Here is a 72089-nt window from a genome sequence, read left to right on the forward strand (position 1 = left end):
AAAGGACAAGTACATTGCTAGACTGGTCCAACAACATGACTCACTTGTCTTGACCCATCCCAAACTAACCAGAGTTGTGACTCCTTATCATATCCTTGCTACAGATCTCTTAACATGAGTATCAAAAACCACACCCCTTATTTAAACCTACTGAAATCTCTTCATATTCAGTCTAACACCCATACGTATGGGTGACTTCAACTATCCCTCCATAAACTGGAAGACTTAAATGACCCATAATTCACTTGCTCAGAGGTTTTTGAATTTCATCAACGTAAACATCCTGGAGCAACCAGTTAGCTTCCCAACTACAGTTACAAATATCCTAGACCTAGTAATCACGAACATGGGGGAATGCTGCTCCCTCCCCTGCATTAACTCCTCCATGGTAAGTTTTGACCATAAAATGATTTCCTTTAGTATTAAAACTAATCTAAAACCCCCATTAAACTCCAAACCTGTTAAAAACTTTGCTAAGGCCAATTACCTCAAACTAAGTGACAGATTATTAAACTTCCAAGCCCCTCCGAACCTGGATGACACAGAGGCCTACTCTGAGTTGTACACAAATGCACTGTACAATCACATTCATAGCTTTATAGAGAAGCAGTACCTTACCAAGTCAAACCTATGATCACTGGTAAAAATAAAGTACCCTGGTGGACCCCCTAGCATAAATAGGCTATTCAACAAAAGAAAAAAGATCCTCTCCAAAGCCAAAAAAGGAACAGAAAAAACAGTGCAAAAAGACACTCGCTAGTCTAAACAAACAAATTGGATAGCTGGTCAAATCTACCAAAGAAAACTATGAGGCAAAGATAACCTCCAAGGTGAAAGATAACCATGAGGCTTTTTAAATTAGGTTCATAACCTCAGGGGAAACACTTAGTAATGTGTCAAGTTAATCATGAACAGCAACACTTACACCCAGCCTGAAACTATAATAAGCCTTTTGACCAACAAGTTTAATTCAAAATTCTCCCTCAGTCACCTCCTAACACACCCAAAGAAATACCCACAACCATCCCCTACATGTCATTAAGAGGGAACAGGTCCTTACTGCACTCACTAAAGCAAAATAACACAGTCTCCATGGGTCCTGACAACATTCCAGGATGCTTTTTAAATTGTTTAAAACAGAATCTATCAGGGACACTAGAAACCCTCTTTAACCATAGCATCCAGACAGGCTTTGTCCCAAAGGAATGGAGGACTGCAACAGTCATCCCTCTGCACAAGGAGGGCCCATCAACTGACCCAGGGAACTACAGACCCATAAGCTTGACCAGTCTAATCTGCAAGGCCATGTAGAGAATTATCACAAACCTGATCAATAACAACATAGGAAATATCTAATCACTGGACCTGACTCAGTGGCTTTGTCAAAGGGAGGTCTTGCCTGCTCAATCTGGTGGACTTCTTTGAGAAAGTCATTGGGGCCATGGAGGAGGGTAAAACGATACACACCACTTATCTACACATGGCCAAAGCTTTTGACAAAATCCCTCACTTGGGGATCATAGATAGGTTTACTGAGTTAAGCATAAACCCCTACATCATCAGATGGATAGCAAACTGGCTCACTAACAGGACACACTTCCACTTCTGATAAGAAACCTGTTACTAGCAATGTCCCACAGGGCTCAGTGTTGGGTCCCCTTCTGTTTGATATATACTTTTTTGAAGTGAAGGCCAGTGTTGGAAGCCTCTGGCTCACCAAGTTTGTGAACAACTGTAAGCTGGGAGCAATCATTGAATCCTCAAATGATGTTGACATCCTACAAAACAGGCCAAAAAATGACAAATGACTGGTGCCAAAACCATGGTCTATGACTGAATGCTAAAAAAAGATGCAATCATACCTTTTAGTAAATCAGATACCTCTGCAAAGTATAATATTGATAGTACACCCCAAAACATAGACCCAGTGTTGAGGGACCTAGGATCACAGATTGATAATAAACTAAACTTTGACCACCAGGTAGCTACAGTAGTAAGGAAATCCTTCTGTGTGGTTCAACTTATAAGTAAAGGCATGGCATCAAGATCAAAGGAAGTCATACTCTCATTGTACTCTACCCTCATCACACCCATAATTGAGTACAATGCTTACTTCTGCATAATCAAATACTTACACCAACTGGAGCAGCTCCAGAGGTTTCTCACTAAAAAAATACAAAGTGTAAGACACATGTCTTATGCAGACCGGCTAAAGGCCCTATCCCTTTACTCCATCTCATATTGTTTATTGAGAGGTGACTTATGCCTGACCTACACGACATTTTCTGTTCCAGCCCTGACACAAATGTTACATATTCACATGAAAAATGATATGAGGGTTACGTGTCATGGACCTGAACCTTATTTGTGACTCTAACAGAACTTGTTGGAGGGACTGCTTCATAGCCCAAAGACTACCGGGTTCTTATTGGAACATTGAATTTTCAATTGTTCAAATCACTAAAGGTCGACCTTTAATGATCTAACAATTGAAAATTCGAAATGTTCAAAATGAACATAAAAAAAATAAATAAAAAGTAAAGGGTGTAGGCAATGGGGCAAGCCCCCCTGCATCCCCCACACCCCCCACTACTTAAATATACCAACTCCAAGATCGCGCTACAATGTAGGAAAGTAGTGCATTCAAGTGCGATCTCGAAGTTGGTATATTTAAGTAGCGGGGGGTGTGGGGGTTGTAGGGGGGCTTGCCCCCCTGCTTTAACCCATCAGGGTATGTTGTCTTCGTTTTTTTGTTTTTTTTTTTTGTTTGTTTTGTTTTTAAATTTTGAAGTTACGGAACTTCGGTCATATGTTGTTGGCCATATGGTATTTGAAATTCCGTAACTTCGATTTTCTAATAGGTAACCAAGGCTGCCTTGTCTATGGAATAAACTTCCCATCTTCATAAAACAAAGCCCATAACTCACTCTCTTTAAAAAGAATTTAGATAAATGGATGGGGAATCCTAAATTTACTCCCAGTGTTCTGCCCATGTCCTCTATGGACAGACATAGTCTGTAAAATGACTCAGGGCTCCAACACTCAAAGGCCTACTACCTGCGGAATTAAAATAGAATATTGTCATATCCTGGGTATTATTGGCTAGGTTTGTATAGCCTCTTGTGCCATTAGCCTAGTAATCACCTATAAACCTATGAGCATATGAGATGATATTACTGCTTTGTGAGGTAGAGAAACCATAAGACACTTCTCAGACTGCACAATGACCTGTCAAGAACCAGCATATTTATAAAGGTAGAGCCTTGCACAATGACCTGTCAAGAACCAGCACATCTATAGAGGTAGAGCCTCTGCTCACCTACATACACATGTGTTTGATATAATGGTTAAGGTCTTCACATTGAAGACACAAGGTGAAAGTTTTAATTCTGACCTCTGGTTATGGATTAGGCTTAAATGGTCCTTCAAGGCAGTTAGCCTAGTATTCCCCTACCTGATTGGTCTTAGGGCTAGTTAGTGCAAAACACGCTTTTTTCTGATCCTATATAAGCCTCACATTTGTGTTAAGCTGCTCTTTGTGCAGCAAGGGTCACTAGTCCCTGTATATACAAAATCTCCTGAACTTCAAGTTTTCCTATAAAAAACACCTTGGAACTTTACCTGAGTTCTGCGGTACTCACGGGGTAAGTAGTTTGAGGGGTGAGAAGCACTTATGTACTGAGTTAGAACTACTTAGGTCTGCTTTACCTTACCATAACACCCAGGTCTATTACTGCTCAGAGAGTGTCTGGTTTGAGTGCTAGGCATCATCACTGGCGAGGTTAGCTGAAGATTACATTAAGTGAGTACCCTCCCCCTCCGATTATAAACATGTTCTACTGCTATCCCTCGCAAGTACAGTAAATCCTACAACCATTGATGGGCACTTCCCCACCATCTCTGTTTCCAGCTTGGTGGACATGGGTATCATGAGGCAATGTAGCAATTGCCTCGTGTACACTGACAAACACTTAATCGTCCAACACAAAAAGTCAGTATATGAGAGATGTAGTTACACATTGTCACTGGAGGCCAGGCTCTCACATACAGACACAAAATGCAACAAACAGGTTATCAGTGACTCACGCACACCACTCACTGTACCCACTAAGGACCATACGCGTAGACCCACATTTGCGGGGTGCTCACATGTAACCTACCCAAACCACAAAAGTCTCTCAGGCACAGTCCTCAAACACTTTTCATGCACACAAACAAGACAATTAACATCACAACACATAAAGCCATATCTTGTTGTATCTCAACTACCAAACCCATAAGGTGAAACATTTCACAAGCCAATATTCTGGTCATAGGTGACTCCATTGTGAGACACACTGATGTCCCCCTTACAAGGATGGATAAGGAGATGGTTACAGTTAGTTGCCTGTCAATGCCAAATCCAGCAAATCATGCAAGCACTCAGGTCACTTACCTCCTAAGTACTAGTATGAATCAGTCATAGTCTATGTGGGTGTAAATGACCTGAGATGTACCTCCTTGGACTATATGAAGAGAGACATGATTGAACTCTCAGAATATGTGTGACAGACAAGTATAAGCCTAACATTGACTATCATTCTACTATCTCCAAGGATGATGCCACAATACAAACAGAAAATGATTGACATTAATAATTGGTTTAGCTACTGATGTAATTCCAAAGGGTTCCAGTATTTGTCAGCCTGGGAGGACGTGGTCGACAGGCCACACTGCTTTGCCAGGAATCAAACATCTACCCTACACAGATAGGCTAAAAGCCATGTCCCTCTACTCAGTGTCCTACAGATTCCTCAGAGGTGACCTCTGTCTGGCATACAAAGCAATTTCAGACCCTGCCTTGATGGGACTGCTGCATATCCACAAGTCAACTCCACTGGAATAACCCACATGCAAGACCTCAACCTTCTTTGTGACATCAATAGGACTTGTTGGTGGGACAGATTTGTGTCCCAGAGACTCCTCCTTTTGTGGAATAGACTCCCTCTCCATGTAAAGCAGAGTACCTCTTTAAACCTTTTTAAACGCAACCTGGATAACTCGATGGGGAAGAGGAAATACACCCATAGGATTCCACCTATGTCCCTGCTGAACAGTGGCATAGGGAGCTGACTTGTTGGAACATGGGCTAAATTCTTGGCTAGGCTTGTAAGGGCCTCAGGGCCAATAGCCTAGTAACTTCCTATGATCCTATGAATGGTCTTTATCTGTCACCTCTAGGATTTTGAATACTGGCAATAACATTATCCACCCCTATAGTGCCTTTTTTAGGCATTGTCAAACAGAAAAACCTTCCAACATAACAAAAAGTACTCAGGATAAACTGAAGGTGGTACTGCTCAATGCTAGTAGTCGCAACAAGAAACTGCACTCCCTAGAAGCTCTCCTCACCCTGTAGAATACTGATATCTGTATAGTTACCATAACATGGTTTAAAGCCACAGAAAGCACTCTGCCAGTGCATGGCTATAACACCTATAATACATTCCACCCACTGAATGTGACAGAGTAAAAGGCGGAGGTGTATCTATCTACATAAAGGACAAGTTTACCTCAAGGTTGGTCAAACAATATGGCATGCTTGAGCTATTCCATGCCCAAATAACTATGAGAAAAATCCATTACCATATTTTTGCTAGCTATAGGTCCCCCTTAATGAACCAGGAAACCCACACATCATACCTAGAGTTATTTGAATCACTCACCATCCAGCCCGATACCATACTCATGGGTGATTTTAACTATCCCTCCATTAACTCGGAGACATGCATGACCACTAACATACAGGCCCAAAGATTTCTCAATGTTGTGAATACCCTGGAGCAGCTATTCTGCACTCCCACTAGGGGTACAAATATCTGTTATTCACATATATGGGAGAGAGCTGCCCCCCCCCCCCCCCCCCCATGTATGATGTCCTCACTGATAAGATCAGATTTGGGAGGGTGGCCTAATGGTTAAAGTGCTTGCCTTGCAAACACAAGGTGCAGGGTTTGAATCTCACAAGGGATAATTGGCTAGGCTTAAAATGGGTCGCAAGGGCAGTTAGCTTAGTACTAATCTATGAACCTATAACAGAATGGTCTTCCTGGAAATTAGAGTAAAACTAGACCCCCCCTCCCCCCACTAAACCACATAAACTTTAAGACTATTTTAAGGCAAACTACCTCCTATCAAGTGATGGCATAGCTAAATTCCAAGCTCTCCCAAATCCAGAAAACACAGAAGGCTATGCAGAAGTACACAAAAGCCCTGTAAGACCACATAAACATCTCCATAGAAATGAAAGTACTAAACCAAAATAAGCCCAGATCAAACCACAAAAACACGTCACCCTGGTAGATCCCTGGTCTTGCTAAGTTGTACAACAAAAGGAAGAAAATCCTGTTGAGAAGTAAGAGGGAATATGCACAGCAGAGAAATAAGTCTCTCATTAGTATAAGCAAACAAATCAGAGAACTAGTCAAGTCTCTGTAAACAGACTTTGATGTAGAAATGGCCTCCAAAGCTAAAGATAACAATAAGGCATTTTTCAGTTATGTCCGTAGTCTTAAGTGCAGCACCCAACAATGTGTAGAATTAGCTACAGATGGTATTTCCTATACTCATCCACTAGATCTAGCAAATCTGCTGGCTTATAAATTCAGCTCAAATTTCACTTCCCCATTATCCCCAGCTCCCCCCCAAGAAATACCCTCCACCACTTCGTCACCAATTATCACCAATGAACAGGTCACCACAGAGCTCTCCAAAACTAAAAACATGGCTTTAATGGACCAGACGATATAACAAGTTGCCTCTTAAATAGCTTAAATCAGGACTTATCAGACCCAATAGGATATCTGTCTAACCACAGCCTCCAGACTGGCTTTGTCCCAATAGAGTGGAGAATAGCTATGATCGTCCCCCCTGCATAAGGGAGGACAGTCAACTGACCCAGGAAGTTAAAGACCTATAAGCCTGACTAGTCTTATTTGTAAGGCAATGGAAAGAATAATAATGAACCTGACAAATGATAGCATAGGAAACCTCCAAACACTGGACCCAACCTAATTTGGCTTTGTCAAAGGCAGATCATGCTTTCTAAATCTGTTGGACTTTTTGAAAAAGCCACTAAGACCATGGATGAGGGCAAAGCAGTACACACCACCTACCCTGACCTGGCCAAGGCATTTGACACAATTCCCCACCCAGGTATTATAAGTAAACTCACAAAACTGGGCATAAATCCCTATGTCACCAGATGATAGACAATTAGTTCAGGGACAGAACACTTGGTTAAAGTGGATGAATCCAGTTCCTGCAAGAGGCCATTTACTAGTGGTGTGCTGCAGGGTTCAGTACTGGGACATCTCCTGTTCAAAATATACTTCTCAGACACCAAGGCCAATGTGGCAGGCCTCTTTATGACAAAACTTGAAGATGGCTGCAATCTTGGGGGGGAATCATTGAATGCTCCAACAATGTAGATATCCTTCAGTAGGGTGTAAACCGGGCAAATAATTGATGTCAGAACCATGTCCTGAAACTAAATGCGAAGAAATGCATTATTGTGTCCTTTAGGAAATCAAATACCCCTGCTACAACTACAACATTAATAACACACCCCTAATAATAGACTCAGATTAAAGGATCTCTGTACATAGTAGCCTGAGCTTTGACCATTACATTTCCATGGTGGTGAGGAAATCATTCTCTGTGGCATGCCTTATAAGTAAAGGTATAGGATCCAGATCCAGGGAGATTATAGTCCCCCTGTACACAGCCCTCTTTAGACCAATAGTTAAGCACAGTGTGCCATTTGAAATGTACTTGACTAGGCACTTACAACAGTTGGAGCCACCTCAGAGGTTCTTCATTAAGAAAATACAGGGTGTAAATAACATGTCTTATGTGGATAGACTGAAAGCCCTTTCCCTTTACTCTATCTCCTATAGGCTATTAAGAGGTGACCTATGCCTGACCTACAAAGCACTCACAAATCCAGCATTGATGGAGCTGATACATATCCAAAAAAAAACAGTACAAGGGTCACCCGCTCTATGGATCTAAACTTAGTGAAGCAAAGAGAACATGCTGGAGAGAGAGTTACTTCTCTCTGAGATTCCCCTTTCTTCGGAATAGGCTTCCTATTCACATTAAGCAGAATCCTTCCCTGGCTCTCTTCAAGACCAGTCTGAATCTATGGATATGGAGTCATAAATTCACACCTGAGGTGGCATCTATGTCTCTTATGGATAGGGGCAATCTGTAATATCTGTAAAATACACTATGCATAGGCAATCTATGCATAGGCCATTCTCCTGCCCCTAGGGGCCATGTACTGGATAAAATTGGGTTACATTGGCTAGGCTTGCAAAGGTTGTGGAGCCGTTAGCCTAATAATCACCTATGACCCTATAAACATGTCAGCTCATTAGCCAGCTGCAGTATGACACCCACTCCTCAGCCATTCCACACCACTGTGATGGTGACAAAATTCACTAAGACATCTGGCTTGCAGAGATATGTTTTACTCGAAAGAAAACATCAAGGTACATTCCATGATTGTGAAGACCCATGGAGGTAAGGTTCAAGGAAAGGACTCAAACAAATGGTGTTTGATCCCTGCACTACTGAGAAAGCTAAGATGTAATTTGTAATGGAGATGAGGTGTGTTCAAGTGTATATAACCCATGGAAAAAATCAATAAATACTTTAAGTGAGGAACTGTATGTACATTGCTAACTGGAACAGAAGAAATGTCTCTCCTGGCTGATGCTGCAGTGCATTACTTTAATACATGCCAAACAGAAATTATTGATTTTGTTGAATCATCTCGAAGTTATAGAGGGGCAGACGTGCTATCCCTGGATGTCTGAGGAGCTAAACAGCTTGCATTCAATAAAGACTCTTTCTGGAAGACATACCTTAAAAATCTCTTGAACACTAAATACATTGAATAAAAAAATGAAAAAAGAAACAGCTTTCAGTGTAAACAGAAGTATATGTCACCCTCTGTGGAACACTAGTAGGGACATTTTTAAGAAAGAAAGTACACTGCTTCTTTTATCCCAGATATGATTGTGCCACAGCAGTCTTTGTCTTCAATAACTGCCTTAAACTTGTATTCCTGTGTGTCCTTTCTCCATGGAGACCCATCAAAACACCTCAGCTTGTAGCTTCTGTCTCCTAACATTCTGTCTAGAAAGTCAACAGATTTGAGGTAAAATTATATGCTGTTTGCTCAGTTTTAAATATAGCACCAGAAGCTAACTATATATCAAATTACTGAAAATAACTTTATATGTTCTAGCTTTCCTTGCTGTAAAGCTTACTAATAGCTGCTTCAGAGTAGCTGTGGATGTTTTGTGCTTGTAATTCTGAAAGATATTTCTGAAAAACATACTTATGCCAATGTATCCATATAAAGAAATCTACAATCACTTAGAGACTGTTTGCAGATTACATGTGATATTTTAAACTCTCTGAGGGGACATAGATACTTTATACAGTAGATATAAAAAAAAAAAAAAAACAGTGGGATATTTATAATTATGCAATGACTGGCCATTAATATTAAAAAACGAGCACGCTGATTGGCCAGCCCAACCAGCGTGCCCATTGTAAATCGGAGACTATACAAACGAGAAAAGGTCCAGTCGCCCGGACTTTTTCCCATTAGTAAGTCTTGTAATTTTATTACTTTTCTTTTTTTTAACTAAAAAAAGAAACCAGGAGATGTAAACCAAATGAGGAAGACAGCACAGACAAAAATAAAATGATAATCAGGTAAGTTCTACAAAATTAAAGAAACGTACCTGATTATCATTTTATTTTTGTCTGTCCTGGCTCTTCCTAAATTAAACGCCTCCCGATTTCTTTTTTTTTTTTTTTTCATTTTTTATTAAAAAAAAAAAAAAAAAAAAAGCAATGGAGATCTTCCATTCTCTCTTGCTTACTCTACACAGCTATGTTGTACTTGCGTAAGCATGGGAACACATACGCGTTCCATAAGCATGCGTAGTACATCAGAAAAAGACCCAAGATAGCTGAAAACTGCAGAAGGGCACCTCAGGGTATTATACAAAGACATTAAGAAAAGTAAGTATTTTTTTTTCTTAAATAATGTCATTGTATAATAGCAATAACCCACATCTGGGTGTAGGTAATGCTAGATTTACCTATGGTTGTCTTTGTTTGGCCACTCGGGCTTCGCCCTTGTGACCAAACCACACCAACCGTGGGTAAATCTAGCATTACCCACACCCAGACATGGGTTATTGCTTAAATATCTTATTGTAGAGACCAAGATAACAAGAGTAAAACAGAGAGCACTAACATTCCTGGCTGATAATGGTGCAAGCGGTTTTCCCAGCTGCTGTGTACTGTACAGTGATAAAAGAGCCAGCTAAGTGCTATCAGTAGCTCCTGATAGACCATCCATCTGACCAGTAGTTATCAATAGGTACTGCCTGGATAAACAACAGGTACTGGCTCTGTGCAACATGTATGCATCACACAAGTCCACACGGCCAATGTGGAAACCCAAAACACTAGAAACAAAGACTTAAACATTAGTAGGCATACATGTGTCTGAGACAGCCAGGCTCCATGTATGTGGTACTGTAAGACTGCCCCAGATGGCACCCCTCTCTCCCCAACACATTCCTGACTGTTGCATGTGATGAGGCTGTCATGTGTGATGAGGCTGTGAGCTATATGACGTTTCCTGTAACTGCACTCACGTGCCATGCAGCCATGGAATAATTCCATGGTGTAAAGCACCACCCTCATGTTCTTGGGGTCATCAACCATGCCCACATCATGTTCATCAACCAAAATGAGTAGCACCCAATAAGTGGTCAAGCCATGTGTTCATCAGATGGACAATTCCTACCAGTTATATCATCACTTCCTGGTAGATGTGCATGAATCCTTCATATGGAGAACATGTGTAGTCAGACACAAATTCATAACTAAAGATATACCTGAAGGAAATCTAATGTGTGCAAAGCTTTTCCTGTATACGTTATATAATTCTAAACAATGTGTGAACATAGGTTCATAGGTTCATAGGTAGGTACTAGGCTGTCGGTCTAAGGGCCTAAGTAAGCCTAGCTAACAAGGTTCCCTGGCTTTCGCCACCCAAGAAAGTTATTTTCCTTTGCCCCTGTCAAGCAGAGCCACAGAAGTGATCCCTGGGGTGAATTTCCTATTTCCCATCCATTCATCAAGATTTTTCTTGAAGAGTGCTAATGAGGAACTCTGCTTGACATAGATGGGTAGTTTGTTCCAGCGTATGTGAAGTCTTTGGGACAGGAATCTATCCCATCAGAATGTTCTGTTTATTGTGGTGACAAGGTTTAGGTTCCTAGAGTGTGTAGCTCAGAGGGATTGGGATTTCTTTAGGTATAGCATGTCCAGCAGCTCTGGGTTTCACATAGCTTTGTATGTTAAGCAGAGATCACCTCAGAGAAGGTGATATGCTACAGAGTAAAGCTGGAGTTTTTTTGAGACGGTCAGCGTAGGGCATCTGTTTGAGTCCGGTAATCCTCTTTGTGAGGTACTTCTGCAGCCTTTCCAGCTGTTGCATATGTCTTGTGAGGTAAATTCCAAATGGGGCATTGTATTCTATAATGGGTCTAATGAGACCTGAGTATAGGGGAACAATGACCTCTATTTTCCTGGATGAGAACCCTTTTGTGATGAGGTGTGCCACATAGAAGTATTTTCTGACTACTGTGGCGATGTGATTATCAAAGGAGAGACTACTGTCCACTTGATTCCCAAGGTCTCTTATCACACATTCGGTGTTAAGTAGACTGCTGCCTATGTGGTAGTTCATGGGTACAGAGTTTTTACCAAAGGGGATGACAATCACTTTTTGGCGTTGAGCTTGAGGCCATGCCTCTGACACCAGGTGTTTCACTGAGGCCCATCTGTAGGATGTCCACATCATTTGGGGACTCGACTATGGCTCCTAATTTGCAGTCATCTGTGAACTTCATTAGCCAGAGACCTTCTGTGTTAGCCTGTACTTCAGAGAAGTAGATAACAAACAAGAGAGGACGCAGGATTGAACCCTGTGGTACTCCACTTGTCACTGGTTTGAAGTCAGATTTGGGGTCTGCAACTTTTACAGTCAGTGAGCCAGTTGTCAACCCATCTTGTGATGTAGGGATTTATACCTAGTTTACTGAGTTTATCTATAATTCCAGAATGGGGGATGGTGTCGACGGCCTTGGCGAGGTCAAGAAAGGCTGTGAGAACCACCTTACCCTTGTCTATGACTTTGGTGACTGCCTCAAAGAAGTCGATCAGGTTCAGGAGGCATGATCTGCCTTTCACAAACCCGAACTGAGTGGGGTCCAGAGTTTGGAGGTTACCAATGTCTTTGTTTATGAGTTCCATGATGATACGTTCCATGGCCTTGCAGACGAGGCTCGTCAGACTAATAGGGCGATAGTTTCTGGGGTCTGTGGTGACGCCCCCTTTGTGGAGTGGGATAACTGTTGCTGTATGCCATTCAGTGGGCATGAAGCCTGACGTGAGGCTATGACTGAACATGGTGCTTAGGTGGGGAGCCAGTTCGTTCTGAAGTTTGTGTAAAATGCAGCCTGGGATGTTGTCTGGTCCCATGGATGCTGTGTTCTTGGCTTTAGAGAGTGCAGTTTTTACCTGCATAGTTGTGATTACAGGGACTCTGCATTCTTCCAATATAGATATGGGCCCTTTAGGGAGTGAGAGGGGGGTAAAGTTAGCTCTGAAACTATCTGCCAGGATGTTGGCAATATCAGTTGGTTCTGTAATTTTCATGCCATTGTGCTGTAACTCAGAGCAGATCTGGGTGTTGCCATTGAGATTCTTGACATAACTATAGAATGCTTTGTGGTTGCCCTTAGAATCAGTGGTGATTTTGTTGTCATAGCTAGCTTTGGAGGATTTTATGAGGGATTTCAGCTTCTTACTGAGGCTGACCAGGGAGCCCCTCCACTCATGGGATTTTACTCTCTTTTGCAACAGTTTCTTCCTTCTGTCTTAGAGTTTGTTTATGGCAGGGGACCACCAGATTGGCTTCCTTTTTTGGAGGATAGCGTCTTGATTCTGTTAGGGATAGCATGATCCATGCACTCTTGTAAGTGTTTATAGAGTGCATTTGTGTAGGATTCAACAGTCATAGCTGTATTGTCCATCTGTATGGGTGTCATGAAGTTCGCCACTTCTGTCTTGAGAAGCATGAAGTTGGCTTTGGAGAAATTTTTTACAGTGGTTTCCTCAATGGGGGTGGGGGCGGGATGTGGATATCTATGGTGATTAGCTTGTGGCCGGATCTGACCAATGAGGAGTTGTCTTCAGGTGTGGAATACCAGTCACTCATGCTGGTCATGACTAGGTCTAGTATATTGTTGCCTCTGGTGGGGGTGTGGATAAGTTGATCCAGGGCATTGGAATTTATAAATTTCAAAAAGCATTGAGCAAAGGAGTTGGTACATGAGTAGTTTTCCCAGTTAATGGTGGGGTAGTTGAAATCGCCCATTATTAGGGTGTTTGGTTGAACCCTAATATTTTCCATTATATCAAGAAAAGAGGAGTGGGAATCCTGGGGCATGATGGAGGATCTGTAGCAAGCTACAATTTGGATTGCAGTTTTGCCCAGAGTTTGTTGTGCTTGGATAATCTCAGATGCATTATGTTGGGCAAATAGCCTGGAGGTGTGGATATCCTTAATGAAAATGGACACACCTCCGCCTTTGGTGTTCCAGTCCAGGCTAGATGGTCAAAAAGTGTGGTATGACTTGTATTCTGGTAATGCAGGGGTGCTCTCTGGGGCCTTGAACCAGGTCTCAGTCACTGCACAGATATCAATGTTCTCCATTTTAAAGAGTGCCTCAAGTGAGTGCATTTTGAGGTTTAGACTTCTAGCATTGAGTAGCATCACCCTCAGTTTTGGCTTGCCTGTACCTGTTATGGTGGTGAAATTGTCATTTGAACCTTGGCTAAAAAAGGTACTATAGGGGCTGCAAGAGCCTTAGCCAGTATACAGAATCCCAGGGGGACAGGTGCAGGCCATCTGTGGCAAAGCATCGAGGTCTGTTGACCATGTCATCCCAGGCAGACAGATACTGGATCCCCTTAGAATGACACTAGAAGCTTAGCCAATTGCTGAAGTCAGTCATTTTGTCCTTGTACTGCAGTATCATTCTGGGCAATGGCAGGATGCTACTCAGGGCTAGGGTCATACCTGCCTGGGCTACAAGATCGGAGAGCTGTTCCATGTCTCTTTTCATGTAGTTCAGGGAGGTATGTCTCAGGTCATTCACACCAACATGGACAATGACAGAGTCATATCTGTACTTGTTGTGGAATAACCTGAGTGGGTGGGTTATGTGGCAGATCCTGCCACCCGGCAGGCAGCTGACAATAACCTTCTCCTTGTTTAGCTTGGTGAGTGGGACATCAGTGTGCCTGACTATAGAGTCACCTATGACTAGTGAGTTGGGTACGTTGTTTTCCCTATGGGCTGTAGTTGAGTGGCACACTGAGTCTGTGGGCTGTGTGTCATTTGGGTTGTGTTGGGGAGTGGAGGTTGCTTGTATTTATACTTTGGAGGTCTCTGTTGCTTGGGCAGATTATTATTGAGAGCCTCTGTGAATGTTTTTGTGTTTCTATGTGTGGATTTTGGTGGTGTAGGTTTAGTGGGACTATGTGATGAGTGTGGTGTGGTGCAAGTGTTTACCTTCTACTCTTGACTGTCAAGTTCAGTCTTGGTTGGAGAGAGCTTTGCCGCCAGTTTGGCTAGATAAGTGCATCTCTCACAGGTTGTAGTATTGGGTGGTAGGAGGAGAGGGTTGTCTGTGTCCATAAGGCAATCGCTACATTGCCCCAAGATACCCAGATTCATCAAGTAGACAGGAGAGAACACCGGGAGCTGTCCCTTGGACATGCCTTAATAAAAACTATCCTCCTTTAGACAAGTGAAGAAAGTAAGTACAAGAGCTGTTTTCCTTTGAGCAAGTGAGGAAGGTAAGTACAAAAACTGTTTTCCTCTAGATAATGAGGAAGGTTGAGTGCTGTAGTAATCTGTAGCTTATTTAGTGCTTACAACACATTCTAAGCAAGTGCTGAGCACAAAGAAGCAAATTCAAGTGTTAAAACTAAGAAACTGGCTAGTTCTAAGGGTAAAACTGAAGAGCAGACTTTATGGTGCCGAGAAGAGTTTAACCCTAGCTATGCAGTGTTGTGCAATGTGCAAACTCGCACAAACATGGGTTTTTAACTCAGAAAGTTGAAGGATAGAAATCAGCCCAAAATGGCCAATAAGGTTAATTTCAGAGCTGGAAACCACTCCTCTTGCGACAGATAGGCTGCTCAGTGCTTCCCAGTCTCACTGATAAGCAGAAAGACTTCTCACTACCACAACAAGGTCTGGACAACACAGAAACACAAATAAAAGTCCCGAAACCAGCAAGTCTGGGATCCAGACTATTCTAGTATAAGAAAGGATGGGAAACGAGCAGTAGAGATAGTATTTTTTTTTGTGAAATTAAGCAGGAAAAAGCAATTTAAACAGTAAATATGCACAGAAAAGGATGCCTACAGTAGTAAATGCAGTTTAAATGATTAACTTTAAGCTGAAAATCAAAGTGAATTACCCTATATGTGGCAGTACACTAAACACCGAAAGTGTGATAAGAGACTTAGGGACACAGGTGGACAGTGGTCTCACCTTCGATAACCACATCGCCACAACAGTCAGGAAATCCTTCTATGTGGCACACCTCATTACTAAGGGCTTTTCATCCAGAAAAAAGGAGGTCATTGTCCCACTGTACTCATCCCACATTAGACCCATTATAGAATACAATGCCCCATTTGGTATGTACCTCTCAAGACATCTGCAACAACTGGAAAGGCCGTAGAAATACCTCACTAAAAGAATCACAGGCCTAAAGCAGATGCCCTATGCTAACCGCCTTAAAAAACTCCAGCTATACTCTGTCGTATATCGTCTACTCAGAGGCGATCTCTGCTTAACATACAAGGCCATGTCAAACCCAGAGCTGTTAGACATGCTACACTTAAAGAAATCCCAATCACTCAGAGCCACACGCTCCAGGGATCTAAACCTTGTCATCACAATAAACAAAACATGCTGGAGGGATAGGTTCCTGACCCAGAGACTCCCCAGACTCTGGAATAGATTGCCCATACATGTCAAGCAGAGTGCCTCTCTGGCCCTCTTCAAAAGGAACCTTGATGATTGGATGGGAGAAAGGAAATTCACACCGGGGATCATGTCAGTTGCCCTGCTAGACAGGGTCCAGGGAAGTAAATAGTGTGGGAAGAAATAACCAGGGAATTGTTATGGCTAGGCTTGTATAGGCCCTAGGGCTGATAGCCTAGTACCAATCTATGAACCTATGAACCTATGAACCTAAGTGCACACAAAGAAAAATGATTTAACAATAAAATGCAGCAGAAATAGCAACATAACCACAGTAAAAACTGCTTTTAAAGTGCAATAAGCAAAAACAGTCAAGAAAAATCTGCTTAGAATCAGCAAAAAGTCTCTCCTTCTCGTTTCTGGTGCTGTAGTAGTCTGAAGGATGCCCAAACAGGATCTGCCAAGCTAAAACAAACGCACCCCGTGCAAACACGGGTTTTTAACTCAGAAATTTGAAAGGGATAGAAATCAGCCCAAAACGGCCAATAAGGTACAATTTCAGAGCTGGAAACCACTCCTTTTGTGACAGATAGGCTGCTCAATGCTTACCACTCTCACTGATAAGCAGAAAGACTTCCCACTACCACAACAAGGTCTGGACAACTCAGAAACACAAACTAAAGTCCTGAAACCAGCAAATCTGGGATCCAGACTATTCTAGTATAGGAAAGGGTGGGAAACGAGCAGTACAGATAGTATTTTTTTTTGTTTTTTTGTGTGATATTAAGCAGGAAAAGCAATTTAAACAGTAAATATGCACAGAAAAGGTGGTCACACTTGAGTGTGATTCTTACAGTAGTAATTGTAGTTTAAATTATTACCTTTCAGCTGAATTTTTTAATTTTATTTATTTATTTATTTTATTTTACATTTGTTGACCAGGATAGTACAACTGGATACATGCCCATTTTCAGTGGAGGCCTGGGGAGAAAAGCTCCAGAGGTGTCCTGCAATACACAGCCAAGAAAACTCTTCAGATTACCACTGCGTGTGCAGTCCTGCACAATGTGATTAATGTGAGACCCCTGTGGCCTACTGGAATGGCATGTGGGAGGACTAACCAAGGAACCCCAGCTAACTCAACAGATTAAGCAATGGAAATATAACCCCAGATTGCAAGGATGAACAGCATGAGCATGTAAGAGGTAGGCATTTGCAGTATGCTCATACATAAGCACTTGGGCAATGTCTAGTATGAACACATGTGCCATGGCATACCATATGTCCTATTAATACAGAGAGAAAAATGATATCCTCACATGTACAGTTGCCACAGTGGTGCTGAAAAGGGTCCATGAATCAAATACTCACCTACTAAGTTAACAAACCAACAAGCAAACAAACAAACAACATAAAAACAAGTCCAAGGCATGCTGAGATGTGCCAGTCCTGATAACATGTGGCATCAGACATGTTTAAAATACAAAGGACATGTCATAATAAGCATGACAGCCATCACCTATATAGGTCTCAGTGTGCACATAGGGCAGGTATTCAAATACATTAAAAGGTATAACTACAGGACTTAGCCATATATGCAACATCTTCTGATATATGCAGCCATGTCATGTTAATGCAACCCCAGAACAGCCTAGTAGTTGCCATGGCAGAGCATGCATGATGCTTAAAGTGAGGCTGTAGGACTAATAGCCAAGCCCTGGGATGAAGTCTGTAGTCCTGATTCTAATACATGCCGGTGTGTACTTTGTCATCAGCCATGCAGCCTTAGACCACATCTGTTACAGGCATTATGAATATATGCCAAATAACAAACAGTAAATACCACAATTGTCAACCGTCAGTGTTGTGATCTTGTGGCCAATATGTGATCTGCATGTAATCTGCAAGCACGCTTAAGCAGTATGCCATTAGTCATTATAATGTCTAATATACTCATGATATGGCATCTTCAATCCCATCATATATACTAGAAATGATGTATGACATATTGTGCATGAGCATAATAAGGTCTGCATGGGAACCATATATCCATCGCTGCAGGCATTCATTGGATGATACCAGCATATATATTGGTAAGGACAGATGCAACAATTCTTTTCACATCTTGGTCCATGTGACTATGATTGCCATCACCCCTCACTGCCCAGCTCCTAATGGGTGTCTACCTGCTCTAGTAGGACTGTATCTATATTTAAGTGCAGGGGCTTTATGACCAAACCCTCAGGAGTCCTCTCCAATGGAGTCACAGGATGCAGAGTTCTAATGTATTCATCTAACATCCAAACCATGAGGGTTATTGTGACTGGCTGTTACATTAACATTAGTGGAAAGTACTGGTCTGTCTTATAACAGCACATTTTTTATGTCATGCCCCATACTATGGCAACATCCTGATCCACCAACACTGTGATCAGGAGAAAGACACCTTCCTGATTGTATACAACTTGAAGCCTGAGTTGCTGCACTATCGTTCAAGGCTAAAAGGGAAATCAATGGCATAGATGAGCTATGGCTTGCCAAGATAAATAGTAATGCATCACTTAAATTATCATGTTATAAATGGATGCCTGACACCTTTACTCCACTCCAGCACTGTAATGTTATTGTTACATCCATGAAGGTGCTGAAACACATGCTGGAAATGTGTCTAATAAGTGCTGTAATGTTGCACAAAAACATTAAATCTAACATGCAGCTGCATGAAGCAGACCTAGACGGGCATTACTAGCATGTGCTACAGGGGCATCCATCCAGCACTATGTCAATAATGTAGCACTGATGTAAGATCACTATGTCAATAATGTGACACAGTTGTAAGATCACTATGTCATTAATGTGACACAGGTGTAAGATCACTACGTCAATAATGTGGTACAGATGTAAGATCACTGTGTCAATAATGTGACACAGGTGTAAGATCACTATGTCAATAATATGGCACAGATGTAAGATCACTATGTCAATAGTGTGACACAAGTATAAGATCACTATGTCAATAATATGTCACAGGTGTAAGATAATATACACCAGTGATAACACCTTGGCAGTGCAGCAATGTAAATGATAATTGTAAGGACTATAACACATACCTGACAGGAAAGACCTGCTTTGAGGGCATCAGCTTCATTACAGCCACTAGTGATTCTGTGGCTGTTAGCAAGAGGCCTGTTACTAGTGGTGCCCCACAGGGCTTGGTACTGGGAGCACTCCTGTGTGGAATATAGTTTTCTGGAGTAAAGGCAAATGTTAAGGGCCTTTAGCTGACCATATTTGCTGACAACTGTAAGCTGGGTGCAATCATTGAATTCCAAAAGATGTAGATATCCTCCAAGCACATACAAATGACTTGTGCCAGAACCATGATTTAAAACACAATGCAAAAAAATGCATAATCATACCCTTTGGGAAGATGACCATCCCTGTAAATTACAACATTGATAACACTCCCATAAGGGAAACTAAGGTTAACAGTGACCTGTATTTTGATCACCATATGTCCATGGTAGTGAGAAAATCCTTCTGTGTGGTGCAACTTATAAGCAACGGCATGGCATCCAGATCTAAGGAGATCATAGTCCCATTATACTCAGCTATTATTAGACCAATAATCAAGTATAATGCATCCTTAGACATGTATCTGACCAGGCATTTGCAACAGCTGGCATGCCCACAAAGGTTCCTCACTAAAAGAATACAGTGTGTAAATAATATGTCCTATGTACACCACCTTAAGGCCCTGTCTCTGTACTTGGTCTCCTACAGACTACAGATGGGTGATATATGCCTAACCCACAAGGCATTTTCTAATCCAGCCCAATGGATCTGCTACACTTCTTATAAGCAAAACAAGCACCATTAGAATAACCTAATCTAAGGATTTAAACTCTATGTGTGACATAAACAAAGCATGTGGAAGAGACAGGTATGTGTCTCAGAGAGTTCCCCTTCTTTGGATCAGACTGCCCATTCATGTGAAACAGAGCTCTTCCCTAAGCCTATTCAAATGCATTTTGGACGAATGGATTAGAAATCACAAATTCACCCCTGGCTTGTCACCTGTGGCCCTTCTGGACAGGGACTGTTTGTAGATTATCTAAGGTACAGGCATATACCAAAGCTGTTGCAGCACATGGCATTGATAATTGGGAATACTGGCACATGAATGGCTAGGCTTCAAAAGATTTTATGGCCATTAGCCTAGTAACGTCCTATAATCTTATGATCTGCCACCCAGTGAAAATTGAAATTTTTCTGCTACATTAAGTGGTCCCAGTAGTGGTTTTCCACTGCTGCTGACATTCCTAGCCACTTCAATACCCTTTGTACACTACAATGCTTGGTCACATTTGCCTGTGACATGGAAGTGGCAGCCATGGATTGTATAGCCATAACCATGGTTTACATTCACCCTCCGTACAATAACATCATACCACAACCACTTATGTTGGCCTTTTAACTCCTCACCCCACCAACAGAGCCAGGCTATGCTACTATAAGGCCTCTGGCCATTCCTCACGTTCTATAGTCATAGAATTTCTCTGCTGTGAACACTGTATAGCAATTCCATAGTGAGGAACATGTTTACGACAGAATATAACAGGCTTCTTGCATTTAGAAAAAAAAATACACCTACAATAATGCCTTGTACATTGTTATATACTGTTAGAAAATATACACACTTTCTTTTTATGCACCATGTACCATTATGCAAATGTAGACACTCATACAAATAAATATAATTCTATACAAAAGCAGAATATAGCATGCATTCTACCACAAAACACTTAAAGCTTCACTTACCTTTTAGCAGTCAGTATACATTAGTATTTATTGTGCCACTTGCATATGGATATGGCATGCTTCATCAAGTTTATCAAGTGGAAATTAATCAGTAGGCCATTTTGCCAAATTTAATGTATAAACCACACTGGGTGATGTGTGCGGGGGGAGTATATCCCCTCCCCTTTACTTAATATAACAACGCTGCACAACCTCAGGATAGATTAGAATTTTTCAGAGAAATGGGCACACTGTGTAATTGCACTCAATGAGCATGCGTTTACTCCTGCATTCACTGGGAGTTCATGACAAATGTATTTTATATAACAGTATACATGACAAAGACATTGCTAACCGATGCTTATTTCTGCAAACTGAATGAACACGTACAAACTTTCTTTAGTTCCTTTCCTCAGAGTATGTCCACAAATACCAGCAGTTCCACCAAGCTCAGCCACTAAATCAGCTCTTTGTGCAATTCAGGTCTATTTATATGCTTCGTTACACCTTACATTATTAATAAGCTTCATTTGATCAGGTCTTCGGGAATTGTTTCATCATTTGGGCTACCTGAAATTTCAGAGCAGTGTTCTGCCCTGTTTTTGGTGAAGTACGCAACATTCCACAGCTAATCACAACAATCTCTGGGCATTCATGCAAGTGACAAAGATATGCATACTCTGCAGTTCTCATCCTGGGTGGTATGTCTGTTTATAAAAAACATCACAGATCTGCTATTTATTCTGCTACTAATAGCCAAGCGATATGAAACCTGGCAGAGTATTGTGAGTTACAGCACTATCTTCATTCTATTGTAAGAATGGCAGATGCATTATGGTATCAGGGGAATTCCCAGAAACCTATTTGGGATGAGTAAAAGGCCAGGCATTCTTTTCCTTATAAGACATTGTGATGTCTAGCAGACCAGACCTCAGTAAACTTCCATTTCATCAAATAAAAGCCCAGGAAGATCTGGCCACTGACATCCGTTGAGGGATGGGGATTCAGTATGATGACATGCAGGTGTGCCACTAGTTCAACAACCTTTCCTGGAGGACGGCAACAATTTGTTATGCTGGGGGAAGCAGTAGTAGCAGGTCACAAAACATTCACTATCTCATTTCAATAAGAAGAGTTACTTTACAGAAACTGTACATTTTTTAAACCTTTTAACATTAGCAATGTATAGTGACCAGTACCTTTCATAAAATTTTTTTCTTCTATGTTATTTGTGCATTTGCATTTTTTGTGGTATGATTAATCACATATACCTGTGTTAATATACCTTCTTACATATGCTAATATCAATGAACTTTTGATGTTAGCAGGCTTTAAATGTATTACATTATATAACATATACTGACCATCAGGCCATCTGTGGTTCTAGCGAATTATTAGGTCAACAATGTGGTCTGTTGCTGGATCAGGGTTTCAAAACATGACCATTTTTTTACACTGTAATGTATGACCTGATTTATAATTGATACATACAAGTAGACTTCCTGTGTTTATGGGTTTAATAACATGCATCCATAATAGAGCCTGGTTATGGACATGTAGCCCCTGTGGTAATATCTGCAATATGGCTTACTTATTCATCTAAGTCCTGTACTCTTTCCTATCATTATAAATGTGTACATATATCAGTGTCACTGCTTTGCCATGTTACTTATTTTTGCTGTACAAGCCATGCACAATGTATTATGGATGTGGCCCCATCAGCCTGCTAGTATTTGGCCGTATATGCAGACATATGATTATAGGCGCATGTGCAGTTATTCTGAATATTTAGCAGCTCTTTGTAAAGATATCCTTAGCTATTTCCATTTATTATTCTGTATATACCTAACTAGCTGTGATGCCCATTTATAAACGGTTATATAACTTTGTGTACAGCGTTCCGACTTTAAACGGTTTTGGCTCCATGTATACCCTTTTTTCATGCATTTTACATATGTCTGTAGCAAACTACAAATCAGACTGGTAATTTGTGTGTATATTGGCAACTGTGCTGGTAATGAAGTGCATAGTGATGAATGTTACATTGTATCTTTTCAGGTAGAAGGACGTCACCCACTGTGGTATATACCACTACTGGTTACATTATCTGGCACAGGAGAGGGATATGCCTGTATCATTGGCCCTACCCTAGTTGCATATCATTAGTATGTGACTGTTTTGCAATGTATTATGTTCTCTTTGTTATGTTTTACAGCTCTATCTCTGAAGATCATGGCATCGGAAGAAGAGAAGGGCAGCAGCAGCCCATTGGATAACTCATTACTTCCACAGGAGAGGAGCCTATAGGGAGACGTTGCTATAACAGATGCCAATGGTTGTGTCACAATAGTCAATCTGCAGTGTTAGATATGTAGGACAGTGAGAAGACTTTTGCTGGGCAGCCTAATGGAAATGATCCACATTTTGTCACTGACCATGCAGACAGAAGAGATCCATTCTTCCAGTGAATGACATTTATTTTTCTTTTTATTTATTTTATTTAACAGGTATGTCAAATGGACCACTGGGTCTAATTACAATAAAGCAAAACAGCACAGCAAAAAAATACCATAAAAATGGATATAACACAAAATTAGAAATACTGTAGTTATAGAAGGACAAGTTGCACATAGAGCAGTAAAACTCAGACATAGAGGAAAATCATTTATCATCAGACTTAACATTGTTCAGTATGAAGGTAAGAATAATGCCAATAAAGGGATATGTAGATGTAGCAGGAGGTAAGGAGAATATAATAAATATAATTATGTGACTGATATTAATGCAGCTGCCTTTACACTGACGTTTCAGGTAAGATTTGAGCTGGCTGGAGAAGGAAGTAATAGTGGGAGATATGTAGGGTAGTAGTTAGGAAGTACAAGACAGATGGCCTAAGACAGGAAAATGCTGTTTCACAGACTAGAGAACTAAGAAGAGCAAAGACAGAAATATATAGAGAAAGAGAGAGAGAGAAGGAGGCAGAGATAGAAAAAGAGCAAAAAAGAGAGAGAGAGAGAGAGAAAGAGGCAGAGATAGAAAAAGAGCAAAAGAGAGAGAGAGGGAGAGAGAAAGAGGCGGAGCAGAAGAATCTGAAGACCTAATAGATATGGAATTTCCTTGACAGTGAGTAGGTGACGTAGATTAGAGTGACAATAACTAGCGTGACACGCAAACAGAAATGTAAAGCCAGCATAACTGATTTATTCCATTATAGTGATGCAGTTTATTGCCCATACCTGCAATGAACAACCAATATGATTTTGCATGGTTTGAAGTTAATGAATGATTTTGGGACATGTGGAGCCTGTAGTTATAAGGCAGTATTCAAGTGCTGGCAGGAGCACTCCTTTAGCAGCTGCTGCTCTGTCCTGCTTAATTCCTATATTGGTGATTGTATGTCATTTGTAAAACAGAGATGACATTTTGTTACCCAGGAATGAATGTGAGTAAAGATTGCTAACGAGGGATCCATCCAGAAATCCAGATGTTTTATCGAATCAGTCAGTCTCAGGTTTTCACCACAGGGTCCTGTTAGATTCCAGATGGACTTGGAAGAATTAAGCCTTTCTTGAGTTCCAAAGGCTATAGCACTAATTTTGCTAAGGTACACCATGTGGTCTTTTTCTTCACATTTGGCACTTATTGCAAATAGTATTGCATTACTAGTTTCCCAAATGAGTATATCATCTACATAAAGTACAATATTATTAGTTCTCTGTGTAATAATGGGTAAGTTGATACAGATAAAGCAATATTGTTTACTGTCTGTGTAATGCTGAATGAGTTGATGTTTAAAAAAAAAAAAAAAGCAGTGGTATAAGGACTTATCCTTTGGGAACTCCAGAGGAAAATGGGCAAAGATGGGACTAGACATCTGAGAGTGCAGTTAAAAAACTACCATTAGATATTCACATAACCTTTTTATAATAGTGGAGGTTGGACTGCAGGAACAAGAGCTCATTAAGAAGAAGCATATTATCTATCAGGTCAAAGGCTTTGGAGACGCTAATGAAAATTGCTGCTCTTAGGCTGCCTACATTCACTCAATGGTAAATTATAATTTTTGAAATGCACAGGGCAATGTTAGTGCTGTGGCTTATTTTCTAAAGCCATGTTAATTGCTTAGAACACCATACCTTTCTATGCATTCTTTCAGTTGAGAAGCTGTTGCAGGTTTAAAATGTTGGCAAGGTAAGAGAGACGTGCAATGGTTCTGAATAGGTCTGAGGTACTGAAGCAGCAGGGACCACACAGGTTATTTTCCAGGGATTTGGAAATATACCAATAACATCTTAACTCCTTGTGACATGTTTCATGGAAGGCCTACAAAAATGTAACACGTATTGATAAACATTAGGTAAAGACCATCCATATATCCGCCCTTCCATAGACTATAACCTTCTTAAGCCATTTCTAAATGTTAGATAAGATGACTGTTTTAAATTGAAAGTCAGTTGCCAAGACAACAATGAACTCAACTGTGGTATTCTGACTGAGATGAAGAAGGTTAAATGTTGAAGAGGAGGAGAAATGAGATGAAAGTGATCTGCATATACTGTTGTCATTAGATTTAAATCAGGATGGTTGGATGTTTACTAACAGATGCTGATGATGTGGTGGAGCAAGCCAGGGACAAAGTTTGTTAACTTCCTTCCAAATGGTTCCAGGATTTCTAAGTTGGGATTTTTGATGTTTCTTTTTTTTATAAAATAGAAGCTTTTGTTTGTTTGGCAAGTATTTGCACTCTTTCTTACAGAAGATAATTGGCCATAGTCCTAGGTCAATACATTTGTATTTGCACCATGTTGCCTTCCAAGATGAGTTCAATTTCTTCATTTATCTGGATAATCAAGGAGTAGGACTGCATTTTAACTTTATGTGTTTTGCTTGGATCATATGCAAAACATATAGAGGAACGTGAATGTTCAAGAAATACTGTAGGTCTGTATGACTGTCAAATTAATGTATTACTGGAGCCCATTCTATTTTTGCTAACTCTGACAATAGTAAAGATATGCTCATTTGAGCTAAGAAATTATAAGTTTTTATCTTATGTGGTATATAGTGTCTCCTAGCAGAGAAAATGGACAAGCGTATGTATGCAGGGGTCATTGTAGCAGAGAGGGTCACAGAAGAACTTAGTGGTGTGGTTAGTGCAAAACCAGTCTAATAAGCAAAGCCTACCTAAGTGAGGATAAAGCCGCATAAGTCAATTTACAAGTTTTATGAAACCATTCTCTGTGGGGACAGAGAAAATAAGGAAGTTGTTCTTAGACTTCTATTCAATGTTCAAATCCTCCATTTTGACTGAGTTCTTATTGGTGAGTTTATCCAGCAATGTAATGGTTATATCAGTGAACATCTATAGAAAGGTGGGGAGATGTAGATAAATTATTCCAATCATAAGTCTGAGAACATTACCCGAGGCATTCAATGAGAATCCTGTTTGGGTCATGACTGAATCTAATGAGCAAGGCGTTTTGTCTTTCAACATTTGCCAGAGGTGTGACTGCCAGCAGTAGACCTGTTAATGACTTACAGCAATGCAGTCATTGCTTGTATGTGTCAACTGGCGGGCTGTTATCCTTATGCCATTTCACTTTGCTTTTGCTATGAATATGTTTCTGTAAAAGCGATACATTCTGGAGAGGTACTTAGTGGTAGCTACACTCTGAAATGCACTACTTTTGACTCAAACTTGTGTTTTATAGATATAACACATATTTCTTTACACTTATGTTATACTTGTGTATCAAAATATAAACATTTGTTTGATTTCAAATTAAATATTTATATATCAGCATCCTGACCAGTAATGTGGATGCACAGATGTGGGCATGCTGAATTATTTGTTATTATTTATTTGTATTTGTTTGCCAGGTAATGTCCAACTGGGCAAAATGCCCTTTTTCAGCAGAGACCCGGGGAGAAAAGCTCCAGAAAGTAACACAAATATACAAAGCGATAAGATATGTATAAAGCAGAGTACAATGTTGTTGTTGTCTTTCAGCTTTTCCCAGTTAGGGGTCGCCACAGCGGAACTCCTGTCCACTAATGATTGGCAGTAGATTTTCACGAATGCTGAGATGCCAGCTCGACGTTCAACCTTCAACGAAGGCACGCCCATTTACGCATGTCTTTCAAATGCCCACCCAACCACGGGGAGGGCATGCAGACTTCACACAGAAGGTACTCCCCGCACTCCAGCCGAGAACTGAACGGGAGAACCAAAGCAGAGTACAATAAGTTTACAAATTCATACAAAGTTACAAATAGTTGTTAATAAAGATAACATCATTGATACAGTAAGTACAGTTTTTAAATATGCATTTACATTTATTATTCTTTTTTTAATACTTTCAAATGAGGGTGGGAATAGTGTGGGAATTGAACTACTTAGTCGTCATTCACATGTCAGAACAGTAGTATCCATAAACATGGTCATTGCATATATCCCATCTAGATGAGTTGTAACAGATACCTGGCTTGTTTTCTTTCACCTATCCTGACCACTGTCCATTATTTGAATGTTTAACTTCATTGTTTTACTCCCCCATTTGTATCATGCCTTGAGTGTTTGTCTTGTTTACTAGTCTTCTTTGCTTTTCTGCTGCCTTACCTTTTTTGCTGTTCCCCCGAAGCTTATTTTTCCACAACATCCTTATCTTCCTAAATAAAAATGATCATCAGCCTACAAAAGCATGTCATCATCGCTAAACTCAAGGCTTGTCATCAGAATTTTTTGTACCACATTCCTAATGTGTGTTCCTGTGACTGCTCATCCCCAGATTTCTACTTTTCTACACCCTTCTGCTCATTGCACCGTGAGTTGAATGTTTTGTTCTCCACATATGTGTCTAACCCCTCCAAAACACACAATATATATATATATATATATATATATATATATATATATATATATATATATATATATATATATATATATATATATATATATATATATATATATATATATATATATATATATATATATATAAAACTACTGTTTTACTGCCTCTGTTACATGGTTCAGGATAGGGCACATACCTGTTTTTTTAGATGTTTTTGTGTTGACAGCATAGCTATAAATGCTTACTTTTAAGAAAAGACTTGCTCACATATAGGTGTGTGTTGCAGACTTACTGTTTCTTTGTGCTGGATGTAGTCACTCAGTGAAATGAGTTTCTGGAGACAGCACCCTGCTACTCAGATAGGTTCCTTTGTGGAAATGCTTGTTTTACATGTATTTGTCCTGTTAATTATTTGGCATTATTACAACTTAGCAGAGAGTTAATGGCAGAGAACCTGCACATCACTTTGCCAAGTTTTTGAAATTCAGTCTTTATTATTTATGTACCAACCATTTACTAACAGACAACTGATATGGCTTAGTGCACTGCCTTTAATGGATTCGATATTTTACTCATTTAAGTTTACTTCCCTTGTTTAATTCTAAAATATGACTTATACATCACCAAATATTCAAATTCTAAGGCGTTTTTTTTAATCTTTGGTCTCTTTAATTTTGACTTTATGAGTCTTCATTTTCAAATGATTCTTTATGATGTTTCCGGCTGGGATAGATTAATATATATTTATCTTCATTCATTGTTCAAAAATTGTGTCACTACTAAATACATAATGTTGAGAGGTATTCATAAAAGCTGTGTGTAATTGCAAAGACATAGTACACAATAATTTCACATACCACGGCCATATGTGCTTTATGAAAGTGTCCAGCTCACTGATGGCTAGACATATAGTACTATGCACCTTGAGTCCAGCTACTCAGTAGGCATGCATTTAAATGTCAGCAGCAAAATTCATGCTGTACAATGTGTAAGGGAGACAAACTATTATGTCTATACAACTGCAGATGACGAGAGAAGCAAAACATGTCCCTGATGACAGAGAAGCTGTAATGATGTGCTCAGAATAGCATTGCTATGAAACAACATTGGCACAGCTAACAGTATTACTACATACAAATCTTTAATCTTTGTAGAGGAATCTCCTCTGCCAGCATGCCACATACAAGTACCACATTGGTGGAACCACACTCATTGGTGGCAGACATATATACATACATGCACAGAAACATATATATATATATATATATATATATATATATATATATATATATATATATATATACACACACACACACACACACACACACACACACACACACACACACACACACACACACACACACACACACACACACACATTCACACACACTCACACATACACACATACACACAAACATACACACAGAAGCATACACAAACTCACCTGCCAACAGGATTATGCAAATTATACCTGCTCAGCATAGACGTCAAACAGGTGCTAATTTTCTTAAATTATTCATTGCCCTGTCTGTGAAGCAGCGAAATACAATTGGTGTGATGATCTCCCCAAGCCTCTTAGCTCCATTGAACAGCATATAGGTGTGTTTCTCTATTATTTGGCACATACACGTTACACTGTCTTAACTCTTCTTTGTCTATGATAGACTTCCTCAACAAAATATGTGACCTTTCAGTTACAGATGTCAGTGTCATGAAACCACATGCTTAAGAACAGTGACACCCCATCTTCCTCCAGGAATGTGTGTTGTTGCCATACATTGTTTATCCAATTGACAACAAATCAATGACTTTATCACTGAAATCCACTTTCAATGAATGCATGATGTTGCTGTTTATGCACTGATATGACCACTGAGTTGGTATATTTAAGTTATGGAGGAAGGTGGCTGGGGGATCCACCTCATGGGGTGGTTTAAAATGGTGTTTACTGAAAGTTGCTTCCAGCATTTTTTTTTAGTGCTTTGCCCATAAAGAAAAGGCCTTCAATGAAAAATCATGAGTCCCTTTCTGCATGGTACAGCAACTTTAACTGACTTAGATGCAAGCTCCATAGGCACTGTGCTAATAAATGCAATCAGTTTCACAAGCATACTGATATCAGTAGCAGAAGTCCAGTAAAGGGTAATGGCTGATTCTCCTTGTCAGAACTTCCATCCCCACAACTGTATCATCTTCATTAAAATAATGCACTGATATAAACATTAAAAAGATGCACTGATATAAACATTAACAGGCTCCACTGATATAAACATTAAAAGGATGCACTGATATAAACATTAACAAGATGCACTGATGTAAACATTAAAATAATGCACTGATATAAACATTAAAAAGATGCACTGATATAAATATTAACAGGCTCCACTGACATAAACGTTAAAAAATGCACTGATATAAACATTAAAAGGATGCACTGATATAAACATTAACAAGGTGCACTGATATAAACATTAACAGGGTGCACTGATATAAACAGTAAAATAATGCACTGATATAAACATTAAAAGGATGCATACTATATATTTGTGTTCTTCTAACAGTCCCACAGGCCAGACTATCAGACAGGAGACACTTTTACTCAGAACCCATGGATTAAATGCTATGTTCCGTACTGCCATATCTTATTAGATTTTCCTTATCCCATATCCATGGAACTACATTTTTAGGTGAGTGTAGTTTCTCCTAATTTAGCCATCATTCATAATGTCACAGTTACATTTCATCACAGTACTTTAGTTTATCAAAAAGGGAGTACCCAGTAACATAGATGCAGATTTTTAGAAACTGTCCACAGGTGCCAAGCATGCTGTCTGCCTGGTGCTGTATACTAACAGGGGAATGTTTGTGAAGAGATCTGAGAGGAGGGTTATTCTGTTCTATCATCTGCAGTAACGTTTAGTCTGTTTACAAACCCTGAAATACACTAAGGCTGTATGCTGCTGCATATGTTACAGTAGTACCACATGCTAACTATAGCTGTAATCTGACTTACTTTGGTTTCATCTTTAGATATCATTTGATATTTCTTATGTTACAATGTTATGTGTGCCTATGCATTTTTTTTTCTTTTCCCTTAAATGTATTGTGTGATTTTTATTGGAGCTTTGTCTCCTTGACTGTCTGTCCAGCAGTTCCAACCTGGCCAACAAAATAAATAAACAAATAAATAAATGGCAATATTTTCTCACTGGATATGTTTACCCCCATGTTTTTTTAGATTTTTTTCTAAGGGCTTTGAAAATAAAACACTTTCTCATTTTTAACAAAATGTACCCACCAGGAGTAAAATATCTAAATCTAGCTTGTTTTTAATGCTGTTATTTAAAGACAGTTATCTCTTAGTAAAAGAGCTGAAGTTGTATTAAAACTTTCTTGCATAATGACTAAAGTTCCTCAAAGGTAATTTCTGGCCCACTGCAATTCAACATTTGCATTAATGATATGTAAAATCACTGTAGATCCCTGAAACTCATCCAGTATACAGACTTCTCTACCTTCATCTGTTCTGCCCCATCATATGATGCGGTACAGGCCGGAATTACAGAAACCACTCAACCACTCCATTGTACTAGTAGATAGATCCTAGGCTAACCTTCAACACAAGCAATAGCAAGTGCTTTCTCTTGATGGACAAAAGAGCTGCTGCTTTTTCAAATGCTGCACATGTCGTTAATATCATTAGCATAAACCTTGCATTTATTAAGTACCATGGAGCCTTAGTGAGAAATGACGTAGCACTTGAACAGCATGTCCTGCCATAAAAAACTTGAGTTGTGTTCATGGCTGCCTACAAAGAGTGAAGTATTTTCTGTTAGATAATCCCAAGATTCAGCTATATTTAATGTTCTTCTACTCAGACTACAGTAGAAAGCTATCCTCTTTGCCAGTTTGCAGTCCAGCCTGTATCCTACTCAGGAGCCAGACCTAGCAAAGAATGTTCAGACACATTAATAACTGTACCTTGAAGTACCATTAGTTATTAGTTATTAGGATTTAATTTTGATTTTTAACCTTTTTTTACACTATCCAAGGGTACCAGAACTTGTCAGAAACTTGGGATGCATGCCTGGGCTTAAAAAGGCCCTTGCGGTCATTAGCCTAGTAGATACTTATGAACCTGTAACCGTTTTTGTCCATCTGAGTTTAGTCAAAAACCCTTTTCAATTCCAGGGAGAAAATCACCAACATATTACAAACATTTTTAAACAGACATTCAGTAATATACATGAATTTACATTGTCATGTACATTAACAATTACACATGCATTTGCTTATTAAATTACACTTAGATGAAAATAGAACAACTATTACATTTATTGTATTATTAAATGTTGAATGTTGAGCATTTGCAGAGGTGTATTAGTAGGTTTGTCAGACAGATGATAGATCATGTGATTACTGTTTTGAAATTCAAAGAAATGGAAGAGAGGGAAGGACCTAAGTAGGACTGAAAATATTAATATTGTAGTTAAGAAGTGGGGTATAAAGCAGGTTCAGAGGCAAATATATATATATATATATATATATATATATATATATATATATATATATATATATATATTAGAAACATAGAGACAGTGGTGAACAATGTCTCAAAACTATATATGTATATGGTAGACCTTCATATAAGCAGAAATCACAATTATGATCGTGCTGTTTTGCATCTCTAAAGCGCGAAATTTAAACTTCGAAAGTCACCGTAGTTCGAAAATCAGCAAATCAAAAAGCAGATTCACTGATTTTCAAACTACAACTGCGAATACACATCGTAATCCAAGGAGGGCAAGCTCTCCTGAACCCCCCCCCATGTGGGAGGCTGTGCCCTCCTTGCATTACGATGTGTATTCGTCCCCCACACCCCCCTACTTTAATATACTGATATCGCACTACAGTGGGGAAAGGGTTCATTTCCCATTCCCCGCTATAGTGCAATCTGCACCCAAAATGACAAATCTGCAATGAGCGAATGTCAGTGTGCATTCACTCATTGCACATTCGCACAATTTTGTTTCGATAGTGTGCAACAATGGAAACCTCCGATCGCCCAAGTGCATCACACACATATGAAGGTATACTATATATATATATATATATATATATATATATATATATATATATATATATATATATATATATATATATATATATATATATATATATATATATATATGTATATATATATATATATATATACACACACACACACACACACACACACACACACACAGTGGATATAAAAGTGTACACACACTTGTTAAATGCCATGTTTTTGTGATATAAAAAATGAGACCACAATAAATCATTTCAAAACTTTTCCCACCTTTAAAGTGACTTATAACCTGTACAATTCAATTGAAAAACAAATAAATCTGTTAGGGAAAAATATAAAAAATAAAAAATGTGCAATTAAAGTGTGCACACCCTTAAACTAATACTTTATTGAAGCCTCGTTTGATTTAATTACAGCATATTCATTCACACAAACAGAATTTTAGTCTGGCATGTGTAAAATTGTATTAGTTTATTAAAGAGTCATGTAAATCTGGTGATAATGACTTACTTAGCTAGTAGGCAAGACAATAAATCTTTCCACACATTCTTTTGAACCCCTTGTATATAAGAATAAATTTATTGATCAACTTAAGAAAACATAGGCCTGGATTCACAAAGGCTTGCATGGAGTCTAAGAGTAGAGTAAGACTCCAGCAAGCCAACATATCTGCTGAGCAATCCAGTAACAGCCGGCAGGGGCGTGCAAGAGAGCTCCTAAAACGACTCTTGCACGGACAGGGTTAGTTTATGCAAATTACCTCATTTGCTGCTGAAAGCTATGCAAATGAGGTAAATTTGTGATCCAGGAAACACTAACCTGTCCGAGTAAGAGTAGTGTTATTTGCAGAAATGTACTCGGTTGGCAACTGAGTACCGTTCTGCAAATAACAAAACGGAGCCATGACAGCTCCAAATACAGGATGCATCCAGTTGAGGAAGCATGCCAATGGCCAAATATATGGCCATTGGCATTTTTATCCATTGCAAAATAATAAAAAAAATTGTTTTCCCTCGATCTCTGATGTTTAGCATAGCGCAGCACCGCACAAATGTGCGGCTATCTAAAAACCAGAAAAAATAAAAGCCACAAATAGTGATATTTTTCAAAATATTCATCTGCCATGCAGGTGAATGGCAGGCTGAAGACAACATGGCTACTGAGTAGTGGTTGCTAAGGGAGGAAGCTCAGTCTGAGAGATGTAACCAAGCATTAGTAGGCAATCCTATGCAAATGAGCATAAGGATAGTGAATCCCAAATTTCCCTGCCATGTGAACCATGTCCGTAGAGTGTAAGAGTAGGATTAGGGGAGTAAGAGAGTAGAGGATAGGTGTCATCATGAGGGGGTGTGTATCAAAAAGACTTTAAGCTTATTGGAGCAGAGTGGCATGTGGTTGCTGTGAGTTAACCAGAACTGGAAGAGGCGTGTCTACAGTTGTCTAAACTGAAACCCAGAAACCGAAGGTGTACACCGTGGCTATCACTGAAGTTTCTTGCAAAGCTACTTACACTGTGCGCGCGCATGTGCACACCAGTAAACCTGTCTAAGCCTGTGTGCAAGGGTGTGCACCCGTGTAAGCCTGTGTAAGGCCGTCTAAGCCTGTATGCATGAATGTGCACCAGCCTAAGCCCGTGTAAGCCTGTGTAAGCCTGTGTGTGCATGTTTGCACTTGTTTGCATGGTGCTGCCCCCTGTGGAAACAGAAATGGGAAAAGGAAGGAAAGGAAGTAGTAGGAAGTTAACCAAGGAGAACTAGTAGAGCTGCCAGGTGAAATCAATCAGAATTAGCCAATTACAGGGGCAGTACACTAGCCCAGCCCAGCACTTAAAACTCTGCAAACAACATTCCCCCATGTTTTTCTCAGAAACACTGCAACACTGCAGTCTACAAAGAGAAGTGAAAACTTAAAAAGACTAACTGAGACAGAAAAATGTTAGGGGCTGCCATTGCTATTATAAGGCAACATGTGCAAGATGCTGAGGGTGGTGCCATTGCAAATGCTGCTGAGCAACCTACAGTGAGGAGACGAAGAAGAGTGTACAGACTCAGGGTAACCTACCAGGGGCTACATGAGCTGGAGACAGTGGGGTGCTATGGAGTGGACAGAGAGCTCCTGCAGCAAATTGGTGAGCTGTGCAGGCCATGCCTCACACACAGAACCAACAGAGGGGAACCCATCCCAGTGGAAACCAAGGTATGTGTTGGCCTAAGAATACTAGCAACAGGTAGCTTCCAGAGACCAACTAGTGATATGATGGGGATTTCACAGGCATCAGCATCCAGGGTACTGCACCAGTTCCTGAATGCCATATCAGCACATGTTGGTGATCATGTATATTTCCCCAATTCCCATGAGGTATTGGCCAGCAACATGTGTCTCTTCCATCAAATAGTGGAATACCCTGAGGTAGTGGGTGCAATTAACTGCACGCACATACACATCAAAGCACCAGGCGGAGAGCGGGGTAGGGCCTACATCAACTGCAAGGGCTTCCACTCCATCAACTGCCAGGTCATGTGTGATGCCCAGGGCATAATACTGAATGTGCGTGCTGGCTGTCCTGGAAGCTACCATGATTCCCATATCTGGCATCTGTCGCAGCTGTACCAGACATTTGCCAGTGGGGACATCCCTGACGGTCACCTAGTGGGGAATGCAGGATATGCACTGGAGCCATGGCTGATGACACCCATCAGAAATGCACACACACCTGAACAAGAACTCCATAATGAGGCACGTGCACAAACACGAAATGTAATTGAGCATGTGTTTGGGATGCTCAAGTCACGGTTCTGTTGCCTGGACACATCTGGTGGAGCCTTGCAGTAATCACCAACTATATGTACCCAAATTGTCATGGTATGTGCCATGCTACACAATATGATCCTGCGAAAACAGCTGTAGCAGGAACAGCATGGGGCAGGGCCAAACAGCCCCCCACCATTGCCAAGGCCTGCACAGGCACAGCATGAATCAGAGGAGGAACAACCTGAGCCTGCCCCAGTACGCAGAAGGAGGCATGCCCAGTATGCCTTGGCCTTGGCAAAGAGGCAATGCATAGCACATACACTGGCTCAGTAGGAACCCTGGAAATCATACCTCCCTCTGACTCGCACATAAAATAATAGGGATGCCTAACTTGACACTACCTGTTTCCAAACATGTATAGGGAGTGTAGTATGTGCATCCGACATAGGCAGCCCTGCAGCACCACCTGAGGCATGATTGCCATGTTCTAAGCAATATCAAGCAGTGCTAAGCAGCTTTTACCAATATCTAGTATATGTAAACAAAATTGCTCGTGCCAACTAGCGCATCAGGCAACGTTGAGCAATGTTGGCCAAAGTTGACCAAACTCAGTTAAACATGCTCATATCTGCTTTACTGTTCCTTAAGCAGTCTGGTCTGCCCAGCATGAAAATAAAAAGCAATGACAGGACTTGAACCCAGGATACTGTGCACTATAGTCACAGTACTGAACCACTGAGCCATGATAGCATTTTAGTGGCAAAGACACAGCAGGACAATTGTACACTAATGCAAACACAAAGGAATGCAGTATCATGCCCCTAAAGAGGCAAATGGGTAACCTCCCCCACACGCCTATGCAGACAGATAACATCAGGCTAGGTGGTGTGATGTGTGTTGTGTAGGCTATGAAGTCACAGTGTAATATACGTGACATTGGATGCTAACATCTGTAGTACAGTAGTATGCCACAAGCCACTATGATAGGCAACAGTACAGACTGAAATGGTGTCCTGTACATAGCAGTGCAGGCATTCAAATGTGTATAGGTGTCAGGTGAAACCCACATCCTATGTACACCCACAGTAACAACCAGGTGTGCCCCTGGGTAGAAATGTACAAAGAATAGCTGTCACCTCTGTATGTAGAAATGTTGATAAGTCTATGCAAAGTGTCGCATGGAAGCCCTGCAGGCACAGCATGATCCCTGTTGATCTATGACACAAAGGTGAGCCCTGCTGTGAAAATACAACTAGGTTTCCATACACATATAGTATAAAGGTCTATACCGGGCATGCTCACACACTCCAACAAATGTAGTGCATCACACTGAAAGGTCATACTGGGCATGCTCACACACTTAAAGAAACAAAGCATATGACAGGCAGCAACATACTGAAAGGTCATACTGGGCATCCTCACACACGTAGGCTAAATATGGATGTGATAATAAGGGATCTATGGACAAATGTGGATAGTCATCTCAACTTCCAGAAACACATTCACAAAGTGGTTTGAAAACCATGCTATGTGTACACACAAACTACCAAGGTCTATGCATGTAGGTGAAAGGAGGTTCCCACTACTCAGCAGTCATCAGACCTGTCAGACAGTACCACAACACACTTGCGATGAATCTGACTAGGCATGTTCAGCAGCTAGAAAGATCAATGAAGTACCTTAACAAGAGGATTACTGGCCTCAAATAGTCACCCCCATGCAACAAGACTGAATGTAACCCAATCTGTACTCTGTTGCATACTGTCTACTCAGGAGATCTCTGCCCAACAGACAGGTTCATGTCATGGTTACACTCAGATCTGTTCTGAGTTACAGCTCAATGGCAGTAAATGTACAGAGCCAACTGATATTGCCAACATCCTGGCAGATAGGATCACGGTTAACTTTACCCCCCTCTCACACATGAAAGAGCACATCTCTATAATGGACGACTGCAAAGTTGCTGTCATCACGGCTGCACAAGTAATAAACACTCTCCAAAGCCAGTATCACAGCAGCCATGGGACCCGATAACTTCCCAGGCTGCGTAGTATCTACTTCCCTGAAGTAAACATTAACATGGCAGGTCTGTGGCTGCTGAAGTTTCCAGAGGACTGCAAACTAGGAGCCATAATTGTAAACACAAAAGATGTGGACATCCTACAAAAGGGCCTCACTGAGACAGATGGCTGCTGTCAAAGCCATGGGCTCTACCTCTATGCCAAAAGGTGCATTGTCATCCCCTTACTTAAAAACTCAGTAGCCAAGAACTACAACAGAGGCAGTAGTATACTTCACACTGAAAGTGTGACAAGAGACCTTGGGTCACAGGTGGACAGTGGATACAACTGTGATAATCACATTCCCACAGCAGTCAGGAAACCCTCCTATGTGGCACACCTCATCACAAAATGTGTCTCATGCAGAATAGAAGAGGACAATGTTCCCCTTTGCTCATCACTCACTAGAACTATAACAGAGTACAACGCCACTGCTGCTATGTACCTCACAAGACAACTACAACAACTGGAAGGCCAGCAGCAATACCTCACAAAGAGCATTAGCAGCCTGAAATACATGCCACACACAGACCATCTCAAAATGCTCCATCCGTACTCCCTTGTATATCGCCTACTCAGAGGTGTTCACTGCCTAACATACAAAGCTGTGTCAAACACAGAGCTGTTGGATATGCTCCACATAAAACACTCACAATCCCTCCGACCTGTGGACCCAAAACCACAAGTGAAATACAAATGGAAGGGGTGTACCCATTTACCTTATGGATACCCACACCTTCAGGTTAGTAGCACAGCATGAGGCCTAGGAGACCATGCAAGTGCAACTAACATTGGCCAAAGCTGCCCATCACATTGTAGCCTGCTACAGCTCATGTACCTTGTCTCAGGAACCTCTCTCAGTATTCCAAAGAACAGTGGAAAGTATAAAGGTCCTATCAAACACCATTATATGAGGAGATTACAACTACCCAAACAGTTAGTGGTGGAATTAGTCATGTACAACGTACTTCACCCAATGTTTCCTAGAGTTTAAAAACCCTAACACCCTAGAACAGCTGGTCACCATGCCCACTAGAGGTGACAACATACTGGACATGATCATCACCAACATGGGGTACCAGTGTTCCACTACAGAGATAAACCCCTCACTGGTAATATCAGATCATGAAGTATTCACACTGGACATCCACATCCAGCACCTCCACCCAATCAATGAAACCACTGTGAAGACATTTGCAAAGGCAAACTGCACACTTCCCAAGACCAAAGTGGAGCGTTCCAAAGCCCTCTTGCTATAGGATAATGGTATACAATCTGTAGAATCATTTACAAGTGCATCCTATGATCATCCACAGGGATGCATGGAATGAGACATCACAAATAAAACCAAGATGCACTCCTCCAAAAATAGGACAACAATCATGTGGCTGTTGCCCATAAATAAGCTAGAGAACAGAAGGAGGAAACAAACACATGATAGAGCCAACTTCACTAAAGGAAAGGCATCACTGATCATTATCAGGGGGAAACAATGATCGCTCATAAAAAATCCAAGGACAGTTTCAAAAGACAAATAGCCAAGGAATGTAAGAATAACAACCACAAAGCCTTTGGTAGCTATACCAGACATGTAGGTGTCAACTTCCAAATATGCTGTTAGCTACTGAAAATAGGAAAGAAAACAACAAACCAACTTTCATTGCACACAAGTTCAGTGTACACTCCCCCTCATCACCCCCAAAAGGGCCTGTGTCCATCACAGAAGGATGCAGAGCCCCAGACATCATGGACATCCAGGTAAAGACAGCCCTCACCAAAGCTAAGAACACAGCATCAATGTGACTGGATGGTGTCTCAGGCTGCGTCTTACACTAGGCCCATGAGGAACTAGACCCTCACCTACATTCATTGTCCAGACACAAGCGTACCACAGGCTACGTACCCAAATAATGGCATACACAAACCGTCATCCAGCTCCACAAAGGAGGTGCCACAACAGAACATGGACACCATTGCCCAATAAGTCTACTCAGCCTGGTCTACAGAGCTATTGAGCAAATTGTCATGGAACCCATAAACATTGGAGACCTGCAGACACTGTACTCTCCACATCTTCACCTTGTTAAAGATAGATCCTGGCTCCTAAACCTAGTTGACTTATGTCAAACAGTTACCAAGGACATAGATGGAGGTGAAAGTAGTCCACACAGGCCACCCGGACCACACAAAGGACTTTCCATACCATTCCCCACTCAGTCACCATGGACAAGCATACCAGCTGGAACATTAACAGCTATGTCACAGGATGGGTGGCCAGATGGCTCACAGATCAAACACACATGTTCAGAGTTGCTGGTGCCATGTCCAACTCTAAGCCAGTCACAAATAGCATCCCACAGGTCTTGGTCCTGGGACCACACCTGTTCATTAGATACTGCTCAGAGGTACAAGCAAGCATGGGAGGTGCATGGCTGAACAGTTCTGCAGATGAATGGTAACTGTGGTCCATAATTGACTGTATGGCTAACACAGACATCCTCCAGAAGTGTCTTACAGAGACAGATACCTGGTGTCAAAACAATGCCCTGAAGCTGAATGCCAAAGAATGCATAGTCATCCCATTTGGGTACAACAAAGTGCACACAAATTACCACATAGGTGGTAATCCAGTATGTATGGAGAGAGTCATTATGGCCCTGGGGACACAGGTAGATAGTAAACTCCCCTTTGATGAACACATGCCCAAGGTGTTTAGACATTCCTTCAATGTAGCCCACCTAATGTCACCTAATGTAACCCACTCTGTATGGTATTATGATGTCACCATCCTACAAATAAACCTGTGGAAAGGGTAACTCACAGTAATGTGTATAGCACGGTGTATAAGTGTGTGTATCTGTAGTGTCATAAAGTCATTAGATAGTGGTTTGAATCTTGCACTCAACAAGTGTGTGTAGTCGGCTTACCTTTTAGGAGAGTAGTAAAACACCTTAATGTTAAAATAATCATTGTCATGTCTGTTGATGTCACCATCCTACAAATATACCTGTGGAAAAGAGAACCCCCAGTAACGTGTATCGCATGTCATGTTAATGCATACTTCCCCTAATATCATGAAGGAGTTAGGTAGGGGTTTGAATCCTGCACTTGACAACCATGTGTGTGTGTGTGTGTGTGTTTGTGTGTGGTCTCCTTGGGAAGGAGCAACCTTTTAGGAGAGTAGTAAAACATCTTAAAAGTGTTAAACCAATCTTTGTCATGTCTGATGACGTCACCATCCTACAAATATACCTGTGGAAAAGAAAACCCACAGTAATGTGTATAGCATGTCATATTAAAGCGTACTCCTCTAGTATTATGAAGTAGTTCGGTAGGGGTTTAAATCCTGCACTTGACAACTGTTTGTGTGTGGTCTCCTTGGGAAAGAACAACCCTCTAGGAGAGTAGTAAGACACCTTAAAAGTGGTAAACCATTCTTTTTCAAGTCTGATGATGTCACCATCCTACATATATACCCGTGGAAAAGAAAACTCCCAGTAATGTGTATAGCGCGTCATGTTAATGCGTACTCCTATAGTGTTATGAAGCAGTTAGGTAGGGGTTTGAATCCTGCACTTGAGAAGGGTGTGTGGTCTTCTTGGGAAGAAACAACCTTTTAGGAGAGTACTAAAACACCTTAAAGGTGTTAAAACAATCGTTGTCAAGACTGATGATGTCACCATCCTATAGATATACCTGTGGAAAAGAGAACCCCCCCCAGTAATGTGTATAGCGTGACGTATTAATGCGTACTCCTCTAGTATTATGAAGTAGTTAGGTAGGGGTTTGAATCCTGCACTTGCTGAGTGCGTGTGCTCTATGTGTGTGACAGTGTTGGTCATTGTGCTGGGGGTTTTGCTTTTACCACCGTATGACATATCAGTAGGCATAGCACATGTGAGGTAGCTGTGAGGCAAATACATATACGTACATGTTACTTCAATCATTGCATGTGTGTGAACTCTGCTTTGTCCAAATACACAGTTGTCATCTTTGCCAAACCGTGCTGCTGCTTCACAGACCTTAGGTCACAAGGCCAGCCACTGCAGTGATGCCTGGCCTAGGTCATCCGTGTCACATGCACTCATTATGGTTTCTATTGAATTGTGTGAGTGAGGGTTTATGACCGAGGCATATGTCAGACCTGTTCAAACGCAGCAGAGTCTGTTAATGATGACTATGCATTATAGGTGTACAACAACCTGTGTGGACATGCATGCAGACCCCTTCTTGCTTATGTGATCCACCGAGAGATTTCAAAATACCTTAGGGAATGTGATTATCATAGGAGAGATGACGTAACACTAGGTTGCATGTACACATTGGTACCAGTTCATCATGTTGGTGGCTACTACCTATGTGGTACTGTGGGGATTCTATGTTCTGTAAAGGTGGATGATTATGCCTAGTTTCGCCTATAGCTTTACAGCATGAGTTTGACAACAGGTATCTGTCTGTATGATACCCTTGTGGAGGATGTGTGTGTCACCTGGAGAATGCAGTATAGGCCACAATATGCATTAGCACACATGGACAAACATATCCCTACTGTGATTGCTTGTACCTAAGAGAGCCATATGCCAAACAGGAGTGATCCCAGTAATGGGTGCAGCTGAATACCACAGGTTACTGGCATAGCATAGTACCTGAAGGATCCAAATGTTGCTGTGTGTCCTACATCTGTGTGTCAGTTGTCAAGACATCATCTAATAATTGGTTATGGTCAGGCTGTTGAAGTCATGTATACTACCAGAATGCAAAACAATGGCAGATAGTAACAGTATCACCCACAGCACAGTGTCAAACTATGTCATGCACACATGTGTAGTCAGGTTCAAAAATGTGTGTAGTACAATGCATACTAGCCACCAAAACAAACCATGGAGTGTTACTGTGTAATACAGAGCATGTCACCCTGCCCATGTGTCCACTATGCACGTACATGCAGACAGTGCACCTCCACCATTACCACACCTGTACACCTGCAAATATGTGCTACACACATCCCACACATACTGTCCACTCACTAACACATGCTGCCAATACTGCACACATCAGCCGAGTGGGACATGGGTGGACAATATACAATTGGAACTAACACTGGTTTAAACCACACTACAATGACAATCATAGCTTTAATGCATCATGCCTGCTCTGATACATCTTCAAGAATATCATTACACTCTACTGCTGACTACATGCTAACATTGCTATACTGCTATAATGACATCCTGTGCATCAGCACCACGGTAGCCTGTTCCTGCATCGATGTTACAGATGACAGGAGGTGATACAGGTTTCATCATATGCACAGGGTGTGTTGTTGGTCTGCCAGAGACCTACAGTGAGCTATCCAATCAACGTGTGTGTGTGTGTGTGTGTGTGTGTGTGTGTGTGTGTGTGTGTGTGTGTGTGTGTGTGTGTGTGTGTGTGTGTGAGTGTGTGTGAGGACAAAGAATAATGGTATGGGCCAATGTTGATGTAATGAGTGTGGGTATATGTTAGCCCTTGGTGTCTGGATTATGTGTGTGTGTGTCTGCATGCACACAGTTCCACCATGCGGCTGCCACATACGGGTACTTGTGGGGCAGCCACAGACTGTACCTGCGAGGCTTTACAGATCATCATCTCTGGCCACGGATATGGTGCCTGTGCCTGGCAGGGTTGCTACTGACACTATCAGGTACCAAGCCAGACTGGGTACTATCCCCAGAGGTAGATGGATGTACACTGGACCCAGGTCCCTGCTGGGACTGTCCAGAGCCACATGCACATGGTCTTCTAGGACGTTCTATGGACAGCCCACCCCTAACATTGCTGGGGCTGGTACTGGCACTACAGGAGTGGCGGTTGCTTGAAGGACGTCCACGGTGACTGCCAGCTGCTGATGTTGCTGGCATACATCCACATCAATGACTCAACCATCCCGCACTGTCCTGACACATGGACATGACATTGTGGAAGACATCTAGTGTCTATCCCCAACGTCTATCGGTGATCTCAGTGTAATTGCAGATGGCACTAGCTAGGTCACGGATACTGTCTATTACCGTGGTGTTATGTGCCCTCAGTCCCTGTCTGGTGTACCATTCCATACATGCCTGTGTCTCCATGACAGCCTGGAACATGCGTGAGGTAGTTAGACCTGTGGCACATCTGCCAGTGGCATGATGGGCAGCAGTGCTCCGATGAGAACCCCTGGACATCTGCCTATGTGGTACCCTTCCAGACATCTGGGTACGGCTGCTGTGTCGGGATGCATGTGCCATGGATACCACACTGTCCTGGCCAATGCCGGCTGTACGCTGTCCCTCTGCTAAGGGCATTGATGACGGATGTATTGGTAGTATGACTGTGTGCATGGATGGAGTGGACACTTGTGTAGTGTCGATTGGTGGCCCAATGATAGACCCTGGCAAACATGCCTGTGCCTCAACACATCTATCATCATTGTCACTATCATGCTCAGTGACATCAGTTTCCTTGCTGCATTGAACCAGCCCAGTATCAGCACCTGTGAGAGGGAGACAGGAAACATTTTTTACGACCTGTACATGATGTCAGCACACATGCACACATGCACAGATGCACAGAAATGCACTCCTCACTAGTACAGACACACACACACACACACACACACACACACACACACACACACCACCACCAGCAATCCTGAACATACTCAATAGCGTGTGATGTTGGGGTACAGTATCACAAGCCAAACATTTATATCAAACGTGACAGCATGCAGGACGTGTGTTGCTCAGCAGCATGCAGTGTGAGGGTAGACAGCCATTGCTAATAACAGTATACGTGGCCTTGATGCATGTGTGTATTGTTTAGTAAATAGCCTCACCCTGGAACGCAATGTGTACATGGGAACAACATTGCTGTGCAGGTATTAAAAGCCCTGCAATGTCCTGTGCACCATCAGTCACAGGTATACATACCATGGCTGGATGTGTATCAGTGTGTCACATGGATATCCATTTCTGATTAGACCATCTGTGTCTTTAGCAGATGATTGTGGACACAGGTGTAGCACATACATGCTATGTATACACACAGAATGAGTGGTGCATGTATACCTGATGGAATACCATTGCTCAACATAGCCATTGTACAGTGGTTATGGTGAGTGTAGGACATATTGCGGACATGCCAGTGCCAGCCATGACATGGCATGCTACCACACAACTGCAACATGAAACATCACACATACACAATGTGTGTCATGTGACATATACACCGCATAGCATTACAAGACATATGTGTGTCACTTTCTACAAATGGGGATTGCTATGCATATTGCATATAGGTGCATATGTCTGCACACACACACAACATTGAGGTGCATAGCAATTCATGATATGTGTATTACTGTGGCCACTGTAACTGGATAGGGTGTAGTACCATGAGCCATCATCATGAAGCATCATGTGGTCACTCAAGGCTACTAATGTGTGCCAGACCGGCACATAGCATGCTGTACCTGAACTGCAGTACCATGGCTACATTCACCATTACATGGCCAGTTGTTACATGGATTTGTGAGGTGCCCAATTGGGGGCATTGCCTAACATGAATGTGTTATGTGTTGAAGGTTGTTGCACAGCCACATGTAAGGCATCTACCCCTCAGACATATTAAGTGTGCTGTGTGGATGAGGTTTGGGATACTGTAGTGTGACCTTACAGCGGGTGTTTGAATACACCATGTGTAGCATGTTAACATTTACTGCGTATGACAAAGGTGTGTATGTTGTGTGCATGTGTATCGACTCTGCCTATCCGATGTTCACTGCAATGTTGCCACAGTTGTGTGGGATGCTCTGTGTATTGTATGTGTTTTAGGCAGCTCCCATGTTACTAGGATGTGCATAGTCTCACAGCAAACATGCACAGCATGCATTATGCATAGGTGTGTTACGTGTACATAGCCTACACCTCACCTATGGCATGCACATTTAATTAGCAATATTAAAGATATAACACACTCACCAGCATGGCTCTGCTGCCTTGCTGTCACACCAGAGGGAACTACAAGGATATCAGACACTTTGTCAGTGGCAACAACTGTGGCATTGCTACTGTGTGTTTGCAATCTTACAGTAGTACAACGATGGACAGTCACAGGCCTACAGATTATATTCCTAATTATTAGTATTGCACAACACTAGGCACCACATCGTCTAACTACACAGTACACAGCTCACATAAGCATGCTCTACCAATAGAGGTAACAGTATTCTACAGCTATGCCATGTTACCTGCACGCTCCATGTCAACTTGCTGGGTAGCTCTGGCCTCCATGATGATACATGTTAATTGCTGTGATTGTTGTTGGCCAGGAGCCACCTGGCTCAGGAGCAGCTCCTCCACTCTGGTGAGGAGGGGATGGATGGCTACCCACCCACCTGTGGCAAGCTGTTGTCTGTGGATATCAGACGCATGCTGCCGGACATGTCTAATTAAATCACTGCAGTGATGGCGTACCTGCTCATAAGTCCAGTTATGCATGCCAATGTCATTTACCCTACGGACAAGATCTTGCTACAGCGCAGCCCGTTCATGCTGGTCCTGGGTGGTTCTGGAGAAGAGCAGTGCATAGTGCTGCACCAGGCTTGCTGTGATGGCTTCCTCCTCGGCCTTGCTATATGATGGTTTACGATGGTGGGACATTACCCTGGAAGACAATTAAACAATATGTGTGAGCAAGTCATGTGGCACACGTAACGTTCTAAAGTACAGATAAAAATTAACTGCCATATATAGCAACCTATTGGCTGTCAGAAGATACACACTTTCAATACCACATATCAGTTCTCAACACACAGATGCCTGACAGTGCCTGGCACACTCTATATATCAAACCATGTTTTGCACAGCAACAAAGTTATAACAGTATGTAAGACTATACAACAGTACATGGCACACTGTATGTGACACAATGCACCACCTAGCCACAGGAGGTATATATCATGCTAATACATCATGAAATATGTAATCTATTGCAATGAATGTAAAGTCCACTGACAGTATTACCAGTATACCACACTAGTCGTTGATGGTAGACCCCTGCCTAACATATGTGCACATTTGTTAATATAGGTGGCATAATGCTGTACTAGACTATACATGTTGCTAGATATGGAGTTATATCCTGTAACACACATATGACCGAGGCCATGGTACAGGCATACACACACACACAGCAGACATACATAACAGACACAAAGGTATGGCAACCCAGGTGACCTTTACCTGTGTACTTTACAGCACTGTGTGTCAGTAGTTACCAGACCTTATGCCTGAGGTATGTTATCGGTGAGGACTACAGGGAACACACATAAAAGTGGTTCCAATAAATGTGCATGTACACCATACTGTGCTGTTTAGGCATACAGCTTCAGGTAGTACTACAGTTCATACAGGAGTTGGATTCACAAGCAGTAACACCCAATAAGCATACATGTGCTGCTTTAGCCTACAATGGGACACCCCAGTCGACAACAAGGGACTACGTCAGACCGTATGGCATGCTGCTTTTTCTGCCTACCAATTGCATACACATATTTTGCTGGGATCACAGCTAGGACACATAATACCATGACTGAAAGAGTTTCCCACTAAGCTATCACACATTCACCATCACACTCACTGTCACACTCAGTCACCTCACATATCGATTATTGCAACAAGTACATGTGGGTGTGTATCACTTCATAGCTAGGTAAGAGGCTATTGGCCCTAGGGCCTATAGAACTCTAGCCATACGCAACCCTGGCCTCTGACACACAGGTATTTAAATTTCATGTGGCCCAGTCAAGCAGAGACACTGAGGTGATTGCCTGGGTGTATTCACTATCTCCCATACAATCTCCAGGCTTATTTATGATGACTGCTAATTAGGAGTTTTGTTTGCTATGGATAGTTGGTTAGTTCCAGGGTATGGGATGTCTCTGAGATAGGAATCTATCCCTCCAGCATGTGCTGTTTATTGTGGTCAAAGGGTTTGGGTCCCTAGAGCGTGTGGTTCATACAGATTGTGATCTGTTTACGTGGAGCATGTCCAACAGATCTGGGTTTGACATAGCTTAGTGTGTCAGTCAGAGGTCACCTCTGGGTAGGTGGTATGCAACACAGTGTAGTTGTGGGTTTGTGGGACTGTCTGCATAGGGCATCTGTTTGTCGCCGGTACCACTCTTTGTAAGGTATGTCTGTGTCCTTTCCACTTGCTGTAGATGTCTTGTGAGGTACATACCACATGGGGCATTGTACTCTATACTGGGTCTTATGTGTGTGGAGTAGAGGGGAACACTGACCTATTTTTCCCTGGATGACACACCTTTTGTGATGATGTGTGCCACGTAGACGGATTACATGACTAGTGTGGCACTGTAACTATCGAAGGGGAGACTACTGTCCACCTGTGTCCCATGGTCTCTTATCACACCTTCAGTGTTAAGTAGACTACCACCTATGTGGTAGTTCATGGGTACTGAGTCTTTGCAAGGAGGGATGCCAATGCAGTGTCAACATTGAGCTTGAGTCCATGGCTTTGTCACCAGGCATCTGTTGCAGTAATTATGACCCTGTCTCTCTCTCTCTCTCTCTCTCTCTCTCTCTCTCTATATATATATATATATATATGTGTGTGTGTGTGTGTGTGTATATATATATATATATATATATATATATATATATATATATATACACACACACACACACATACATATGAACATCCATTGCTGTACATATACATATACATATAGGCACATATACAGTCCACCTGTCATGGTGGGTATATCAAGTATGGAAAGGTTGTGACGTATACAGTTATGTCATAGCATTGCACAATGTTGTGCAGAATGCATTGAAGGTGTTCTCAGCCCATGTAGCTTTAGCAGGCTTCACTGGCTGCAACACTGCAAACCTGATGAATCATACCCACAGCGTTTTACCACCATATGTCATATACAAGCACTGTATGCTGTCTGGTCTGCCACACACTACAACCTACATTGAAATATGCACATAACAACCTTCAACAATATATACATATATATCCACCTTTCACAAATAGTTGCAGTATGTCCCTTGCTCAATGCACATGTACAGATGCTAATATATCTGACACGGACAGATCTCTCCGTATGTGTGTGCCATACACACACACAAGGACCACACTGTTGTAAGTACATGTACCTCACGGCTGACCTGTTGGGCCTTGCTGCAACATGAACAGGTGTCACATGTGAGCACACAGTAATATCAGTGGGTGTATACATAGCTGCTAATGCTGAATTAGCATACTAGACTGGTACAGCTGTTGCCAATGTTAAACTACACATTAATATGACTATCATGCATTTGTTACTCTGTCACATCCATGTTTCCATAACCGTATGGGCTACTACCCCAAACAGACTTTGTACACACTACTGTACAGAACACAGATAACATGGATCAGATGTTTGACATTTAATGCTGAACTACATATGTCACCATCACATCCCACTGCACACAGCAACACACTCGTTTCCCCATGCCAGTGGTTATGCAGAGCATCTGTGCATCGATACGTACTGCTGCCACATATGGATGATTCAAACTATATAGAGTACTCTTCATAAACATCTACTACATTCCAGTAAATACATAGCTGTTACATACCTTTCCTTTGTATGTGTTCTCTGTTGCTGTATAACCTGGTACACTTTTATTCCCAATATAGGTTTTGGTTTCAATATCTCCTTTACTGTTCAGGATTTTTTTAATAGCTTTTTATTTCAGAATATATTGATTTGCAATAGTTCTTTTTTCAATATATATATTTTTCTAAATATTTTCTTCAATATATATTTCTTTTTCAATATATTTATTTTATTTTTTATATATATATTTTTCTTTCAAATCCTTTTTCAATATATTTTATTTCAATGTTTTTTTTCAATATAGTTTCTTTTCAATAGATTTTTTCAATATAATTTCTTTTGTCAGTATACTGATTTTTTTTTTTCAATATATTCTTTTTGTTATATTTCTTTACTTTACATCACCTTTTCTTTTCTTTTTTTTCTCTGTCTCTCTCTCTCTCTCTCTCTCTCTCTCCCTCCGTACCTGCAATGGAATGATTGCATGTCTGGACAGCAAGTACAGACTGCTTTTATAGGTATCTGCACATGTGCATGTGATGGCCTCTGTACCAATTGGTGGCCACCATTTGGCAATTGCATGCAGCTTGCTTTGTGGTACTTGCAGTTCTCACTGTCATAGCAACCCAGTGCTATAAATTGCTAGGTCAGGTAGGCGTAGCCCTTTCGGAATTCCAGAGTGGGGACCATGTTTGTTTGTTGTGGACACCGTTGTGTAAGTCAGAAGGTTGGTATACTTCTTCTAACTGTTACTAAGGGTGTAGCCAGTTATTTGTATGTTGTACTCAGACCTGAATGTTGCCTCCTCCAGTACACAGTTGATAGTGTAGAATTGTACTTATCCCTAGAAATGCTAACACAAGATACATGGGAGTATGGAGTTTCTTTACAACATCTACAATTAGCTGCCATACATATGTAGTTATTGCGATGTTTTCATTTGGCACATGAACTGTTTGTGAACAGCTATACTGTGGATATTAATGTACTCACGTCTGCACTGTTTGTGCTTTTTATTTTGACATTATCACAGGATGCTCATGAAACTGGACAATTCCAGTACTGAGTATGCCTACCTACATCCTTGCTGTACCTTGAACACACTGGTATTTTGTACATTTGGGTGGGGATTGTCCTGCTATGATACTGTGTGGGGGTTGTGAAGTGCTGCTGTAACAGTATTTACTGCTAGCGGTTCTGTTATCACAGTCATGTAATGCAATTCCACAACAACTGCTGGTAAAGTTCCACAGAACAGGTTTTGTGTTATGGCATTCCTACCTTTCCTTTATATTCACACATTCTGATGCATAATATATATATTTCAGCACCATCTTGCTGTATATTTACTGTGGCCTAGTGGTACTTCATGCAGTATAGTGTGTCCAAGGTCCAGGGTTCGAGACTGACAGTGGTGTTTTATTTTGCTGCTGAGCAGAACAAGGCCCCTCATATGCAGGGTGACTAAGGCACTTTTAAGCAGTTGCAAGCAGGTTTGCACGGGTTTGTGCGATGCTTAGCAATACTTAGTTAAGTGCACACATGCGCACACTCACTTAAACCCACTTACTACTGCTTACAAGAGCTTACTCCCGCTAACCCCCGTGCTCATTTCTTCGAAAGAAAAGAAAATGGAGAGATTGGAAAGTGGTGAAAAAGGGGCACAAAGAGGGAAAGACAGTAGGGAAAACAGCTTGGGATGTGCAGGACGGGTGTAGGGAAGGTCCATAGCTGCCCATTTCTTTAACAGCAACAGCTGTGCATATACTAGTAATTTGGAGGGAATTAAGTAGGTATGTTTTGGGAGGTAGGTTGGGGAGGTAAATAGACAAGACAAACAAGATGCATACAGGGGCAGAATATGACACATGGGGTGGGTGAACACAATTGACGGGGAAGGATGTTTGGAAATCGCAAGCCCATGAGCCCACAGATGGTAATAGTGGAACTGTGATCCCCACCCATGGGCAGTCACCACTGCACCTTCACAGCCCGGAGGATGGCTGTGCTGGGGGCTGCGTAGGAGGGGCAGGCTCACCTGTGAGTCGCGCCACCCTTGCCTCGAGCTGGCGTAGGGGATCAGCAACTGAACGCTGGATCTCCCCACACACTACAGCCTGGACCCTTCGGAGGGTGACAGGTGGCCCTCCTCCGGCCACGCTTGCATGGGGGGGATGAGCCCCATCCCCTGCAGTGCTCCCACCCAAAGGTGACACAGGGCCAATGGAGGAGGAGGTCCCGGGCTGGGCACCGGACCTGCTGGTGCCAGGTGCCATCGCCAGCTGAGGTGAGACAGGTGGGACCGCTGGGACTGGCCTTCCCATACATTCTGTGTTTAGGTGTATGTAATGGCAATATAGCCAACAGCATTCCAAATTAGTTGTAACAGCATGCAGTAATATCCCCATTAACCCAACACACCAGAGTTCCAACAGTTGAACAGCAAGCATAACACGTGCATATATTGAATGACAGTGGACATTCCAACAGCATGCAGGAATGATTGGTGGCAACAGGCCACCAAGATTGTGATGTCTGAACAGGGCACATGCATCAAAGTTATACAGATATTTATAAACCAATAGGACATATGTCCCAACAAATGTTTAGAGATTACACATACCCACTGAGGTGTGGAATTGCATTGTTTATGCACATACAGTAGGGTGTAAAAAGATACCTCCATTAACAACTTATATGAACTTATAGTTTACACTACATTCCTATTGACTGGAGGTATATATCCACTACATGTATTATTACACTGGGCAATGTCCAGTACGTTGTGGGATGTGGTTTGCTAGTTCATTATGTACCCGACCTGTATCTAATATACAAACTGTCCAGGATGCCAATGTTACTGCTACGTATTTATATATTTTATTTATATTCATATGTCTACATATCTGGATGTGTTCAGGTGACATTACCAGTTAAATTTTAACAGCCCCCTACATTTCTAGCAGCGCACTGACATTTCTGGTGCACACAATTACAAGCTACTCATGTGCCAGATTTACCTATACATACCAGGCTTAAAACTACAGTTGAGGACTGTATATCTGCTTAACAGATACTGCCACTCCCTTCGTACTCTTTCTATGGGCCTACCCAAGTGTGGGTTGACAGCGCTTAATACAACACTACTAGTTCTATACTGCAAGAGTACATCAACATTTCAAAGAAAGTGACACAGACACACTACAGGTGTTATACCTTTATTAATTACATTACACACTTTTCTAGTGGCTCTCTCATTTATTTGTTAATACAGTGCATGCAGGCATTTATTTATTTAAATTTGTTGACCGGGAGTGTCCGACTGGATGTGGGTCCATTTTCAGCGGAGGCCCAGGGAGAAAAGCTCCATAGTAAAATAAACAGACAGTAGTTACATTGGATTACATATTGATTAACAATTTAACACAGAAATTACTTACAACATATTTACAGATGAAGAACATAGTACATCAGTAGACAACTAGAATCTTTATCTGTGAAGTACATAACAGGCATTAACAAATGTAACAATGAGAAGTTCCTGCTGTATAATAAGTACTAGGCTTATGAGCATCTGAGCTTGCTATCATCAAGGTAGTTAGTGGAGGTGAAAGAAAGGCAGTAGTTGGATGGGGTGGATGATATTAGAGTGGGAGTTGCAAGGGCATAGCCAGCATGTTTTAGGTGCACTTTTAATAAAGTTTTGAAGTTGGTGCATGATGGTACGGAGGTAATTGTGGGTGGGAGTGAGTTCCATAATTTGGCTATGGCACAAGAGAATAGTGCTTCACCAGCAGAGTTATTGGCTTTAGTGATCTGCAAGTGATTTTTGTTGCTGGATCTTAGTGGTCTGGTGGTGCGATAGGGTTGGAGTAGATTCTGGAGGGATGGGACATTTAGTGGATGGTTTACTAGTTTGTGGGTGAGTGAGAGTTGATACCACTGAAGGAGGTGAGGGAGTTCAGCAAGTGAGAGACAGTGGTGACTACGGTAGGATGCCCCTGTGGCGAATTTTGCAATTTTGTCGTAGCAGGTTTCTAGCTTGTTTAGATCACATTGCCTTAGGTTGGTATATACTGGAGAGGCATAAAGTAGGGTGGAGATAAGGTGGGAATTTGCTATTGAAATCTTTGCTGCTTTGGTGAGAAATTGTTTATTTCTGTATAATGCTCCTAGTTTTTTGTGGACTTTTTTTATGGTCATGGATATGTGAATGTCAAATTTTAGTTTATTGTCTATTTCCACTCCTAGCAATTTGGTGTGTTCACTTGGGTATATAGTGGTGTTGTCTTTTGCTGTGATGTTAAAGTGAGAGTTGTTTTTAGTATGTTTGGTGGGTTGGAAGATGAGTAGTTTAGTTTTGTTTGGGTTGAGTATTAATTGGGCATCGGATAACCATGTTTCAACAGAGAAAAAGCCTTCCTGTGTGACTTTTTGCAGTTTGGGTAGGGACTGGGCTGAGCAGATGATGGTAGAGTCATCTGCGTATTGGATGAGTGTGCCATGTATGGTGGCAGAGGCTAGATTATTGGTGTAAACAGAGAAAAGTAGGGGTCCAAGGATGGATCCTTGGGGAACCCCTATGGAGACAGGTAGTTGGGGAGATATGTCATTCTGCCATACAACGGATTGTTGGTGGTCAGACAGGTAACTCTGAAACCAGTTGGTGACTGATTGTGAGAAGGATAGGTTATTGAGGACAGAGATAAGTTGTTTGTGTGGGACCATGTCAAATGCTTTAGATAGGTCTAGGAAAGTAGCAGAGAAGAGATAGCCATTGTTTTTATGCTGAAGGATAGTGTTTGTAAAGGAGAGTAAGGCAGTGGTGGTGCTACGGTTTGGTCAGAAACCATGCTGAGTACTGGAAAGGAGGTTGTTAGTAAGGAGGTAGTGTGAGACCTGAGAGTGTATGCATCTCTCTAGTATTTTGGAGAGTGGAGAGAGAATAGCTATGGGGCGGTGATTGGTTAGTTCTGCAGAGGGTCCGCCTTTGTGGAGGGGAATTATATGTGAAACTTTCCACAATGTGGGAACGTAACTTTCTGACAGAGATCGGTTAATCAAGATGGATACTGGGTAGGCCAGAGCATCAGCTGCGATTTGTAGGTATTCACTTGGGAGGTTGTCTGCTGCTAATTTGGTGGGTTTAAGTTTAGTTAAGTGTTTTTTTATGTTGGAGGTAGGTACAGGAGAAAAAGAGAAGGCAGTGGGGAGATTACTAGTTGAAGGTGTGGGTTGTAGGGGAGGGGGATTGTGTTGTTTAGCTAGTGATAGTATGGTTTGGGTGAAGTGTGTGTTGAATGAGGTAGCAATATTTTCTGAGGAGTGAGGGATGTTAGGAGGAAGGGTACTGACTTTACCTAGGTGGAGGATGGAGTTTATGGAGGACCAGAATTGTTTGGGGCTGTGTTGTGAGGAGTCTAGGGCAGACTGGTAGCATTGGAATTTGTCCCATTTTATTAGCTTTTTGACTCTATTGCGTAGTTCTAGGAATTTCTGTCTAGCTGCGGGGGTTTTGGTTTTGCGCCAGTGCTCCCAGGCTTTATCCCTGTTTTTTATTTCTGACTTAGTGGTTTTCTGTAGCCATGGGGAGGGTTGTGCTTTGGTTCTGGAAAATCTTATGGGGGCATGGTAATTAAGGATGTTCAGGAAGGTAGTATTAAAAGATTCAACTGCGTCATCTAGACTGAGGTACTTTAGAGCATGCCAGTTACATTCTTTGAGGGATGAGATGAATGTGAGTGGGTTAAAGTTTATTTTTTTACGTATTTGATGATAGATGACATGTTTAGCTTGGTACAGGTATTTTTTGAGTAGTAATGTTGGGGAGTGATCACTGAGGCTATCTGATAAGCAGCCTGTTATATATGACTGGGGGTTCTTACTGACTAGTATCCAATCCAGGGTAGAGTGCTTGCTGGAGTTTTTATTTATCCTTGTTGGTGACTGGACTAGTTGGGTGAAGCCATGAAGGTGTACATGATGGGTTGGATTGTTGCCAGAACAGGATTGCCAGTCAATATTGAAATCACCTAAGATGATAGTTTCCTGGGGGAGATGGTGGGTAGACCAGCTGAGGAGGTTTTCTAGTTGAGGGATGTTTTGGCCAGGTGGGAAGTAGCATCCAGTTATGTTGATGGCTTTGTTTCGGTTAATTTTGAGGTTGGTATATATTATTTCTTCATTGCCTATTTGTGGAGCTGATGATTTTTAGATCTGGATGTTTAGATGTTTAAATATTATAGCTACACCACCTCCTTTTTTGTTTAGCCAGTCTACTCTTAGTATGCCGTAACCTGTAGTTATTCAGACATCTTATTCAGGATGTATTATACCTTCATTTATGGTTTACAACACTCTTTTTCTGGCTCTCTCACTTATTCTATATAACAATACATGCAGAGAAACAATTCAGGACTTATTATACCTTTATTAATGGGTTGCAACACTCTTTTTCAGGCTCTCTCACTTATTTTACATAACAGTTCATGCAGAGAGGTTATTCAAGCCTTATTATACCTTTATTATTGGGCTGAGAAACTTTTAGCCGGGCTTTCTCACTTATTTTATAAAACAGTACATGCAGAAAAATTACTAACCTGCCTGGTGGTGCAGCCTTAACAGCCTATCTGCATAGGCTTGCTGATTCGCAGCACAGACACATGCAGCTGTGAAGTAAATGAAGTGATATTAAGACATATACCTATCCATACTATAGACTACATGAGCAATTTTTACATACTTCAGTCCATGGCTACCTACTCAGTAGTGGGGCATTTTGCATTCCACGGGCCTCCTGTATCCATTGGTTCAGTAGGTCCTGCTTGCGTCTCTTCAGGTCTGCATGGTGATGTCTAACCTGCTCACCAGTCCGAGGGATGCCTGTGGCACTGGTGAGTTCATGTGCGAGACAGTGCCAGGCCTTCACTTTGTATTCCGTGCCCTGGAACTGGTCTTGCAGGAGTCTAGCATCATGATGATGGACAAGGAGCCAAACCATCAGTTTTGACTCCTCAATGCACCACCGTTGCACTCAGAAGCGAGAGCCCTCTCCGACACCAGCCATTGCTGCCTGCAGATGGGAGCTGCAACCAGTTATGGCACGTATTCCCACCTATGGAGCTTAAATATGCCTCATTTCCCACACATATTTGTGATTGGCCAGATTTGAAAGTTTTCAACTGAGTGCACACCTGCTTAGCACAGGGTAAACTTTGATTCATATGTATATGTGTGTTGACAGTTCATTTTCAGGCTTGTTGGCTGTTGGTGAAGCACCCTCCAAGAGGAAAAAACACTGAGAGAAGAAGGGAACCACTTTTGAGATTTTAAGTATTTTTTCTCTGTTTATTTGCTAAGTTTTTCTGCATAGCTGCCTAGCTTGAGCATTTGCTGGCTTGTTAAACTTGATTTATGTATTAGTAGCTGTATTTAGAGCACAACCAAAAGCTGGTTGCTGAATTTCCTGTTTGCACTTAATTTTAAATCGTTTTTTTCTTAAAACTTGCATATTTTCTGTCCTTGACCTAGCACTCTTGTGTGGGGTCATTTACTGCACTGTTATAACTTGATGTTACTTGTGAACCTCTGCTATCTCTGAAAAAACAAAAACAAAAAAAAAATCTTGCTTTTTCCCACTTTTCTGAGAGTTAAAAAAAGTTCAGTTACAGGCTTGCTGTTCCTGAACTATTTGAAAGTTTCTGTGAGGCCATTTTTGCTTGTGCTAAAGGAAAGTCTCTCTGTTGATCAGTGACAGTGAATAACATTGAGCAGCTTCCCTGCCCCGTAGAGGTGGTTACTGACTTGAAACTGTAGTTTTATTGGCCACTAGGGTAATTTCCAAAACTCCTTCATCTTCCTCTCTTAAAACCTAGTTGCCTCGTGGTTTGGGCATCTTTTCAGGCTTGTTGGCTGTTGGTGAAGCACCCTCCAAGAGGAAAAAACGCTGAGAGAAGAAGGGAGCCACATTTGAGATTTTAAGTATATTTTCACTGTTTATTTGCTAAGTTTTTCTGCATAGCTGCCTAGCTTGAGCATTTGCTGGCTTGTTAAACTTGATTTCTGTATTAGTAGCTGTATTTAGAGCACAACCAAAAGCTGGTTGCTAAATTTCCTGTTTGCACTTAATTTTAAATAGTTTTTTTCTTAAAACTTGCATATTTTCTGTCCTTGACCTAGCACTCTTGTGTGGGGTCATTTACTGCACTGTTATAACTTGAATTTACTTGTGAACCTCTGCTATCTTTGAAAAAAACAAAAACAAAAAAAACCTTGCTTTTTTCCCACTTTTCTGAGAGTTAAAACAGTTCAGTTACAGGCTTGCTGTTCCTGAACTATTTGAAAGTTTCTGCGAGGCCATTTTTGCTTGGACTAAAGGAAAGTCTCTCTGTTGATCAGTGGCAGTGAATAACATTGAGCAGCTTCCCTGACCACCGTAGAGGTGGTTACTGACTTGAAACTGTAGTTTTATTGGCCACTAGGGGTCATTTCCAAAACTCCTTCATCTTCCTCTCTTAAAACCTAGTTGCCTCGTGGTTTGGGCGTCTTTTCAGGCTTGTTGGCTGTTGGTGAAGCACACTCCAAGAGGAAAAACGCTGAGAGAAGAAGGAGCCACTTTTGAGATTTTAGGTATTTTTCTCTGTTTATTTGCTAAGTTTTTCTGCATAGCTGCCTAGCTTGAGCATTTGCTGGCTTGTTAAACTTGATTTCTGTATTAGTAGCTGTATTTAGAGCACAACCAAAAGCTGTTTGCTGAATTTCCTGTTTGCACTTAATTTTAAATCGTTTTTTTTCTTAAAACTTGCATATTTTCTGTCCTTGACCTAGCACTCTTGTGTGGGGTCATTTACTGCACTGTTATAACTTGATATTACTTGTGAACCTCTGCTATCTCTGAAAAAAAAAATCTTGCTTTTTTTCCCACTTTTCTGAGAGTTAAAAAAGTTCAGTTACAGGCTTGCTGTTCCTGAACTATTTGAAAGTTTCTGTGAGGCCATTTTTGCTTGGGCTAAAGGAGAGTCTCTCTGTTGATCAGTGGCAGTGAATAACATTGAGCAGCTTCCCTGCCCCCCGTAGAGGTGGTTACTGACTTGAAACTGTAGTTTTATTGTCCGTTTTGGGTCTATTCCTGCTTCTTTCCAGCCCCTGCTATCAAGCACGCTTTAACGTGCTTTAGCACGATTTAGCGCGGAGTTGCCACTAGAGCAGCATCGGGCAGCGCCAGTTAAACAAGGTTAAACTCTTTCTGGCTCCAGAAAGTCTGTTCTTCAATTTTTCCCTTAGAACTGCTCTGTTAGGAACCTAAACAGTTTACACCTTCACTAAAAAGTGCAGCACTTGTTCCAAATAGCTTTTTCTTCTCAAAAAGCTCAGCACTTGTCTTATAAGCATATCCCTTGTCTTATAAGCATTCTCTTTGCAGGTCAAGCACTTCTATATTATACAAATCTCTCACTAGCAAAACCCCCCAGGAGTGCCCACTTCCCTGCTAAGCCCACTACTTTTCTGTCTCATACCAACTCATAAATCTTTCTAGCATGTTGAAGGGTCAGATGCTGGCATCCTCTCCTGCCCAGTTGGTGAATCTGGGAATTCTGAGACAATGTTACAATTGCCTCATGTACACGGACAGCCCTCTCCTCCTCCCACGTAACACTAACACTTGCGAGAGATGCAGCTATTTAGCCAAACTGGAGGCTGAGCTCTCTCAACTCAGGACTGGCAAGACCAGACAGGAGGAGAAGGCAACTACACACACCACAATACCAGTCTCACATAACTCAACCACACCACTGAATCAAACACATAAACACACTAAGACATACTCGGAGGCTCTGAGTAAAAATTTACCTAAACAGCAGAGGCCTTCAAAGCAGACACCCAAGCAACTGCAAACTCAATACACCACACAAACAACACATAAACAACAAAATCAGTGTGCAAAGCAGTCACTGCCCTTAAGGCCAAATACAACACCAAACATACTTGTCATAGGTGACTCCATAGTCAGACACACTGACGTCCCACTCACCAGGCTGAACAAGGAGATGGTCGCGGTAAGCTGCCTATCGGGTGCTAGAATCTGCCACATAACACAAGCACTCAGGTCACTCCACGGCAAGTACAAGTATGACACAGTCATTGTCCATGCTGGTGTGAACGACCTGAGACGTACCTCCCTGGACTACATGAAAAGAGACATAGAGGAGCTCTCTGATTATGTAGCCCAGGCAGGTATGACCCTGACCCTGAGCAGTATCCTTCCTTCACCAAGAATGATGCCACAATATAGTGACAAGATGATCAGCTTTAACAATTGGCTTAATTTCTGGTGTCATTCAAAGGGGATCCAGTGCCTGTCTGCCTGGGATGACATGCTCAACAAGCCACGCTGCTTCGCAAGGGACGGCTCGCACCTGTCACCCCTGGGATTCCGGATATTGGCTAAGGCTCTTGCCACCCCCATAGTGCCTTTTTTAGGCAAGGCTCAAATTCTAAACCTACCACCCTAGAAAACAAAAACGTGAAGAAACTAAGGGTAATGCTGCTCAATGCCAGAAGTCTAAATCTCAAAATGCATGCACTCGAGGCCCTTCTCAGTATGGAGAACATCGATGTCTGTGCTGTGACTGAAACCTGGTTCAAGGCTCCTGAGAGCACCCCGGCACTATCAGGTTTCATCTGATATCATGCTCCGCCCCAAAACCCGGACCACACCACAAAAGGAGGGGGTGTATCCATATTCATCAAGGATACCCACACCTCCAGGTTGGTGGCTATGCATGAAGCATCGGAAACCATCCAGGTGCAATTAACCATAGGCAAAACTGCTCTACAATTTGTAGCATGCTACAGGCCACCCTCTCAAACTCAGGAAACCCACACAGCCTTCCTGAAGACACTGGAGGGTATAAATGTATCACCAAACACCATCATATTGGGTGACTTCAACTACCCGAATATAGACTGGGAACATTACTCAAGCCCAAACTTTCTAGCCCAAAGGTTCCTGGAGTTCATAAATTCAAATGCCATGGAACAACTAGTCACCATCCCCACAAGAGGAGAAAATATACTAGATCTCATCATCACGAACATGGGGACAAAATGCTCCACACCGGAAGTATATCCCTCATTGGTGAGATCAGATCATAAACTAATCTCACTAGAAATCCACATCCCGCCCCCACCACAAACAAAAAAGACCACAGTGAAGAACTTCTCTAAAGCAAACTTCACACTACTCAAGACAGGTGTGGTATCCTTCAAGGCCCCCGAGCCAATGGAGACCACAACCCGAGCTGTGGAAGCCCTTACAAATGCCTTCTATGAACACCTTCAGGACTGCATGGATCAGGCAATCCCAAATAAAACCAAGACTCTTTCTACCAAGGGCAAACGTCCAGTCTGGTGGACCCCAGCCATAAACAAACTTTACAATAAGAGGAGAAAGCTATTACATGATAGAGCAAAAGCCCAAAAAGGGAAGGCATCTTTGATCAGCACTAGCAAGAAACTACGATCCCTCATAAAATCATCCAAGGCCAACTTTGAGAGAAAAATTGCCATAGATTCAAAAGACAATCATAAGGCCTTCTTCAGCTATGTCAGAAACCTGGGTGGAAACTCCCAGATATGCTCAGAATTAGTCCAAAATGATACAAAAATCACTGAACCCACAGACATTGCCAACATACTGGCAGACAGGTTCAGCGCAAACTTCACCCCCCTCTTCGCCGCAAAAGGAGAGATAACTATCCCAACTGAGAGTAGCCCCCCAGACATCTCAAATGCGCAGGTGAAAGCTGCGCTCTAAAGCTAAAAACACAGCATCAATGGGACCGGATGGGGTCCCCAGCTGTGTGCTACATGAACTCAATGAAGAACTAAACCCGCACATAAGGCAGCTGTTTAATCTTAGCCTCACCACAGGATGTGCCCAAGGAGTGGCGTACGGCAACTGTGGTCCCACTCCACAAAGGCGGTGCCTCTACGGACCCTGGTAATTACCACCCCATAAGCTTAACAAGCCTGGTCTGCAAAGCTATAGAGAGGATCATAATGGAACTCATAAACAAGGACATAGGGGACTTGCAGACCTTGGACCCAACCCAGTTTGGCTTTGTCAAGGGCAGATCTTGCCTTTTGAACTTGGTCGACTTCTTCGAAACAGTCACCAAGGCCATTGATGAGGGAAAGGCAGTCCATACAGCCTACCTTGACCTTGCAAAGCTTTCGACACAATACCCCACTCGGGTATTATAGAGAAACTTACCAGCTTAAATGTAAACCCATATGTCACAAGATGGGTTGCAAACTGGCTAAAGGACAGAACCCACAGGGTTAGAGTTGCTGGAGCCATGTCAGACTCCAAGCCGGTTACAAGTGGAGTCCCACAGGGCTCAGTCCTTGGCCCCCTATTGTTCGGCTTCTACTTCTCAGAAGTACAGGCAAACATAGGAGGACTATGGCTGACAAAGTTTGCGGATGACTGCAAACTGGGTGCCATAGTGGATAGTACATCGGACACAGACATCCTTCAGAGGGGTCTCACGGAAACTGATAGCTGGTGCCAGAGCCATGGCCTGAAGTTAAACACAAAAAGTGTATAGTCATACCCTTCGGGAAAAACAAGGTAACCCCAAGCTACCATATAGGTGGCAACCCACTAAGCACAGAAGAGGTTATCAGGGACCTGGGGACCCAGGTTGACAGTGGCCTCTCGCTTGACGCCTTGATTGCTAAAGTGGTTCGAAGACCTTCTACATTGCCCACCTGATCATGAAGGGATTCACATCCAGATCAAGTGAGGTCATTGTTCCCCTGTACTCTTCACTTATCAGACCAATGATCGAGTATAATGCCCCATTCGGGATGTATCTCACCCGACACCTGCAGCAATTGGAGAGACCCCAAAAGTTCCTCACCAAAAGGATAAAGGGACTCCAAAATCTGTCATATGCTGCCAGACTGAAGAAACTCCAACTCTATTCAGTTGCATACCGTCTGCTCAGATGTGACCTGTGCCTGACATACAAGGCCATGACCAACCCGGAATTAATGGACATGCTCCACCTCAAAAAATCCAAATCCACCAAAACCACTAGAGCAAGAGACTTAAACCTTAGCACAGATATAAATAGGATGTGCTGGAGGGATAGATTTATCACCCAGAGACTCCCCATGCTGTGGAATAAAATCCCGGTCCATGTGAGGCAGAGCACCTCGCTGGCTCTGTTCATGAGAAATCTTGACCGGTGGATGGGAGATCGAGGTTTACCCGGAATCATCTCTGTGTCACTACTGGACAGAGGCACAACAAACTAATGGGCACAGTATTTCTAACATAAGGGGCGGCGTAAGCCACATAACTTTGGGCTAGGCTTATAAATGCCCTAGGGCAGTTAGCCTAGTATAAACCTATGAACCTATGAACATCAAATGCTGGTCATGGCTTAGTGGATTAGTACTGTGATTATGGTGCACACAATCCCAGGTTCGAGACCGGTCATTGCTTTTTTATTTTACAACTGGCCTGACCACTAGGGGGTGTGGCTGTGTTTAGCCGACTTTGCTCAACTTTGCCCAGCGTTGCTCGATGTTGCTCTATGTTGCTCTACGTTGCCCGATGTTGCCCTATGTTGCCCGACGTTGTGCTAGTTAGCACAGTGCACACCTCCACGCAAACATGTTTGGTTTTTGCTAGTTGGCACGATGCGCAGCTCCGCGCAAAGCTATTGCGCTAGTTAAAGCAGTGCTTAGCTATAGACAATTATTCTTAAATGTGCTTAATACTGGTAAACGTTGCTTAGCAGTGCTTCACATTGCTTAAGATAGGTTACTTATGCATTCATTATTATGCATGACCATTTCACTTTCTTATATATATTTAAAATATCGTTCACTACTACATAGGCCATTTCGATAAATTTTAATATAATTTAAAAGGTAAATGTCAGGATTTATTTTTATGCACAGATTTCCTACAGAAAAAGGAGAGGGGAGTGGTGGACTCGAACCGGGAATGCCTCCTCTTTGTGCGAAGGCTCTACCACTACACTATTGCTATTTGGCTTAATTTGCATATAAGTGGTTTATTATCCTCTTTGATGTCTAAACTGCTAACTGCAGCTAAGCAATGGGCACACCCGCGCACACAAGCACAAATACGGGCTGCTATATGGTGAATAATAAAAAAAAAATTTGTTTTACATTTTATTTAATTTGTACAGGGCTTTTTAATGTGGGGGAGTGTAGTGTTGGGGGTATACACATTTGAGCGGACTTGCTCATATCTGATGACATTTTCAGAGTTAGGCACTTGCAGGGGTGTGGATATTCTGACACACCCCCTGCACTCCTACATGCTCTGTGTTAGCCTAGGAGTTGAGTCAGCATGCCCTCATGTATATGCATGATGCGCTGATGTCTTACTCTTAGACGGCAGTCTCAGAGTAGGACTTTGTTCGTCCTACACAGAGGATTACTGAATCCCCCCCTTAATGTTATAAATGTATATTTTAGTCCTCCCCCAGGGTAGTAAACTTGGCTATAAAATATAAACAAACATGTTGCTGGTGATTTTTTATGCTGTCTATAAAATGTGTTTCTTGTAAAGGTAGTATATGCACACTGTGCCTAGCTGAAACAGTGGCAACACAGGCTTTAATTGGGTTAAATCATCTTGTAGTACAGGACCTGACTATCATAGGTTCATAGGTTGGTACTAGGCTATCGGCCCTAAGGCCTATGCAAGCCTAGCCATAACAATTCCCTGGAAATGTTTTCCTACAATTTTTACTTCTCTGGGCCCCTGTCTAGCAGTGCGACTGACATGATCCCTGGGGTGAATTTCCTATCTCCCATCCAATCATCAAGGTTCCTTTTGAAGAGGGCCAATGAGGTGCTCTGCTTGACATGTATGGGCAGTCTATTCCAGAGTATGGGGAGTTTCTAGGTCAGGAACCTATCCCTCCAGCATGTCTTGTTCATTGTGATGATAAGGTTTAGATCCCTGGAGCATATGGCTCTGAGAGATTGGGATTTCTTTAAGTGGAGCATGTCCAACAGCTCAGGGTTTGACATGGCCTTGTATGTTAAGCAGAGATCGCCTCTGAGTAGACGATATGCCACAGAGTATAGCTGGAATTTTTTTAGACGGTCAGCATATGGCATCTGCTTTAGGCCTGTGATTCTTTTAGTGAGGTATTTCTGTGGCCTTTCCAGCTGTTGCAGATGTCTTGTGAGGTACATACCAAATGGGGCATTATACTCTATAATGGGTCTAATGAGGGATGAGTACATGTTGCTGGTGATTTTTTATGCTGTCTATAAAATGTGTTTCTTGTAAAGGTAGTATATGCACACTGTGCCTAGCTGTTCAAATGGAGTCTTGGATTCAGTTTATAGCCTATTTTAGTTTACCTTTATTGAACTAGTGCTATATCATACATGGGATATTTGACCAGCTATCTTCCTAAAAAAGTGAATTATATGATCAAGAACGTACTGATGAGCTTTTTGGAAAAAATAGTCTGTTAATGGAATTAAGGTTTTGTCTTTGTTGAGTGGAATAAAAGTAAATTGTTAAACCTGTAGTTAAGGAAGGACTGGGAGAATGTAACTTGTTATACTGACAGTTAATGGAGGACAACTACCCCCCTGTTGGATTGGCTTACATTCTAGGAAAGTCTTTTGAACACTGCTTAACAGAATTGTTGAGAAATTATACAAGTATACAGACTCAGTAAATATTACTTAACACAGGTTTGTACACAGTAGAGCTACCCTAACAAGTCTGTTGGATTTATGTGAGAAAGTTACTTGGGTCTTGGATTCAGTTTATAGCCTATTTTAGTTTACCTTTATTGAACTAGTGCTATATCATACATGGGATATTTGACCAATTGATTTCAGACAATGTCAATCCATATATAATCCACTGGATAACTAATTATCTGAAGGAAAGGTAACAGTTCTGTATAGGTGTTTGGGATACCTCAGACCAGTCCAGTCATTAGAGGAGTCCCTCAGGGCTCCATTTAGGAGTGCAATCAGGTTAATTTTATGTTCGCAACCATCCTTAAGTGAAACAAATGCTGAGTTGGTAAATACATAGATAATTGTAAGACAGATATTTTTATGTTAGAAAATGATGTAAGTAAAAGTAAGGAATATTTACAAGTGGTCAATTTCTGGCCAGTTTTTAACAAATAAATCTAATGTACTGAAAACTGGGCTAAATATTTTAGACACTTAAACATTACTGAACATTACTAATCATCACATTAATAACAACGTACTAAGCACATAATCAGTTGTGAGGGACTTGGGCACCCAGGTTGATAGTAACCTGATTTATGACCACCACATTGCCTCCACTGTACGGAAGGCTTTCTACATGGCCCACCTCATAATTAAGGGTATTTCATCCAGGAACAAGGAGACCATAACATCCCTGTACTCCTCCCTTATCAGATCCATTATCTAGTACAATGCCCCCTTCAGCATGTACCTTGCCAAGCACATGCAGCAGGTGCAGAGACCACAGAGATTCCTAACCAGGAAAATCCAGGGTCTCAAACACTTATCCTATACAGATAGGCTAATAGCCCTGTCCCTTTACTCAGTCTCGTACAGACTGCTCAGAGGTGACCTGTGTCTGGCATATAAGGCATTCTCAGAGTCAGCCTTGATGGAGTTGTTGCATATGCATACGTCAAACTCCACCCCCACAACCCATATGCAAGGCCTCAACTGGTCTGTGACATTAATAGAACTTATTGGTGGGACATATTTGTGTCCCAAAGACTCCCCTATCTGTAGAGTAGACTCCCTCTCCATGTAAAGCAGAGTACATCCCTGCCCCTCTTTAAGAGTAACCTGAATAACTGCATGGGAAACAGAAAATGCACCCCTGGGATTCCATCTGTGTCCCTGCTAGACATTGGAAACAGGTGCTGACTTTGTGGGAACATGGGTGAAATTCTTGGTTAAGCTTATAAGGGCCTCCAGGCCAATATCCTAGTATCATCCTATGAACCTATGAATAATGAGAACTTAGACAATGTAAAGCAAATAAAAGATTTAAAAGGTATGACTTAATATAGCCTAAAGTTTTAAGAGAAACTCTAGTGCAGTCAAAACCAAAAGACTATTGACATTTCCACTGTTTGATGTTGCTGTAGTGGGGGAACCTGATGTTGGTGGAGGCAGGGGCCAGTGGTGGCACAATGATCAGAAACAACCAGATCAGCAAGTTTTCAACCTGCTGAAGAGAATTCTAGACTGGCTGAAGGTGTCTTTCCACTACCTGCTCTACCACATCTTCAGTCGAGTCCCAAAGCACAAGGTCTGTGATGCTGTCAGGTTGCCACATGCAAGGGTGCCCGTGTAAAGTGCAGCCACCCCAACCCTGTAAGGATATCCTTGGATGGGAAGAGGGTGAACATACCTTGACCTGGGAAGTACATGGCTTGGCTGCTCCTAAAGATTCTGGACCGGTAGAAAAGTAATTATAAATAGGAATGAAAGGAAATTAAGAAGGACAAAGGAATGCATAATTAAAATAAGGAAAAGAGAGAAAAGGGGGGGGACAAAGAAAAAATGTGGAGAATAAATAAACACATAATGTTATTCATCATTCCAATCTTTATTAAATCTTTATTCAAGTAAAACAAAATGCCTTTGAAATGTCTATGGATACATGGGAACAATCAGTGTATTGCTATCAACTGCATTTTTTTTTTTACTTTTGAAGTCTACTGATACTAATGCAATAATCTGATTTAAAATCACAAAAACAAATACATTTGAAATTTCTGTCTGATATGGATTTGGCTGCATTGCTTCACAGGAGAATACTAGGCTAGCTGCCATTTTAAGACAAGCCAGTAACCTCTGGTCAAAATCAAACCCTGTACTGTGTGTCTGTGAGATGAACACCTTAACCTTTATGACAAACCCACTCCTTTATTTTATTAAAATCACCAAGACTTCTACTAGAGATCCACACTGAAATTTTAATCAACTGTACCCAAGGGTGAGAGAGTGGTGATTGGAGCAGATTTCAATGGGCATGTTGGTGAAGGGAACAGAGGGGATGAGGAAGTGATGGGTAGGTATGGTGTTAAACAAAGGAATGCAGAAGGTCAGATGGTAGTGGATTTTGAGAAAAGGATGGACATGGCTGTGGTGAGTACGTATTTTAACAAGAGGGAGGAGCATAGGGTGACATACAAGAGTGGAGGAAGATGCACACAGGTGGATTATATCTTATGTAGGAGGGCCAGTTTAAAGGAGATTGGAGACTGTAAAGTGGTGACCGGAGAAAGTGTAGTTAGGCAGCATAGGATGGTGGTTTGTAGGATGACGTTGGTGATCAAGAAGAGGAGGAGGAGTGTGAGGGCAGCACCAAGGATCAAATAGTGGAAATTGAAAAAGGGTAATTGTGAGGTGGAGTTCAGGGATGAGTTAAGACAGGCACTGGGTGGCAGTGAAGAGTTACCAAATAGCTGGGTAACTACAGCAGAGCTAGTAAAGGAGACAGCTAGAAAGATGCTTGATATCACATCAGGACAGAGGAAGGACGACAAGGAGACATGGTGGTGGAAAGAGAAAGTACAGAAGAGTATACAGGCAAAGAGGTTGGCAAAGAAGAAGGATTGTCAGAGAGATGAAGAAAGTAGACAGGAGTATAAGGAGATGAGGTGCATGGCAAAGAGAGAGGTGGCGAAGACTAAGGATAAGGCATATGAAGAGTTGTATGAAAGGTTGGACACTAAGGATGGAGAAAAGGACCTGTACCAATTGGCTAGACAGAGGGACCAAGTTAGGAAAGATGTGCAGCAGGTAAAGGTGATAAAGGATAATGAGGGAAACAATCTCACAAGCGAGGAGAGTGTGTTGAGGAGATGGAAAGAATACTATGAGGGGTTGATGAATGAAGAGAATGAGAGGGAGCGAAGGTTGGATGATGTAGGGATAGTGAATCATGAAGTACAATGGATTAGCAAAGAGGAAGTAAGGATAGCTATGAAGAGAATGAAGAATGGAAAGGCTGTTGGCCCAGATGACATACCTGTGGAAGCATGGAGGTGTTTAGGTGAAATGGCAGTGGAGTTTTTAACCAGATTGTTTAATGAAATCTTAGAAAGTGAGAGGATGCCTGAGGAATGGAGAAAAAGTGTTTTGGTACTGAGTTTTAAGAATAAGGGTGATGTGCAGAGCTGTAGTAACTACAGAGGGATTAAATTGATCAGTCACAGCATGAAGTTATGGGAAAGAGTAGTGGAAGCTAGTTTAAGAAGGGACGTGATGATTAATGAACAGCAGTATGGTTTTATGCTGGGAAAGAGCACTACAGATGAGATGTTTGCTCTGAGAATGTTGATGGAGAAGTACAGAGAATGTCAGAAGGAGTTGCATTGTGTTTTTGTAGATTTAGAGAAAGCATATGACAGGGTGCCTAGAGAGGAATTGTGATATTGTATGAGGAAGTCAGGAGTGTCAGAGAAGTATGTAAGAGTGGTACAGGATATGTACGATGGTAGTGTGACAGCAGTGAGGTCTGCAGTGGGAGTGATGGATGTGTTTAAGGTGGAGGTGGGGTTACATCAAGGATCAGCTCTGAGCCCTTTCTTATTTGCAATGGTGATGGACAGGTTGACAGACGAGATCAGACAGGAGTCCCCATGGACTATGATGTTTGCAGATGACATTATGATCTGTAGTGAGAGTAGGGAACAGGTGGAGGAGACCCTGGAGAGATGGAGATATGCTCTAGAGAGAAGAGGAATGAAGGTCAGCAAGACTAAGACAGAATATATGTGTGTGAATGAGAGGGAGGATAGAAGAATGGTGTGGATGCAAGGAGTAGAGGTGGCGAAGGTGGATGAGTTTAAATACTTGGGGTCAATAGTTCAGAGTAACAGTGAGTGTGGAAAAGAGGTGAAGAAGAGAGTACAGGCAGGATGGAGAGGGTGGAGAAGAGTGTCAGGAGTGATTTGTGACAGATGAGTACCTGTAAGAGTGAAAGGGAAGGTCTACAAGAGGGTAGTGAGACCAGCTATGTTATATGGGTTGGAGACAGTGGCACTGACAAAAAGGCAGGAGTTTGAGCTGGATGTGGCAGAGTTAAAGATGTTAAGATTTGCACTGGGTGTGACGAGGGTGGACAGGATTAGGAATAAGTATATTAGAGGGTCAGCCCAGGTTGGAAGGTTTGGAGACAAAGCCAGAGAGGCAAGATTACGTTGGTTTGGACATGTGCTGAGGAGTGATGCTGAGTATATTGGGAAAAAGATGCTAAGGATGAAGCTACCAGGTAACAGGAAAAGATGAAGGCCTAAGATAAGGTTTATGCATGTGGTGAGACAGGACATGCAGGTGGTTGGTGTGACAGAGCAAGATGCAGAGGACAGGAAGAAATGGAAACAGATGATCTGCTGTGGTGACCCCTAATGGGAATAGCCGAAAGAAGATGATGATGATTCATAATTATGAGCACTCTTGGCCAGCCTTGCCACTCTCCTGTTTTGTTGGTCTAAGTAGTACTGCATCTCCTTATGAGCTGCATAGAGAACACATAACAGCATGGTTGTTTATCTGTCTCAGATTTTTTCCTTAATATTTCTTCCACGATTACTAGTACAACTCTGCAAGGCATTGAAGTTATTGTTGCACTTGCATAGACTATGTGCTTATTTCTTTAAACATGTATTTTCATTTCTGAAATATGCTTTCCTATCATTTATTAAACATGGAAACAGTAAAGCACAGATTGTCATACAGACATTACACCTAATCAATCTGTGTTCATTTTTCCATTAACTCAAGCTGGAAATAGTAATAGTGCATCTTTCTTCAAATTGTTACACTATTGTAAGTGTGGAAAACTTGTCTGTTTGAAGGAGGGGTGTTGTCTGGAATCTTACCTTACACTTTCAGTGCATGTTGTACTTTCTACTATGTTTTGCATACTTACATTGCAGTTTTAAGTTATAGCCTGTGAATTTTCTTTAGGCAAAACAGTTTGACCTTGAACCTGCTGTGATCAAAGCTCCAGCAGTTATGCATTTACAGTAAGACTTCTTTCAGAGGTGTCAATGTTTAAATGTAAAGGGAGTGAGTTATTAATAGAAAAGGGTAAAAAGATGCAGAATACATGAGCGCAGCCTGTAATCCATTATTAAGACAAGCATCTGCATGTAATTGAGTTCAATAGTGATATTGCTTAGAAGTAAATTAAATATCTGGAAAGAAAGCTGTATGTCATAACAATCAAATTTCATTTATTTACACCAGTAAGGGTCTAGCATTATCATGCATAGCTCTCAAACTCTTATCACAAAAAATCTGGACAAAGCCAAAAATAACATGGGGAGTACAAAGCCTCAAAACTAGGGACAGCTTTTAAATACTGTTCTTATAAATGTAGGCTGTTGCTAGAATAAAAGGTCTTCTGTTACCATGAATTTTCTGAATGGTTTGATGTCTGAAACTCAAATGACTGTCATTATTTAGTGAATTCATTTCTCAATGATTTGCCACAAAAATCCAGAAAATCACAAACTTTATGAGGAACAGACCAAAAATATGATGCAAAAACCTGGACATTCTGTGAAAATCTGTACATTTAAGAAGTGTGTTATCATGACTTTCAATTGAACAATAGTACAGCTGTGAAATAACCATAGAATATACATTATAAAAGTTTTAAAGGGCACATAATTATCCTGCCATGTTAACTAACACCACTGCCACTTCAACCTCAGCACTGCACAAATGATGACTCTCTGAGGACACAACGTCTTGTGTCTGAGAACATTATATGTTGTACAGTATCTTGTGAAAGTTATTTTCAATATGGAATAGTAAAACTGAGGAAAAATTACTTAATACTAAAGCCTGTGAAGCATTTTTCCATTAAAATCCAAACTATGAATTCATGTTAAATAATGACATAACACTTTTTATTCAATTTACAGTCTCATGAGAATCAGTACGTGCATACTGAAGTACACTACCTAAGCAGAAAATCTTGTGAAAATTAGTTAAAAATTTATATATTCCTTATATCATTATGACATCATTGAATAGGTGCCAGTGAACACTCAGGCATGACTTTTCCAACAATAATATGAATGCCTGTTCTCAACTAAAAAAAAAAATATTTAAAAATGAGATGAAATGTCTGATGAACAGTGGCAGCTGGCCATGTACCACACAGCATTGCCCACAGATATCACTGCATGCATCAGTTATACTCTATGTTTTCACAAGAAAGGAAGCACTAACCTGAATGTCATGGTCCAAAGTTCTGGACTAGATCCCACCTCTTCACCTAGGCCATGCTCGACACATGGGCCCCTTACTACTGTAGTTCTCTGGTCATTATTAATCATAATAGGACTAGAACTGGGAGCTGCAGTGACAACATGAGTCAATTCACCACAAGACAGGTGCATGATCATGTTATGCAGAATGCAACATGCAGCAAACTTTCTGCATGCAGTAGCTGTGTTGTACTGAAGGGAACCCCCACACTCATCTAGACATCAAAATCTACTCTTTAACCTTTTAAATACATGATTGATGACAATCTGCATCTGGGAGAGGGCTGTGTTGAAACTGTCTTCTGCAACCTCACTTGGATTTCTCACTGGTGTCATGAGCAATGGATCTAGTGGATATCCAACATCACCTGAAAAAAAGAAAAAAGTGATGGAGGGACTACATAAAGCTTCAGGTCATG

The sequence above is a fragment of the Protopterus annectens genome, chromosome 2.part0 (genome assembly GCF_019279795.1).
Source record: "Protopterus annectens isolate FY-2018-M chromosome 2.part0, PAN1.0, whole genome shotgun sequence".
NCBI classification, from domain to species: domain Eukaryota; kingdom Metazoa; phylum Chordata; order Ceratodontiformes; family Protopteridae; genus Protopterus; species Protopterus annectens.